This window comes from Gymnodraco acuticeps, unplaced genomic scaffold, assembly GCF_902827175.1.
Source record: "Gymnodraco acuticeps unplaced genomic scaffold, fGymAcu1.1, whole genome shotgun sequence".
Lineage (NCBI taxonomy): Eukaryota > Metazoa > Chordata > Actinopteri > Perciformes > Bathydraconidae > Gymnodraco > Gymnodraco acuticeps.
In genome coordinates this window covers 8,914-71,124 of record NW_022990235.1, presented here as the reverse complement: position 1 = coordinate 71,124, position 62,211 = coordinate 8,914, and the positions used below count along the sequence as shown (strand labels likewise).

Here is a 62,211-nt window from a genome sequence, read left to right as displayed (position 1 = left end):
TGCAAGTCCAACAGTTTTCCATTGAAATATCTCAACATGTAATTCATGTATTGGCACAACATTTTGTAAAAAACAATCATGGTTCCTCGATGATGAATTCAAATGACTTTGGTTATCCCTTTACTTTTTTACGTAGTGCCGTCACCAGGGCAAATTTCCAATGCGTCCAATTCTTTTTGTTTACCAAATCCCGCATAATGTACAACAGTCTCATGACCTTGATGTTTATTTTTGTGTTGAATGCTATTTATGAAACACCACCGTGTTAATGGTCACACCAGAAGCTGGCGTAAGAAGTTGGTCGTCACAGAGGATAGGATGTTGTTTACATTTGTGGATAACAATGCACATAAAAAAGGGGATATACGAAGCCCTTTTTGACCCACCAGTAAATATTGCATTATGTTCTAAACCTTGTATCTTGCTGTAAGGTGGTGCTTTATCCTTTCATGAAAACAAGCACATGTCTTCTGATGGTAGATTTCAGTGTTCCCAAGGAGACCACTGTTACTGAATTTCAAACACATTAATGGTATTATAATGTTGTTTTCCCTTGTTTTGGTTCTTCCTTCCACCATGAAGGGACAGACTTTTGATGCAATGTTATCCATTGTGGGTTGTGCAGTTAGTACTATTCAGAAAATGGTGTCAAGTACATGATGTGTCTTGAGAGACAAAAGCCCATTAACAACCTGGCTGAGTAGAGAGCACTGGGCTGATGAGGTGATGGCTCTTGACAGCAAAGGGAACACTAATTAAACCTTCTTCAATAGTAAGGCGTATTTTTTAGAATGAAGAAAAACCTCCTGTTTCTTCTCATTTTAAAGTTTTCGCACAAGGTGTCCTACAACATTGGCTCAAAAATACTGTTTTTCATGACAAGAGGGACACCAAACTCAAATGTAATTTACTATGCAATAAGCTTGACCAACTCTCCACCCTTTCACACACTACTGTATATGTTTCACGCATGCAATATGTATTTCCTGGATATTATTCATAGTTTGGTTCCATTTTGTTTTCTCTGCCTTAGAGTAGGAGAAGATGCCTCGAGGAAAGGGGGTTGCCTCTGAGCTCTGAGATACGCTCCTGGTACATTTGGTGATACATGTGTCATAACAAAATACCCCTGACACTGGAAGGGATATATGGGTTCAATGGAGAGAAGAGAAGATAAATATACGAGGAAGAGGCAGTTGAGACGAAGCAAGAGGAGAACGAGAGCAAAGACAATGAGCATTGAGTTCTGTTTGGGGCTCTTTACCCTTTTGTGCCAGGAGAAAGGAGCTGTTTCCAGCTGGAAGTCACGCTCCCTGTTTTGTCACAGAGGCCTTCCCTGTCTCCATTCATCACCACAACACAGAGAGGATCTGAAGAACACCATTTGGTTCAAGCCTCAAACTGCTGCTTACCTGCACATATATCATTCTGATCCAAAATTGTTCATTTAGAAATGGTTGTCGCAGTTTGAACACTATTACATATGTAACTGTTATGATGGTGATGCTTTTCTCTTTCCCATTTTTTACTTTGCTGCAATATTTCTTCCTTTTGTTTTTGTCTCCCTGTATCTCTATAAGCTGTTAGGTAGAACAATACTCAGATCCATGCAAAAGACTTCATCAAGGCACTTTCTCTTAACCTTTCACTATGCTATTACCTGTGTTGATGAAACAGGGTGGTATACTCTTGGCCTTTTCCCTGGGTCAGTGTGCAGCCTGTGCTGTTTCAGAGACCTGCTGTGACTTCCTTTGCTTTGCAGTAAGATCAGCAGCATAGTTTGCCTCCATCTGCTTAATTATTAGCTTGATTGGTGATGTGTAGCGGCTCATGACCATTGAGGGATGTTTGTATCATGGCGAGTGGTTCTGCAGGCCTGGACTTTAGCTCCTGAAGTGACAAGTAAAATTGCTGTCATGAGAAAGGTACTGAAGGGTAGGATAGTGCCCGGAGAGAAATACGTTTATACAATGATAGCATATTTAGCTGTGCTTGTGTCATGGCTCTAGGGATACAAATGCAAATCTGTTTGTCTTTTGCTTGGTCTACCACTTTGGTCCAAAGTTGTTTTACGCCCCCTACATCATTTGGTGTCGTGGCTGGTGTATTATGTGATCAGTCCGGGAGTAAGTACTTTAATGTATTCTAATGTATACTTACTTTAAAATTAGGCATAGATTGACATGTTGCCAACAATTTGTTGTCGTTTATTCTTCCAATGCGAGCATCAGAATTGAATTTCAGAATTATGTTTTTGTAAACTGTAAGTTAAATCAATTGGAAGACATTGCCCCTCTGCACTCTGAATGACCTTCAGGTCACAGAAGTACTTAAGTCATGTGGTTAGTGAGACACACTGTAATATGGCACCAAAAGATAATCAAAACATCTATTGATTTCAATTAAGTCTTTACTGTGTAAGAGTGTGAATGGAGGTTAAATAATGTCTTCAAACCCATATTCTCAGTCACATTGTGTGTGTGTGTGTGTGTGCGTGCGTGCGTGAGTGCGTGTGTGTGTGTGTGTGTGGTGTGTGTGTGTGTGTGTGTGTGTGTGTGTGTGGTGTGTGTGTGGTGTGTGTGTGTGCGCGTGTGTGTGTGTGTGGTTCAGGCAGGGTTTGGCAGGGTATGCCATGCAGGCAATTAAAACTACTCATTAATGCTTTGTTAGACAACACTCAAGCTAATCCCATCATATGGCAGGCAGTGATAAGGGCATTTGCTTCTCACAGTGCCTCTCTGTCTGTCAGTCTGCAGGGAGCAGATATGCTATCTGTAGCCTGTTGTAAAGGTGAACAGAGGGAAGGCGATGGAGGCTCACTAATATTCTGATTCAGCTATAGTCAGCTAGTGGAAAAGGTATCCTAGGTGAAGGAAAAGCCTGGAAGTGCACACCAGGCTATGAAAAAGTGAAGGTTCTATGTTCAATCTTAATCTTAAAGAACCCAAAATAAACAAAATATGGTGCATTGTTTGTCTATGCCCTCCAGACCGACACAAATAACTGTCGATAAATGTATATTTCTTTGACATGGCAGTAGTACTTGGTTGGTCAAGGTCGCAGTTTAAACTGAGTTTTACCCCTAAAACTCCAATTAATATACCCATCCACTACCAAAAGCTGTCTCCTATTGCTAAATCAATTACATAACCTCACCGCATCCTTCACATGAAACAACTGGGGAAAATACTGCCTTGCAGCTATAAAACGAGTAAACAGAGGATATTTTTCAATCATTTTTTTGCCTCACCGTGCTGCGCATGTCAGCGGCCAATGATTGTGATGCGGTTGGAGAGCGTGCATGCAACTGGGGGCCTTGGCCAAGCTGGCAGGGAAGGAAAACAGATTACCATTTCCACAGTGTGTGTGTTGTTGGGGCCCTCGAGCTGACTTCTGAGCTGCTACTACCTCTGCTAGACTGGAGCTGTCAGAGCAGCTCCGCTCACGTCTGTGTCATCACCACAACTAACACTCCTATTACCGCAGCATGTTCAGATGAGCAGACTTATGTATCAATGCATACTCACAAGGACACGCTGAATCACATGCATGCATGCTCACAGACTCACACATGCTCAAAAACACACAGTCATCCTCACCACAGTACAACTATGAAACAACCTTCTCTCTCTTTCTAAATTGTTCTCTTGCGCTCTCACACACGCAAGCTCAAACATGCAGACACTTGCACCGGTGGTTTTCAGTGCTTATGAATAATTAACCCTCAAAACAAAGAGATGCTTGCATACCAACACCTGAGACAAAGAAGAGACACGGATCTGAGCAAACACATTACTACATGTTGTGGCACCAAACAGGCAGTCATTTAAAACGTCTCAGATTTAGGAAATTACCTGTAAGAAGGTCATTCATTAACATGGTCATAAACTGTATTTGTATAGTTAATATTTGCTGAAAGTGATTGTATTCCACATGACTTTCATCTCAGATCACTATTACTTCATCATCATACGTATGTTGTCCTAATTTCATACAGTGCCTGGCCGACAAGTACAACTGAGCTATACCAGCACCAGTTGTTTTAATCAGTAAAATAGCTGCAATGGCTGCACACATATAGAAGATTCCACACAATATCTGACATTTGGCTCTGTGGCTTATGCGGTTTTTAGAAGGATATTATTATTGTCACTCCCCAATCTCTGCTGTGCTGAGCGTGTATATGGTAGCAAGGGATGATAGAGACAAGACGCCAATTATAAACTCTACATGTTCTGCAGTCACATAATAATCTGTTCCACGTGATTAGGATCACTGAAATTGAGTCGCTGCTATACTCTCACATGACATAGTACATGCTGCATTATATAGCCAACACATACTGTATTAAAGGATGTATTTAACTTGTCATTGGTCTGCTGAGTCTTTTGGTTTAACAAGCCTGCTGCTGCTACTGCTCACCTGAACACTCAACAGATTGCTGCAGTCTGCTGATAATACAGTTCTGTTTCTTGCATATCTTAATTGGTGTGTTTTAACATGCTGTTCTTACACACTGTGCATAGCTATACCTACAATAACGAATACCCTATATATCACATTCAAAGAAGGGCCGGGGTGGAGGGGTGGGTCCAAGAGCGACTGACTTTCAACCCATGTGAAACCGTGTATTTGCTATGACGTCTCTATGTTAATCTGTCTAATAATTAAGATAATTCCCCATGTTGGAGATATTTGTATTTTCAAATCTTTAATCTCTTTTAAATTGAGTTTGGTGTACATTTTTGACATGATTACAACTTGGTGTACATACTTTATTTTGCATTCATATTGCAGAGATTCAGAATTCAACTCGGATAAAAACGTTTTTATTGAAAGGGACATAATGTGAAAAGGTAACTTTTCAATGGAATCTTGGGAATTTATGATCTGAATTTATGTTAAGAAAAACAAGGCTCAGCATATTTAAAGATTACTGTGCTTCCTTCCAACAACTAAACAAGCATGTAATCCAGACATGCTATTTTGAGACACATTATTTAATTCATGCTTTTCCCTTTATCTTATAAGCAATGCCAGGTTTTTCTTAATTTTTTTTCTTTCAATATATATTCTTTGAAACAAATACGTCTTCATTCTGATCTGGCTATTTGGATTATAACCAATGTTATGTAGGCTATCTGCGGCATAACAGCAGGAGATGGGGAGTGCATTGTGACCGGGGGGGATTGGCTGTCAGCCAGGACAGCTATAGTGTCTGAGCTGGCACCGCTTTCAGTGCAGGTGTCACAAGGACAAACACAATTTTGTCTGAAACTATAAGCTTAGTTTACACAGAGCATCTCATGCAGTAATGCAGCTGATTGCATATTCATCTCCACTTGTGTAATAAATCGAGCATTTGCATAACACTTTGCTGTTCAAGTGTCGTGCAAAACTCAACATTGCAGAAAGCACATTGGAAGAGCATTTCCATAGCTTTTAAGTCTGCGCTTGAGGTTTTTCAAACAGTATCATGCATTTAACAGGATAATAGTATTTTTACTTTTCAGAATTAACCTATTAAGCATTACAAAAAGGAGAGACACTCATTACCTTCTTCCCTTTAGAAAGATTACATGACACAGACATTATAATCTATAGGTCTTTATTTATTTTTGCAGATAACATATATTGCAATCATGCTTTTTCATATAACACCATCTAAAGACATTTATTATATTTTTTACATAGAATATTTTACATTAGGCCCATGAAACAGCTAGAAATATACAAAACAATATTCTCTGACTAAACATTTCTATTACTTTATTATTATTATCATTATTAATATTATCATCTTTATTATTACTCTTATGTTATTGTAATTATCATTTTACAGTTGAGAGAGATATGTGCTTTAGTTTCTGAGATAATAATATTATTGCAGAAAACAGCAAATAATATCACTTTTTTTTGTTCAACATTTAGACAAACGAAAGAAAAACTCAGGTTGTACGGACATTCACGGATACATGTATTTCACAGTCCTGTTTACAACATCATTCAAGAGAGAAAACTGCAGTATGGTAACTTTATACAAAACTCACGGAACCCTTTGTCATTGCACATTTTAAATTTCACATATCTTTGAGAAAACAAAACATAGATAAAAGGAAATTACTGGGACTGATTCCTGTCGCATGTAGCTGCCACAGAAGCACAATTTATTGATCCTCCTTCATAGTAATACAGTAATATCTGCGGTCTTTCACTAAAGTCAGCTTCTACATATATGTTTCTATATTGCCGATCAAGCTTGATATGTAATAATAGGTTTTTTTCACCCTATGAAAAGGAGTAGTTTCAGTGGTGTTGGCCTACAGTACAAAGCCGTTTGCTATGTGCTGTTGTAGTAACAGTGCTTTTGCCAGCTTTGTCCTATGAATGAGCAAATATTTCTCTCCTATTCTGAGATTTTAAATATGCACTCGCCACATGATAGAAACACACTATGGCCTCTACTAAAACGACTGAGTGAAGGCCATCACAGTTCATTTACACTGAAAGAAATTATGATAGTTGAGTAGCACACAGAAAGAGGCAACAATTTGGATCAGCATGCAATAGTGCCCAAGTACATTATATATTATACTGGTTTATGTGTTCATGTTTTGTTGCCGCTTTTGTTTCAGTGTATAATAGTAGTATCTGAGAGAATTTGGTCACGTCCACCTTTGTTCCTGAGGAGGGGGTTACTAAATAGATATACAGGTAAACCGTTGGAGTCACAATAGTGGTATCAATCATAGAAATCCATCATCTAATCTCCAATCCAGCAGCCAAAGCAGCTTATTTATTCTCATAGTTTAAAATATAGATCTGAGTTAGCATTGGCTTATTGCAACAACACTTTCCTACTTAAAGAGTTTGTCAGGAGAAGAAACATCAATTTTTTTCCAAATGAACCCAGCCAAAAATATTGTAAGCACAATGCAAATGTAAGATTTTACATCTTGTTCATAAGAAGTGGCAGTTTACACACCACAATTGTGCTTTTAATCAGATGCTGTATTTGCTACTGTACTGAAATGGATTTACTGTATAGTCAGTGGGTCAGATGTCTGCACCAATCTTACAAACGTAGTTTGATTTTGGTCCTTTTCACTCTCACATATAGAAAACGACCTACAAATGATTCTACAAAAAGATTCAGACAACATACAAAGTTATTGTTCTTTAGAAAACAAAGAAACAATTATAACAGTCTCTTGCTATGTATCCTATGTAAATTATTTTTGCTGCTGTCAAACGTTTCAATCGAGCCTAAAAAAAAAGAAAGTTGGACGCTTCAAAACTCCATACTGTACTTGTGCTTTTCAAAGGTAGCCCCATTCATGGGTGGTAAACATTTCAGGCAAACTGCAGGATCCTGCAAGGGGGTGATAGTCTGGCTAAATTATATTTTACACATACAAGCAGATTTGGCCTTACCTCTTGCACATTCCCATATTGTCTTTGTCATATGTTGTTCAATACTCAATTTTCACTTTACAAACTTTCAAATTGCATTTTTTTCACCTACTACACTGCATTCATTTTTAATGTATTTGTAATGTACAAGCAAAATGCATTCAACCAATATTTTCTTTTTACAGTAATTGTAGTTTAGTAGATTTATTAATATCTTCAAAGTAGCACAATACTATTGAATCAACGCGGGCCTCCAAATTTAAATTATATATTCAATATACAGTAATTTCCTAAGTCACATTTCCTTTTTCTAGAAAGACTAACTTTTTTTGCATAATGAAATTCATAATATCACAACAATTTTGCTGAGTAGTTTGTTTTTCCTCATATGTTTTATAACTCTGTATTATACAAATAAACAAACAGAAAAACCCCTAAAAATAACTTTAATCAGGTTGGTCTCACGTGTCCCCAGGAGGTAGGTGAATAAAAGCAGACATGGAAGTCTGGTGGTCGTTCCCAACCTTGATTATGTTTTTTCTGCGTATCGCCAGTCTGGCCGCCGAGATAAAGCCAGGCAGAGGTTTCTAGATGTAGGCTTCCTCGTTGGCAGGGGTCTGATTCTGGTTTTCTGTCTGCTGGTCCGGGCCATTTTCCTGAGCTTTCACCAGCTTCAAAGGCGTGAACATCATCCGCAGGCGCTGAAAAAAGCACAGATATCACACAGCTGAAAGATGTACTGATCGTGTCAAGATAACAATGAGACACTGTCATACCCCATTAGTAGGAACCAAACAGCTGCGAAGTTTGTGATCAAACCGAGAAGCTGTAGCAAAACACACCAGCTACGCAGCTGTGAGCTTGATGGATGCACCGCCTCTGGCTCTGAGTGTAAACTTTCTACAAGATACTCTCAGTAAAGATTTATCATACTGTTTCCTTTATGTGATAAGTGGTTTTATAATAATAACAATAATATAAATTATAATAATACATCAGACTTATTTAACTCTTTTCATACTGTATGATTTAAAACAAGTAAGGAGTAAAATCTTCAATACATACAGAATAAGATAGAAATAAAACAATATAATGGAGTAGAGTAGACAATAACGGCTTTTTGAGGTAGGATTGATAATAAGTTTCACACAGAGTGAGCGAGGACCAAAAAGGTCCTGTAAATCAGTTACATTAACTAATACAGCCTGAGGTGTTGCTTAAAAAGGACACTAAAAACCAATTTTCTTGACACTATTAATTCATAAATGGGCGAAACTTACCAAGCCCACAAAACGTAAATAAACTGTCCTTTAATTGGTAACTGTTTAAATTGTTCTGAATTATGGGTAATGTTGGACCCGAGATTCTGCAGCACAGAAATCATTTATATGCTGTATTTGTGAGCTTCCGCCTGAGTGCAGAGCACTAATCATCTGGCTGATTGCTACAATTAGACAATCAGCCATCAGCTGGTACTGCAGGATGTGACACCTGCACATCGCCTCTGACAGACTCTAGTGCACTGCTGCAATTATGGCCCATTTATTCTGTCAGCACTGGCTATGAAGCTATATCTGTCACTATAGGGACCATATAGAGGTTCAGTGATTGTTCAGCGCATTGTGCATCAATGCAAATCAAAAGGCTCTTAATGCAAATGGGTGCCGGAAAAGGTATTATGTGCCATTGATTAGGATAATCAGATCAATACAAATTCAGCGTACCATTCTGCTGCATACAAATAATAAGTAATTTACTGAGAACTCAGTGCCTGGTGTAGCAAAAAGGCATCTGCAACCATTCTTAACAGACCTAATTAGAAACTCTATTTTCCTAATTCTTTTATCACTGTTCTACTCTTCATGGCAATTTATCACGTCTTTACCCAGCATGCCGTGTTGCTCATTACAGTGCGGGTTATAATGCACACAGCAAAATCACATTGTGCTAAGCTGAGCATTTTAACATTCAGTCTTTTTGCTGTTAAATGATATTCAAGGTACTACTGTCAATGCCAGCCATTATGTAAATGTTGTATAAATGAGGATGATATAAATGGATCAGTATATTGTGGTAAACTCTACACAGTGATTTTAAATGTTCATTCAAGCTTCCCTCATGGTTGAAACTGACTTCAGAGCATAATGACATTAGGTTATCCTCACAAAGTATCAGCACACTTTTACAAAATGCAGTATTGCATTGCACGCAGTATGCAATAATGTATTGGAGCCATAAAATCATGCATACCAAGTAATCCACTTGAAACTCTTAACACTGAGCCTGCCTCGCTGCCGACTGGAGGTTCAAAACAGCTAATGTGTGAGAGGCGTGTGCAGTGTTGGATACACCTCCTGGATATCCATCTAGAATATTTGCCTGCACTAAACCAAACTCTCAATATGTACATGTAAATATACAGTATATATATATATTAAAACGTCCTGTGTATGTTTGTATTTAGATGCAGAAATGTGTACTATTTGTTAGAACTCTACTTGCTTTGTAGTATTTAAATCCTCTGGACAAATACAGCAAACTTGACTAATTCCACATTAATCTTACCTCTTTGTATGTGCCTTTGATTGTCAGGAACATGTAGACCATGTAGCCAGGGATGAGGAGCATGGAGGAGAGGGCCATGCACCACCCAACCCCCTGGCCCCAGGCCGGGAACACGTAGTCACCCAGGGTGAGGGGAACCATCTGCACTGCACTGAACAGGAAGACTCCCTAAGACAAGAGGTAAAAAGAAAGATCTCAGGACCCATCATCATCATCATCATCTTTTAACATTTCACAAATTGAGGCCAAATTCATGGTTATAAACATGAAGACAGCAATGTACAGCTTTAGTCGAGACCTCATAAGCTTTAATATTGTCCTTGATGGGGTGTGTATCCACTGTTGGCGCTTTAAACGTTGTGCATGTTAACCACTGATAACACTTACAGCCACAATGAGCGGAGTGAAAACGACCCAGCAGAGCTTCCACCACATACAGGGCTTGTAGCCAATCATTTCCTCAATATTGTCATAGAAGTTGTTCACACCTGGAACCACAGATAAAGCAAAGTTTTAGTTATTGTGTTGTGTGAATTGAAGGTCTCAGTTCGATAGAAAATGAGATTACTGAGACATAGTTGTGGCTTACCATAAAACCAGGAAATGGAGATGCACTCAAAGAAGACCAGGAAGAGCAGGCACATTCCACTAGCTGAGTAGTAATCAAATAGCTTGAACACGTACAGTCCACCCTTTAAAAGGAGAAAACAAGAGAAGATGAAGATAAATGAAGGTGGAGGGGTAAACGTTGAAGAAGCAATTATAGTACTGGATGTGCAGAAAAGTACTAAATCGCCCAAGTGGAATAACACCAAGGGCGAGAGCCTCGACGGCTGTGGCTGGTGAGCATTAGTGACATTTCATTGGTGAGAACAAACTTGGATACTTCCTTGTGGAAAGTGTTTTTTTGTTATTGTGCAGAACAGGCAGGATCTTTGTACCTCGATTAGGCGTCTCCTTTAATAATTCCATATCAGTCCTCCATCTCTTTTGGCTATCAGATGGTTATCGAGACCAGCTCAAGGGACCTGTTCATATTCTCTGTGAACCTTGATACATTTTAAAGTGCCCATAGCAGCGATAAGGGAAACTGCCTCCTTTGACGGGGCTGTACATGTGGCATGATGGATATCCATTTTGGCAGTAATAAAGGGTCTTTGAGTCTCATTGACAGATGTGACCTTGGCCTGCAGGGGTTATGTCATTTTTGTCTCACAAGTCGCTGACTTTTGGTTTCATAACTTTCATTTTTTGTTTGATTTTATTTGCTTAGTAAATATCATTGAATGCTAATGTGCATCCCGGCAAATGCTGGGAAACCGAGAGTGAATGAAGTGCAGAACATGGATTATTCTCAGAGGAGCATCAATGTGTTCAGCAATATATCAATTTGAAATTGTGGGCTTATGGTGGCTCTTGCCGAAAGGTCCAGTGGTCAAAGCATTAGGAATCATCCTCTATGGACCATGTACACATTTTATGGAAATACACCCATACAAATTCCATGTCATGGAGCAAAGTGTCCATGTGGCCGCTGAAACATTACATAATTAATGTAGGAGCACCATTGATAAATCTCTTTTAAAGGTGTTTGACATCTTCCTCTGGAAGAAAGTGTTGGACAGATGGACAAATGGACATGCAAACAAACTGACCATGTCACTGTCTTCTTGTCCACCAGACAACAGGTTAATAAGTGATATGAAGTAATTACTGTGAACCTTTGTTTTATGTTTTATGTGTTTACACATGTTGCACAAAAACAGGAAACACTTGGAACTTCATTCTCAAAGTGTCCGGGTCTCCTAAAAATTACCCATACTACACTTGGCGAGTTAAGAGTATTGCAGGTTACTCGGTCAGCACTAGTTTTTTGTTGGATTCTCTGAGAAATGCAGACTAAATAAAGGTAAAGTCTTTACCTGTGTGATGTTGGAAAGTCCGATGATGTAAGAAATAAGGCAGACGACTGCGATGAAGATTTCTCTGCGTTTTCGGAGAGCGTGGGGGAACTCGTCAACCAGTGCAGTGATGAAGCCCTCCACGGTGCAGAACTGGACACATTGGGTAAGCATTACAACTGTGTTACTTAATTTGTCACTGCATTGCTTGGTTGAAGCTGGACTATCAGCACTTTGCTATACAAATATGCAGAAAAAACACAAATGAGACCAATTATGTTGGAGTATCTATACCTGGCTGTCGATTCCCAGCATCAGCAACATGGAGAAAAAGAGTATGGCCCAGAGAGGAGAAATGGGCAGCTGGGTCACAGCCTCAGGGTATGCCAAAAATGCCAGGCCAGGTCCTGAGAATAGAGAAACGTTATAGAGATGGTGTTCAAAAATGTAAAAAAAGATAATATAATGTTGGGTTCCTTTTTCAATAACTTCGTTATCCACCATTTTTAATATGGATACTTACAATTAATTGACTGTATTACTAAAACCAAAATGTCCTTGAAAGTGTGAAACAGAGTGTAAATGATGAACTTGAGTATTCACAAAGGACAGAGATTTTGCAAAATCACTGAGCAATTTTCCTTTCTCATAAACCCAGACATCTGAAGTGTCATATAGTGAGAAGATAAAACCCTCCATTTTTGACTGAAAAAAATTATTTCAAGCAATTTCAAGGGCTAATTCTGCACAATAGCAAGTATCTCTTGCCTGTACCCATTGTCGCTATCGAATTTAAACATTGATTGCAATTACCTGAGGCTGCCACATCAGCGATGGGTCTGTTTGTTACATTGGACATGAATCCCACGATGGAGAAGATGACTAAGCCAGCGAACATGCTGGTGAAGGAGTTGACGCAGCAGACAATGATAGAATCTCTGTAGGGGAGAGACAAAGCACAAGGCAGCCATTGTCACGCCTATATCAATTCCTTATCAACCCGTCACACATTGTCGAGAGGCATGGGGGGAAGGGACCGTGGAGATCCATTTTGCATCCTGCAGTTACAGAGCAGCTGAGTACATTTAGATTGACCCGTTCTATAAAATGGCAGTGAGCTCCAGCACAATTTAAACAGTTGGAAGCATAGACATTACGTTTTTTGGCTGCAAACGGTTATCTGACTTGACAGACCTAATGTCTGTGTCTATGAGTGTCAAACAGAGCGTATAGCCAAAATAATGAAACGATAAATACAGCTGGAGGCTCAAACCGTCCCAAATTAGAAGGTGCAGCTGACACAGTGTTGCCAGGAAACCATATATAATCCCAGAAAGACACATCTGCACAGTCTCCTTAAAAAAAAAAATGTGTCTGTGACTGACGTGATACAGGTATTTAAATGATGTGGTATGTGAACCTGCAATGAAATATAATAATCACGTACCTATACACGTTGTTTTTGAAGGGATTGTAACTGCCAAGAGCGATCAGAGAGCCTAATCCCAGCCCATAGGAAAAGAAGATCTGAGTGGCAGCATCCAGCCACACCTGACACAAAAAGATAAGCAAAATTAGGTCAAAATAAGCAGTTGTAGACACATAACTGGTGCCAAGTTGATGTTAAATATAGATTTTGTTTTTAAAAATGGACAGATTTCCCTTGGTTTTATGGATAATATTAACTTGTTTCTCATTTCCAACTAATTGAACTGGCTGGGTTGTTCAAGCTATGGGCACAAAGGCTTTTAATCTCTTGTAAACCTTTGGTGGAACTGCAGGAACTGGGAGCGATACTTGTTCTGAGAAATGTCAACACCTAAGTGCTGTTTTCTTACACTTGGTCCATCTGATTTTATCCACTCTGATCTCGTTGCAGCCCATCTTGACTCACTCAACTCTGCAAGCCTTTGCCTTGTCTAATCATGTCCCTCCACATCTCTCTTTTAGCTTAATCTCCTTTTCATCTAGAGCTTTAATGAGGTGGCCTAGTCATTTCTACACAATCATTAAAAGATAAACCAGGACATCATCAAAAAATCAATATCTATCATAATGGGGTTTTGTTCTGGACATAAATGCATCAATCTAAATACCACTGGCTGTCTTTAGCCCTATCTTCTATACTCTACATTAAGCCTGCATCAGCATGATAAATACAAATATACATTGCTTTCACAGGACATTCACATTGTATGTTTCTCTAGACTGGAAATGTAGTTATCAATGCAATTAACAGTGATTGTTATAGATATGATCTTTTAGTATTAATATGCAATCACTGAGAACCTGTCGGGATAAGATTGTACTCTGTATTCACCAAGGACGTATTACAAGGAGAAATCATTACTATAATGTTATACTATATCTCAAAAAGTACACACATCTTTGCTAAACATAAAAAACATTTTTTACAGAAGAGCATACCTCAGACTCCTTCAGTTTTTCAAAGTTTGGTGTGATATAGAAGAGGATCCCATCAATTGCGCCAGGTAGAGTGATGCCGCGGCAAAACAGGATGAACAGCATGAAGTAAGGGTATGTGGCTGAGAAGTACACCACCTGTAGGACACACAGTTATTGTTAGAAAACATAATAATGTCTATCAAAGCCAACACTTACTTGTTAGACCACACAGCTATTATTTCACTTGGGATAGTTGTCCTGTAGGCAACAAAACTGTTGAAGACGGGAAAACGACAAAGTTGTTCAACTCATCATGAAGAGTGTTACTGTACTGTGGCACCATCCCCACTGCACAGTGCAGCACAGTGACCTAGTCAGCCATTCCCCGGAGGCGAGATGACCCCACAATGCTTGGGTTCAGCACAGTCTCTCTGCACTGTTTCCCTCCTTATCTGAACTCGTTTTCCACTGTGCTCTCAAAGTCAACTCAGTTCAGATCATTTATGTGAAAATCCACCGCATAAGAAATGAAGTCGCAAGATTATGTAATTGAAACTGCTATGTATACACATAGCTACCATATGTTAAAAAAAACATTGATGTAAAGAAGTGAAAAATTCAAATCATAAATGTTATGTTTTATAATGTTCTTGTTCTGAGGGAAGATAATGGCTTTGTAGCAGTCTAGTGGAGGTACTTGTAGTACTTAAAGTGCTGTGGGTTAAAGGGAAATTGCATGTGAAATTGTATATTTGTCAATTTAACTTACATTGTTATTTATCCTGAAGTAGTTTGAAGAAGTTGTGATCCCTACATTTTAACAATCGACCAACATATCATTGTGACAATTTTTGCATAAATGTGATGCAGGTTCAATTTGAGATGGGAATGAATATTTGGTTGTCTCTGTCCTTGTCTTTTCCCTTTACATACTTTTCCTGTCCAGCCGACCCCCTTCCAGATGCAGAAATAGACGAGGACCCATGCAATGGCAAGCGTGATAGCCAGCGGGATCCTGATCTCCCCAGGTTTCTCCAGGCCATCAGTCATCTGGTGCATGTTACGTCTGCAGGGAAGGGTTAAAGTGGTCTTACTACAACGCACAAATGCATGCTTGATCTCATACATGCAGCACGCGTGGATGCACACACAAATATGGACACACGTGTCTGGATCCTCGCAAAAAGCCCTCTTCCTGTCTTTCTTACCCCACCCCTAAAGCTTTTTTAAGGCCTCTCCGTCAAGGGAAGTCTTGCATGCATGCACATCTACATGCAGTTGTTGCTCTTTTAAACATTTTTTTACTAGGGTTGGTTTGAGGCCCTTTCTTTAAGCGCAAAATGTTCTTTCTATTACAAAAACATCTGGAAAGATGAATAATAAAAGGATTTAGGGAACCATTGGATTCTCAGATCCAAAAGACCCTATAAATCTCTGACCCTGATCTTCATGCACATAAGGGGCCATGACCTTTCTTTGTCGCCTGAATCTTTTCACAATAGAGCCGTGTCCTTGTGATCTAAACAGATTCTAATGTTCAGCTTACTCCCAGAACTCCACCACAGAGCTGGTAAGGTTTTTGGTGTCTGCGATGCTGTAGTTGTTGTAGCAGCGCTCTGTGTTCCAGGCATTTCCACAAGACTGCCATGGCAGCTCCTGAAATTTAAAGGAAAAAAAGGGAGAAAAATCTCACAGACAGCTCTTTTTACTTTCACTACTCTCCCACTGCCGGGTCCCATTCTCTCTGGCTGTCGGGCAGCCAAGACCATGATACTCATTGAGATTTCATGCTTTTCTTAGAAGAGTGAATGCTTCATCGCCAAATGCATTTATCAATACCTTGTGTAAGGGCTAATTATGTGGGAAAGGAAGTAATAAATGTCATACTCTCTTAGGGGCTGTTCACCCTTGTATAAGAGGTGCTGGCATAAAGAACTTGCCACATACCTAAAATGGTTACTATGTAAAAAATATAACCTGCGCATAAATGGAAGAAGAAAAACAAGAAAACATGTATGGACACTTTTGTGAAATATTTCTCAGTAGGAATCAAGGTAACTACATTTAACCTACATTTTCAAGGTAATTTTCAAGTCATATCCTCAGGTTTTTTTAACAAGGGACCAGCATGAATATAAATTGCAAATACTCACGGTAGTGAAGGAGTTGTACAGATAGTAAATTGCCCAGGAAATTATTACAATGTAATAGATATTCAACCAGAAGGACAAGACTGCAGCAGCCATACCCACACCTAAAACAATGGAGAGTACAGGCATGACATATTTGTGTTGGCATAAAACTAGGATAATAATGAATATGTAACGTTTTTATTTTGAATTTGACATAAATTAGCCAGTGAACATAAAAATAATAGATATGTATTATTTAAAGGGTATTTTACCTTTGAACACGGGGGCCAGCTTCCACACTCCAAGCCCTCCAATAGAAGTGTATTGACCAAGAGCCGTCTCCAGAAAGAACAGGGGCATGCCGGCAAATATGAGGGTCAAAAAGTAAGGAATCAAGAAGGCCCCTGAATGAGAAGTGGGAGGTAAAGGTGTGTCAATGAAGGTGATCAACTATTAACATTCAACATGCTCCAGATTATATATTTTCTAAAAGGTGTAAAACTGCGCTGCAGATAATCGCGAGGTTTCTCTTGTGCGCAATTACGCACGGTTTAGATGGACAGAAATACACTTGCTTTATTTTAATCAAAGACCTCCGGTAGCAAAATCACAGGTTTTGTTGTTGAGACATTTTAACTCCTTTTGAATTATGGATGAATGGACAATTGCCAAGAATTCCTGATTACCTCCTCCGTTTTTTCCACATAAATAAGGAAATCTCCAGACATTTCCGAGTCCGATTGCGTATCCCACACATGAGAGAAGAAAGTCAAATCTCCCTCCCCACGTTTCTCTCTCAGGTAACTCCTTTTGCGTCTTCTGCACTTTCACCACCAAGGTTTTGGGTTTGTCGTTTGGCGTTGTGGTGGGCGCGTCATTCGCCATCTCTGTTAAGACGTGTCCGTCCGTGGCTTTGGTCCCGTTGGTGGCCATGGTCACTGCGAGTGTTGGATAGTCCTCACCAGTGGAGAGGAGGGGGTTTCCGAACCTGTCCAGGCAACAGCAGCTTCTCCGTCCTGTAGCCTACACCCAGCTCCAGATACGAGCCGAGCGGAGACGAAAAATCGGGCTAAAGAGAGTGATGAGCAGCAGTTTAGCAGCGGTCCAGCGACCCTGAAAAATAAATTAAGTATGCATAAATACAAAATAATTACTGAAAAAATAAGATGTGTTTTTCTTGATGTACACGTTATTCTGCCAAGTTGTTTGGTACATCAACATCTTATAAACATGATATCAAGTCTAATGAAGGTGGAATTACTTTTCCCATTCGCTGAGCAATGACTGGTTTTGTGGAAGGAAACATATATTTGAAAATAAACGCGTGACACATTATCAAGGGGAGAATTGTGCTGCCAAACAAGTTTTACATTAGTAAAATATCATTCAAAACAATTGTAATGTATGTATCCATTGTAATTGCATGACATTTCTTCAGGGGTAAAGAAAATAAAATGTGCCCCACGAACCGTGAACCCCACGGGATCAAATAAAGACTTCTCATGCAATAAAGTCACTTTTAATTGCCTGGAGTGAATGCATGTTAGCAGAAATTTAGAGCCTGCTCTTGTTCTTGGGTCATTATGCTTCCAATTCAATGGCCCACTTCTAAAGCTCCGGTACAAGAGCAGAGCAATTAAACACATTTAGGAGTCAGGCTCGACGATAATGTCTAATGAATCACCTGGAGAGGCTAACAACTCACTGGAGCTTTTCAATAGACATTTCATTCATATATCTGCAGGACAGGGTTAAAATATGTTATACTTATTTATTTACTTATTTATCAGCAATGCAAAAGACATTGCTACCGTTTTAACACAACATGATTTAAACACGTTTGTGAATCAAATAAATATGCTATTAGTCCGAATTTTTTTAACTTAAAAAGATAATTAAACGAATGAAACATAAACGCGCACTCCATTTCCTGCGTGCGTAATTGTAAACAGCCTTATCAGGCAACAAGGAATCCACATTTTTTGATGATTTATTCGCAAAATAAGCTATGTATATGAAATATCACACGTAACACTTCACTTCAAAGAGACGCACCCCCTTGAGACAAATGGGGATTAAGTGAACAAACAAATATGTGCGCATTCTTTTCCTAACCAGATTACACATTTTAATTTGACATATTTTGAACATTGTCTAGCAGGATATAAGTATCAAAAACGGTAATGACCCTCATGAGACGAGTCTGTTGCGTCGCCATTAAGTGAAATGCGGTCGCACATCGTTGGACATTGCCAGATTTGTCGCATCTGCATATGTCAAATTCAACAATGGTCTCTGTTTGTAATAAGTATGTAAACAAACGCAAATGCATAGGTGATTTTAATAAGATGCATTATGTGTGACAGAATACTTACAATAAAATGACTTAATTTTCCAGATTCCAGGGAAAATCCAAATTTCAGAAAAAGTTACTTCCTTGCACTTTTACCGAATAAAACCCAGGTGAAAACTTTGCATCCGACGACAGAGAGCAAAAATATGATCCTGAGAGGTGAAGATGGTGAACGAATGCGTCTTTGAGAGCGAGGTGCTGTCCTGAAAGAAGTGGTGCTGAAAGAGAGGAGGGGAGAGAAGACGGGGAAAGGAGCTGCCGCCGTCTGAGTTGAAGCGAGCAGGGACGTAACATGGAGCGCAGGATCCTCACTGTCATCTACATAGCGTCAATGTCACCTCAAAGTCGACCCTCCCCAACTCCAACATTTCCACCACTGAGATGGCAGCGGGTTTGAGAAAGGAGCATCCTCTTGTCTCAAGGTTTTATATCCTTACTCCTGAAGCTTTTTTTTCTTTTTTACATCAGCAAGTTCTCTCTTTCTTTCACTCTCTCTCCCCCTCTCTCTCTCTCATTCATCCTTTCTGCCTCACTCAGGGGCCAGTTGATACATAATAACCAAACATAATAACATGATAAATAGATTAGAAATTAAAGAAGTTGTCACAAATAACACTTAAGGGACACTTGTTCACTGTTTTCATTTTTCTAAACTTCCATTCATCCAACTTTTGCAGCCACTCCAAAGTAACACATAAGAAGATGCCAATGGCTGCTCTTGCTCCTGGCAAAACATGATAAGAGGGCCCCAGCCAATAAAGGGAGTCAGGGTGTGTGAGATAAATTGAAAACTCTGCTTATAATCTTCTTATAGCCAGCTGTCTTCCAAAATGAAATACCCTTGTGGAACATCCCAAATGAGCAGTCTTAAAGCAGACTTTAACTCCCACATCCAGATAAATTATAAGTGTCTCACTGGGAGATTAGACTCTCAGAGGCTTTAACAGTTAAAGTTTGACTTGTGAAAAATAGTCAGAATCAAACCGGTGTTAATATTAAAAGAAAATCTATATCTGACAAACTCTTGATTGATATAAACTGTGAAGGTGTTTGAAATGTGTTACAAAGCGCAAAGCTGTCAGGTGACACATCTTCCTGCCTTTTTTTTGTTTGTGGCCATATAAACTTCTATTGAATGTAAAGTTGCATCATGTCATGGATTATGTATTATTATTATGGATGCATGTAAATCTGGAGTGTGTCAATAATCTACTTTTACAAATTCCATGTTTATCCATACATTTACTTAATTTCTCCTCCTTTTCTTGCTCCTACATCCCCATTCATCTTACGGCTCGCTACCTTTGCTACCACCCTGTGCTCATCTGCCGTAATCTTTCCTTTGTGTCTTTTGTTCTTTTTTGTCTCCGGCCGCCATACTGTAGGCGCTGCGGTGCTGATACAGTGCAACAGAGAAGCCACACCGCTGAGAGGGAAGGAAATAACGCCCAGATGGTGAACCAATGAGGGGTGAGCTAACCTTCTGATACCAAACAAAATGTATCATTTTTAATCCCAACTGGGTGATTGGCCTGCAGGCTGTGGCTCCTCAGATGTGCAAAAAGCCTCCCGTTGGCCTGGAGCTCTCACACGAGAGGAATTCAAAAGGCCACAGTGATGAGAACTGGTGGAGCTGCGCTTGTGGCCCTCGCCCCACCTGATTGTGAGCCTGTGTGCAGTGAAGCTTGTAATTACAGAAGGAGGTGGTAGTGATAGAGAGTAGAGCACAGGCAAACACACAGGCAGACAGCTGGCCCCCTGTCAGTTTCACCGCTCAGACATAGGGGACAAAAGTGATGCTTTTAAACAGTAGAGCAGATTATTGCTCATGTGAGAAAGACAAAATGGCAATACAGATGATCATGATGACGACAGTGATGAAGATGATGATGGATGTATTTTACAATGCAGGCGTATTTACAGAGCCTTTTAGAAATATGTTGCCTATCACTTTCAGTATTTCTATGAGGCTTGGCAGATGCTGAGGCACTTTATGTGCAACTACAAATAACAGCACTCATCATAGCAACCCACTTGTATCTCTTAGAAACTTAAACTCAAGCGGGAATTGAATCAATGTAAAAAACATGTTTATATTGATGCACTGGATACGTGTGAACTGACATACAAAGCTATGAGGAGAGACTTGTCAAAACAACATGCTCACAATAACAATGCTAACATGCTGCATGCAGATATAATCATGAGTATGTTCACCATCTTAGTTTAACATGCTAGCATGCTATCATTTGCTAATCAGCAATAAACTCAACTGACCATAGAAATGTAATTCGTTTGGCTGATATTTGGTCATAAACTAAAAGTATTGGCAGGGCCGCCCCTCCCTACACGCAGGTCACGCAGACTGCGTGGGGCCTCATCTTGCGGAGGGGGCCTCAATTTATGCGCAAATGCGGCGCAATTATGCGCGCCACAGTTTCCCCGCTGCGAGGCTCCGGCGCTAACAGTTCAAGAGCGTGCTCCACTTGCACCACCCCCCGTCAACGCTCGCGACACATGAGTGAAGATTTGTGTACAGTCCCGGGGAGCCTCATCACACAATTTCACATGGGGCCACAAGTTGGCCAGGGGCAGCCCTGAGTATTGGGCATATTATATCATTGACCAGATGATGGAACTCTTTAAAAAGTTTAAAATGTCGTGTTAACAAGTCCAAATAGGGAGGGCATGGTTATCTTTTAAATTGATAAGGCATTTTGCCCAAACCAACCTCATGGTGGTGCCATAGAGAAAGTCAGGGGATTCATCGTCCGAGGACCATGAATATCTGCCCCAAATTTGATATCAATCCTTCCAAAAGTTGTTAAAATATCGGCCTGGACAAGCCTGTAGTGTTATGCAGTCACTCAGCCTTCCTAAAAATACCATCAATATACTATAATATATAAGGACATCGAAAAGTACAACTATTTGATTGAAAAATGAATCCATATGTTCTTGAGACAGTTTTTTTTACTATATGCTACTCAAGCTAACATTTATTTTTACATTGTTGTATGTTGGCACAGCACTCCAGAGCTTATGGAAATCAATGTGTGTTTGGGCATAATGATAATGAGTGAGAGGTAAACGGAAAGACACACTGACAAACAAACAAACAAACAAACAAACAGACAGACAGACGGAGCCCTGTACTGTAGCTTTTCCATGTCTCTTAATCCTAAAAGCCTCTGTTCTTTTCGGGTAGTTGGGAGAGGGAGGGACTGTTGTCAGGATCAGTTATGTGGAACACTGCAGGCCAATAGGATGTGTCTGGCTCTTCATTGGTAAGTCAGTCAGGTAGGACGCTGCTAGGCCTCTCCAGAAGAGCCTCGGTGCAACGTTTCCGCTCGCAGTGTAAAGATGGAGACAAAGTGATGTGCCTGTTGCCGGGTGATTCACAAAAAGAACCCAGGGTGCATTTCTAAAAAAAGGGAGGGTGGAAACACAGCGGCAAAGTAAAACAAATACTGGCCTCCTTCCAAGCCTCCCTCTCTCTTCTCACAGCCAGGCAGGAATGTAGAAGTGGGTGAGAGAGTATGGAGGGAAAGAGGAGCCAAAAGGATCCTGCCAAGCCAGCTTATGCTTAAATGTAGCGACGTCTTTGTGCTAATATAAGGTGAAGATTCAAATACCCGCAGAATTGGAAACTTGTATCTGAGAACATGTTTGGAAAAATGTAAGAATAATGTAGTAAAGCTCTAAATAGAAAGCATTTCAACGTTGATACACCCTTTCATTTGAATTTTTTCCCTTCTTCAAATGTTTTTGATAACATTGTTAGAACACTATGCCCTACTATTCTGAAAACGTTTTCAGCTGCAAGTTAGATTTTTGTACGTTGCCAGAATGTAACTACTACATATTTTAGAGTAGGATAACGTGCTTTATCGTTCCGATGTATCTTTTCTTTCTTTTTTTCTAAATGCGACCTGCAGCTAGTACAAGTCACTGTCGGTGTCACATGTACTGGAGGGGACCCAGAATCAGACTCGGAATCAGCTGGTGAAAGTAACATTTGTTTATTAGAAAAGGGGAGCTGGGAGTGGAGGTTGGTTATGGCGGCAGTGGGAAACAGTTGTTACAGGGTGGGTAGAGAGGCCTGGCTAGTCTTGGGAGTGTGGAAGGCCTTGGATTCCTCCTGAGAGAGACATACAAATGAGTGTGAGGCAAAAGCAGGCAAAGTTGTCAAAGAATATGCTGGCAAAAAGCTAGAGCAGCATGCAACAAACCGTTCACGGCAACAATCCGGCAGGGAATGCGTGCAGGCTGCAGGCTTTCATAGTGTGGCTGATGAGCAGGTTGCAGGTGTGGTTGATTGGAGATTGCTCCCAGCCGTGTAGAGCAGACCAGCAGGCTGAGAGAGAGAGAGAGAGAGAGAGAGAGAGAGAGAGAGAGAAGAGAGAGAGAGAGAGGAGAGAGAGAGAGAGAGAGAGAGAGAGAGAAGAGATGAGAGAGAGAGAGAGAGAGAGGAGAGAGAGAGAGAGAGAGAGAGAGAGACAGAGAGAGAGAGACAGGAGAGAGAGAGAGAGACAGAGAGACACACACAGTAGAAGCAAACACATACAAACACTAACAGGGGTTTCAGGGACGGGCAGTGACAGTCGGTCCGTTATTCTATATGTCTGTCGGTCTCAAATCTAAAGGGTGCAATAACAATTTGTATCCACTATGCATAAACAGCGGACACTGTTTATACGCAGCCCTCACAAACCACACACGGCCAGATAGCTTATCTAACAGAACCTACATACGAGACATAACCTTTATAGTCATAAGAAAGTGTGATTATTTTCTGATATTTTACACATATGATATTATGAATACTGTGGGCCTACATACCTTAGTGTGATTATAAGTGCATGTGAGTGAATATTGGCATGCAAATTCGTTTTTATACGTCCTATTCATTGCCTCAATGCGCTCATACATCTTAAGAAAGTTATCACCAAAAATGTTAAGAATGTTTTTAGAGAACGTTATCCTACCTTTCAGAAGAACATTCTGGGAACCAAAATAAAACGTCCCGCTGAAAACATTCAATGAACAATGAATGGTAACATTCTCAGAATTTTTTGAGAACCAAAAATGTCTAGCTGGGAACTCAAACATGCCTACGCAAAGATGCAATATCAGTTTACAGCTTATCATGAACTACGTGCTTGTTCGTTTTTTTCGAAAGGAAAATATGGTGACATCAGATTTTTTAAAACATCCTTTTCAAACAAATGCAACAAGTTTGTTTGGAGGTTGACCATGACCGTGTTAATATTTTCCATCACAGGAACGTTTTATAAAAAAAGAATAACCTCCTGAAAACATTATCCAAATGTTGCTTTGAAAATGTTCTTCTTTGGTTTTCATGTAACATTGAGGGAATATTTTTTAAAAGAACATCTTTAATGTGTTACCCCAACAACGTTCAAAATACATCCTTAGAATGTTGCAGGCAAAACGCTCCACCTTTGTTAACATATCACATTAAAGGAACGTTTGATAAAAAAACTTTCTGTCATCTCAGGCCTTAATAACATCCTCAAAACATCCTCTGAATGTTGCAGTTAAAACGTTATGCCTTAGTTAACCTTAAACCTTATAGGAACATTATTTGAAATAATAAACATCCTAAAAAGGTTCTTTGAACATCAGATTAAAACTTTTCTTTTAAACATTATTAGAACCTGTTGGTAATGTTAGCCAAAGTTGTGAGAACGTTGGGAAGCCAGTATAGATGTTCAGACACTGGGTGGGTGATATATTGTCTGTAAATATGCCATGGCATTGTTTAACCCCCTGTCATGATCAATTATAACATCAGTGACAGAGGTTGCAGAAGGTTAGCAAGGTGCAGGAGATGAATATGCAACATGGCATTTTGAGTGAACCAGGTTAAAGGTCATTAAGAAAGAAACACTTGTTTTCAATGAATCATGACATAGCTGCCTTATGTCATATTACATTCACTAAGCCATGATGTGTGTATATGATAGCAATTATTATGGGAAACATTGAGGGCAGGGCATACACTCTTTAAAGCTGCAGTGCAAAACCTTGACACAGGGACATTGTTTTTATCAGACTATATTTAATATCTAGTATTACATTGAAAAATGTGTTTAAAATTATGTTAAGGAAAATATAGCCTTACCATCCAACAGTTGTGTGGGTAAAACATATTAGATTTCCACATTAAAACAACGAGACATACGTTATATATTTTTTTAATAATATTAATTATCATCTGTAATGGTGGCTAAAACTTTAGTTTGAACGTCATTGTGGTTTGCCCATACTGTAGTTATTATAAATTAACTTGTATATAGGGTTCAGATACATTTTTACCATACATTTATTTGTTGTTTAGCGTATTCACTATATATTTTAAGTAAATGAATATATCAGGGGATCATTAAAATCAGAAGGCTTCATCCTACGGGGACCATGAGTTTCTGTATCAAATTATCATCAATCATGCTGTTGACATATTTCAGTCTTGACCAACCTTAACCTTAAAGCAGCCAGTTTAGCAACAAAAAAAATAGACAGGCTAAGTATGTGACCACGTCTGTGTCACTAATACGTTTTTATTATTCATGCTTGTGAATTCATAAATTAGTCATTAAAATGGTAATGAGTTAAGATTTACATATTTGTTTACTCTTTGCCACCTCTCACTTCACTCTGCTTGGAGACACTGAGACAAATAAAGAATTTGGATCCATCTTGGATGGTAAAATTAATTGAAAATAAAACTATACATATCCAAATATGTGGCACCTTCAGAGCCAATCTGAGTATGTATGTGGTAACCGTTTTATTTTGTAATGTAGACTTTGGTTTTACATATCTAGCCACACATTAATTTACAATCGTTTGAGTTGTCTTTTCAGACCTTGTATTAATTGTAAGTTAGTTGTTTTTACTGCCACAGATAACATTACATATATTTACATAATAAATTCCCAACTTTTCCCCAAAAAATGTATATCACCACTCCGGAAATGTGGGGCAGATAAGTTGTTAAGAAAGTACTCCTGGAAGAACAGGAAATACTTGGAATGAATGCCTTTTCGTCAATCACACATGTAGTTCAACTCAATTGAACTTAGACCCTCACATCGTACAAGGAAAAACTTCCAGAGAAAAACCCACAGTTTAAAGGGGGAAATGGGAGAAACCTCAGGGAGAGCAACAGAGGAGGGATCCCTCTCCCAGGACGGACAGATGTGCAATAGATGCTGTGTGTAAATCGAAGATAATACATTTTACAGCGTAGGTAGACCAAATGTTTGGAAATGCATGTGTCTGTAATAAGAAGATGAATCCACGAGGATGTCAACAATCCTGTGGGAGCCATCAGGGAAGTAGTATGATGAGAGTCAGGCAGGACCGCAGAGACAGGTTCAGCCACGACTCGAAGTCCAGCACTCAAATCCAGAACTCAGGATAGAGGGTCCAGGGACACAGGATCCAGGACTCAGGACCGCAGCAACAGGATCAGCCACGACTCAGGATCCCGGCGTAGATAGACACCAAAAAGAAATTTGGGGGAAGCTGGGTTATTCGGAACATGAGAGTACACAGGTACAGACAGACAAAAGGAAGAAGTAAGGTGTCCTCCGACAGTCTAAGCCTACAGCAGCTAAACTAACGTATCTACGTACATGGACTCCCTTAGGATAGGTTGAGGGAAAGGGGTAGCAAGTAAGAAGTAAGGAACAGAGGTGGAGAGGCACAACGTGTACATGTACTCCCTTAGGATAGGTTGAGGGAATCAGTAGTTAAACATTCAAAACAGGTTTAACAATACAGTAGTTATATTCTTTCTAAAGGATGGGTGTGATACATAAGCTCTAACAACTGTGGACCAGAAAGTGACAATTTGCCCACCCCATCTGAGTTACAACAAGTAACCCGGGCCACTTGGTAACAACGTCAGCAAAAAGGTTTATCCTCAGGAACTGCTGTGCCAGCATTTGTCCTGCTGTATTAACTATGAGTCTGACACGTACGTAGGAAGTCAGAGGAATGTACTTTGTGTTGTTTATGTTCTGCTAATATGTACAGCTTTTGACACACACACACACACACACACACACACACACACACACACACACACACACACACACACACACACACACATCACAATAAATGTGATTGTTACATAATTGTACAGTTCTGCCCTTTTGCTCCACATCATGATTTTACCACTGTATGTAATGATCATGAAGTGCCTCTGATTTACATATTTTCTGTGCTGCTGCAGGGGTGAGAATTATTAGAGTTAATAACTAAAATCAAAATGTTTTAATATCGTAATTCATATTTAGATTATAGTTTACATTGTACATCCGTCAAAGCAACAACAAAATGTATAAAGAAAATGTTTCATTCAACCTTTTTTATTTGAATGGAAAATGAAAGTTAAATGTTTGAAAGTAAATAAAAGTGAGACAATCTAGCAGAAATAGAGCAGTTTAAACAATCATAATCATCAATAATATTGTAGTGGTGATATACAGTATATATATAATCATGCAAGTAGCACCCATTCTCTCCTTGCTCTCCTTTCTCACTTTATTGATTAACATCTGTTTATTTAAAATCGAAATGTTTAATTATAAACAAATGTACAACCCAGCAAGTTCATATTTCTCTCAAAGAGGATACAGTTCAATTGTTCAAAGCACCTGAAAAGATCAAAACAAAATGCTGTTTGTTTTGTCCAGAGGGCTAGTGGGTTGTGTTATGGGAATATCAATAATCTGGGCCCTCTGGTTGTACTATTATTTATAGTGCTGTACATTATTGTTGCTGGTGCACCTGTATTAATGTTCCACATCAATCTCCGCACAACATCCAAGCAGAACAGAGTGGGGGGGCTCTATGCTGGATGACTGAGTTTGATTGGGCTGTAGCAGAAATATGAATCATAGGACGGACAGGCTTGCAGGACACAGTGTTTAGAGCTATAACTGGGATGTTGCACTCAAACAGGTTTGTGTTGCATCTCATGTATTTTTAATAAATAGGCTCTACATGAGAAATTAAATCTCAAACTATAATTCCACTTTTAATCACAATTCATCTCAGTTTTAAAGAATGGCTGTAATGTCATGACCACATGCATCTTTTAGATCAACCTACAGTGTTATGATATACTGTAGGAAGATGAATCCTTTCTATGGGTTTCATCTCTGGTTCCAAAACCGTTTGTATGGGCTGTTGCCCCCTGTCAAGGTAATTGAGGCAGACAGAATGTAATCCAAGCATCATGACTAATATTTAGACTTAATGGCTTTCAGAGAATCTTCATCCGCCGCCACCTGCACCCTCAACTTCCTGACTGAATGATGGTTGCACAGAGCAGAGGGAAGTATTGGAATAAGAACATTTGAAAACATAGGAATCTACAATATTCAGGAAGCAAATAGAGAAGGAAACTATATCAGTTGAATTCACATGACCGTTTAAATGCAAATCCCTGCTGTGATAAATGATATATATTCACCCATGTGTTGCTAAGCAACAGAGCTGTGGGCTTTTTGGGTGGTTGGTCTCCGCCGTTTGACCGCATCTGTCTGGACAGCTTTGAACACAAGGGTCTTTGACGAGGGTCAGGTTAGAGGAAAGGTGGGCTGGAGACAGGATTACATGAATATCCTTAATTCCTTTAATGATTAACCATCATTTATTAAAGAAGACGGCAGGGAAAACGTCTTAGATTTAGTCAAGCAGGTATCCTGAGGTTAAAGAGGGGTTGGATGGTGAGCGGCATACCGAAGATGAAACAACAGGAGCAATATAGACTGAGTGAAATGGCCTGCATCAGGTTTAAAGATAGATACTAAATACTAAATTGAAACAGACAGTTAAAACCAATGTTTGGATTGAAGGACAGGAACTGAGACTAAGGCCCAATCCCAAACCACCCCCTACACAGTCCCCCTCCGTTTGCGCATTCACGTGGAGGGTCCGTCACATTGAGGGCTGTTCCAAAGCAATCAGGGGGAGGGGTAGTGGGTTATAAAAGCCTCCGACAGCGAGTTTGCATGGACGCAAGCTCGATAGTCTCACTCCACAGGTGTGCAACAGTTTTTCGGGCATGGAGTGCCCAACGTCATACAAATGTGAGTTCCATGTGGTGATTTTTTTAAACGATAATTAATACGTTGCCTTAACTAAAACATACCTTTGTGAAACATATATTTTGAACTCTACACGTGTTAATTTGATTTGGCAAGATTACATTAGATTTTTATTTTGAAGATGTACAAATATAAATTGGAATCAAACTAACAACACGTGTCAATTCATCTCACATCCATTCACTTACAAAATCGTTTTAAACTTAATTGTGATTTGTAATTTCAGGGGCTGTGGTAAAAACCAAGGCACTTATTGCATTAAGGATGGACAAGGACAACCTGTTAAGAAAAAAAACGAAATGCTGCCAAAGAAGCATGGGAGTGAGTTATATTATGCACTCAATTCATATTTTGTGCAATGAAAGTAATGAATGTGCACTTGGGGTCATTGCCTTAACACCAATATATATTGTTGAAATATTCTATGATAACAGGTCAATCATTAAGGAACTGGACCTTGGGCAACATGTGTCTCACAAACAGGCCTCCAAGAAATGGGAGAACCTAAAAAATAATACAAGGTAAATGGTTTATTGTTAATGTAAAACATTTGTTTGTTTTTAAAAAAGCTGAACAAAGATTTCTAACATGCGTTTGTTTGCAATAGGAACTTAAAATGCCAAGGACTGGAGCAGGGACTGATCAGGGGGAAGAAACTTCAGCAACATGGCCCTTCCTCATGGCCATGGATGAGGCCATAGGTGCAAGGTCTTCAATTAGTCCTCCTGTCCTTGTTGCCTCAGCCTTGGCAAACCCCACAATCCTATTTGATTCGGAGGTTGCTTCCTGCTCCTCTTCCCCCCCCCCCCCCAATGTGGCTGATGATCCAGGTCCCTCACCACCCTCATCACCGTCTGAACCACCCTCATCACCGTCTGAAGATTAACCCTGGATATCAGCATTTTAAATAAAGATATGCGTGTGCGCTTCATAGGTATAAGGCATTAAAATATACATGCCATTTACGGCATTAATTGCTCATGTCAAACCATTTGCAGAGTTGCACTCAAAAACAAAAGTGATTGTATTAGAAGACCTGTCTTCATTTTCTGAACCTTTGTTCTGTGCTCCTATAATGTGATTGAATGATCCAAGAGGTAAGGACATTTGTCTCCAATTTGGGATTATGCAGAAAGACAATTGAGGAAAACCAAGTTTGAAATCAACGTTGCACAGGTTTTTTTAATTTCACCTCTTTTCTCTAAAGTGAGAAGTGGAGCTCGCTAACAAACACAAATTAAATCAGGTATGTGTGCACATAATTTAAAAAACCCAAGTTAACAGAGAACCACGTTTTGCCAAAAAAAAACACACAAAAACAAAGTACATTAAATGTAGTCGTGCTCTCTCAGGTGTGGTGCCATTTGGACAGGAGCAGAGAGTTGTGCAGCAATCCTGTCCCTTAGGTGGTGTCTAGGACTTTCCTGTCCACCTGCTGCGGCAGGGGGAGGATTCTGGTCCTGATCTTCAGGGGGGAAGGCTTCAGCATCCTCAAGGACATCATTCATGTTTATGCACAGATTGTGCAGAAATGCACAACATGCAATGATGTCAGGGGCAAAGCTTGGACTGACCTCCAGCGCTTTGAAAAGGGTGGCCCTCCAGCGAGTCTTCATCCTTCCAAATGCTCTTTCCACCACACACCGAGCCCTGGCATGATGCGCGTTGAATCTGGCCTGCACCTGGCCATGAGGGACATTGAGTAATCCTCAAGGAACCAACCAGCTGGGGGAAACAGTGCCTGGCAGAAGATGGGGCTGTTGCGAAGTACTCTGGCATCATGAACGGAGCCTGGATAGCCAATGAAAACATCCAGGAATCTCCCAGTTGAGTCACAGATGGCCTGCATCTGGATGGAAAGAAACAGCTTGTAGTTTATGCAGTCTTTGTGGTACTCGTTTCCTGAAGGTTTGATGCGTATGTGGCATCCATGAATCGCACCAGCAGCACGGTGAAATGCAGGGCTCTTGGCAAGCTGATAGAAGCCGTCTCCAATCTCTGGAAGCTCATATGCGGTTGGCAGGGAAATTAGGGTCTTCAGGTTGGCCTTTATCTTCCCGATGACGTGTCTGGTGATCCTGTGGACCGTCGATTTGGGAATCCCGAATGCTGAACTCACCACAGAGAGCGATAGTCCATGGGCCAAGCTGTAGAGGAGAACAAGCACCTCGATGTCTTGTCCCCATCCGTGGTCCTTTGGGGAGGAAAGCATCTGCACTAAATAAGCCACACTAGAGCGCTTAACTCTAAAGTCCTTCTTTAAACAGGCTTCAGGGTTGGCATACAAGGCGAGAATTGGGGCAGTAGCATTGAGCTGCATGTAAAGACCTTTGCCCCCCTGTAAAAGACAAACACAGGACACAGTATTGTAAAAATACTATATTCCATGATATATTTGTATACACACCCTATATAAACTGTATTTTATATATAAAATACACACACACACATTGTTTACAGATTGTTTATATATATATATATATATATATATACAGCTCTGTAAACAATTCTGAGACCACTGCAGCATTATCTGTTTATCTGGATTTACTATTTTTGAGTCAAATTAACCTTTCCTTTTTTAATCTATAAACTACTAACAACATTTCTCTGTGTTGGAATTCTACAGACACTACTGTATATAGATATACACGTATAGCTTATAAGGAAAGAAAGAATAATGAATGTATATCAAAATATATCAAAATATCTATTTTTATTACACATACAAAGTTAATACTATATAAGAAATAAAGTTAAGAGAATTGTTGTATTAGCAATATTGAAATGTTTACCTGCCACATCGCTAAAATGCGCCTCAACCTTCTGCGCCTTCTGACGGATCTTGCCCTTGCACCCTCTAACAGGCGGCGGATAGCAACGCAGGTCAATGCAGCCGAGGGATGTGGGTTGGACAACAGGGCTGAAGTCGAATAGTCCATTTAGCTTAGGAACCTTCCTAACGGAGTGAAATTACCCGGAAGTCCCTCAGTGGCAGCCATGATAAGTGCCGTTCAAATTCTCTATTTAAATCTGGTTTGCTCCATCAAATTCTGTATTGATTAATGCAGGTTACAGCCTGTAGACATTCATGGATTCATTGCTAACCAGTATAGTATGGATGCATGTATACAATTGTTGAAGACATTTTACTTGTATACTAATCGCTGCATCAGAGAAAAAAAAAAAGAAACCAAAAGGAAAACATCTTGCGTTTGGACCACACCATAAAATAAACCCTGTTTGATTAAAACAAAACTATATTGGAGATGTATTGTCAAATAATATACAGTTGTCATGTAAGTCTAGTGTGTTTCAGTCAATGGCGATGCCCAGGCTCGTTCTAATCCTGATTGGTGCCTGCCAAAAAATGCACATGCACAAAATATCCACCTGATTTCATCTGGAGACTTGGCATTTAGACTTAACATTGTTCATGCTGCAAAACAATTAAAGTGCACCTATCATGCTATTTTTAGGCAATAGCATAGGTCTCAGATATATAAAAATATAAAAAACATGTCTGTGTTTTGCTCCAAATACCAAACAGATCACCCATTCTAGCTATGCCTCATATCCCTCTATTTCACTTCCTGTTTCAAAAGGGCTGATTTTGGGTATAAAGCTTTAAAAAATAAAAATGTATAAAAATAAAAAAGGTGGGGGCTGAGCTCATGCGGGACTCGGCAGCTACTGTCTAAACTGAATACTGCCGTGATGAAACGCCATATCATGGATTATCAAGGATTATTTCTGAATCAGTATGGAGCTCAAATGCTTTCTCTCTTGCCGGTTATACCACAAGGTGAGTTCCTTTTTATTTCCTGCTTCTTCACACACATGCTCAGCACAGGTTAGCTCTGAGTGTTAGCGATGCTAATGTAAACACCGACCATATTACGACCAAAACAGTCGGGCATTATTTCTGATAGCAATTTTCTGATAGTGCCGTGGGTCCACATTTCCGTTATTACGTCATATCGGACGCAAATCTGGATCAGCTCTGTTGTACCCCCGTTTTTAGAGATTTGGGTACGGAGGAAAAGAGAGAGGGTTTTATTTTCTGACGCTGCGTGAGTTCCCCGACACACCGGGGACACATGTTTATGTATAAAAGACATCAAAAAGTGCATTTTGCATGATAGGTCCCCTTTAACCTGTTAAGCCCGAGAGACCCCGGTACCGGGGCACTGCCGCAACATCTTGCAGTAAACAGTGTCTGAGGGCATGTTCATTTAATAAACAAATAATGTTTTATATCCATGTAACGGGAGGAAACTCATCTAACTGATCATTATTATATTTTTTTCAAAAATAAAACCCACAATGCTAACGCTGAGCCTCTGAATTAGCAACGAGCGAAAAATACTAACAGATGACTGCACCGAAATTCACTCACAAAACTTTATTATTTATCTTTTCTGCACATCCATGACATCGTTTCACATCGTGAGGTGACACATAATTGAAGGATACCCTCATTATCACTCAATTATACGAAATCGCGACTTTATAAACAAAAACAGACATCAAAAAATGTGGCGCTAGGTAGCTAAAAATGCTAACATGACTCACCTGTGTCTTTGTCTGGTCAAACGTGGTCTTCAATGGCATTAAAACGATAAAAACGCTGCTGAAGTTAATCCATAGGTTAATCCAATGTGTCTGTGTCCCTTTGAAATGATTTCTGATAATCCATAAGCAATAAACCTCCTTTTCCGTTTCTGGAAGTCAGAGCTAGAGACAGCTTCACTCTCGTGCAAAACTGCGTCCGCGAATCCCCCACCTTTTTGTTTTACCATGTGTGTGAGTGGGGAGATTCCCCTTCGATTCTATTGGTTCTAACGGTCAGAAAGATATGTCAATCACCAAAATCGACCAATGGGTTCCAGAGAAACGGTAAAACCCCCATTTCCACCCAAATCACCTCAGAGGTGGAGTTTTTTTGGCTAAACCTCTCTAAAAAGGTCAAATGTCACTTGTTTTGCATCAATATTGATACAGGGTATATGTTGTACTTTGGATTCCTAAAGTTTTTAGTCTACTTTACCATCATCCAAGGGTACTTTTTTAAGTAAAAAATATTTTTTGGACGGACACTATAATTTACAGTTTTTTACTATGTTCAATCTGAATTTTCTTTAAAATAAAAAAACATCTATATTGATTCTGACTCTTCTACATCCAACTCACAGGTTATCATTACTTTGAGGGAAAATATTATTAATTTAACCCTTTTAGAAGGGAATATATGGTCATTTGTTCTGGGAATGTCATTTTCGAGCCTGAGACCTGAAAAACAGGCTCAGGGCTAAACAGGTTAAGTAACTTTTCTGTCAGAGTAGTCATATAAATTATATAGTATGATGTAAAGGAAATGTTGGGGTATTTCGCAAAAATAAAACGGTGTATTCAAAGATCTAAACAAATAAAAAACCGTCTACTGAAGTGTTTTTGGAATGTTTATACTAATTCCTTTGTAGTGCCAAACATCCCTTTTGCCTTGTTAGCCTGTAGCTGGACTGGAGTTGTGTGTAGGTTAGTTCAGCATAATTGGCTGTGTAACGATCCAATCACACACCTCATACACTCCAGTGACTCCTCCAGGGAGGACGCAGAGCTTCCTTTCTCATAGGATTGTTTTATTAGACAATTTCAAAAGTGATGGGTGTGCTAAGGTCACTTTGAGTTTAAACATTTTCTGTGATATGTTGTTATGCAAATGCAGCTTCTCGGAGAATGCAATCAGCTGTTTATAGTTTCTGGCTCCCCTTGTGGATCACATCACCACCTGATCCACCTCCAGTGGGTTTTTGCTTAACCGTGCTATGCCTGCTTGAGAATACGTTTAAATCCATGGAGGTTGGTGTATTGAATTATTGTTTATTTAACAGACAGGCAATGGTGTGAACACAACCTGAGCAGTGTGTCGGACATGCATCAGAAGAGTACCGTGACGACACTGTGCATCTATGAGAGGCCGTCTAGCTCACAACTCATACTTCGTCTTACAAACAATATCAGAATCTCACATGTACACCACCAGACTCTTTCACACAAATCATCATACCATCTTTAACGTACTGTCATTCCTTCCTTCATTTACTATCATACTATCATACATAAATAACTATTCTCTCTCAAACACAAAAACAACATCTCTTAAACGCACCATCATACTCTCGTACACACACCACTATTGTCTTTCACAAACAACTATAATCTAATAGAACATTATAATAGTGTATGTGAAAGAGGATAGTAGTATGTGTGTAATCGGTAAACAATGTATGTAAAACAGAATAATAACCTTTGTAAGAGGGAATAGTATTTCATGTTAATAACAATAGTCATATATGTAAAACAGAATAGCAGTGAATGAAAGGCCGAATAATAGCTTATATAAGAGGTAATAATAGTTCATGTGAATGACTATAGGTATGTGTATAAAACAGAATGATAGGGTGTGTGCTAGGGGTTTCACAACTACCAATATTTACTAGTCGACACGTTTTTCAAAATAGCAGTCGACTAGTCGACACGTCATAATAAAGACACACAAAGAGAGGTGTACAACTGTATTTTATATCGGAACTCATAGTTACATTAAACACTGCATTTTAATTTGTGTTACATGGCTGAGTAAATAACAAACAGTAACTGGACTTAGTAAATAACAAACAGTAACTGGACTTAGTAAATAACAAACAGTAACTGGACTCACCAAAATCGACAGCAAAAAACTCTGTTTACTGAAATGCCACGTAAATCCAGTGCGCAACACTTTACTCGCTGTCCTCCACGATAACGTCCACCTTTCCAGATTTTTGGTTTGCGTTGAGGAACACCAACGCATCGACATGTGAGGGAAGGAGGCTTGACCGCTTTCGGGTGACAGTGTTGCCTGCCAGGGAAAAAACCCTCTCACTCGGGGTGGCTGGAATAGCCAGGTAGCTCCTCGAAAGCTTGGCTAAACGGGGGACGCGGTGCACGTTTTTTGCCCACCACTCCAGTGGGTTATCCATTGTGGGGATATGCAGTGTCCGCTGGCAGTAAACCCTAGCTCGCATCACTGTAGACCCGTTTTTTCTTGCTGCTCGTCTGCCTCTGTCCTGTGCTGACGCCGGTCCGTTGCTCACTGGTGCTAGCATTACTGCTAGTGCTAGCTGTCGGCAGCGGGTGTCTCATCTTCAGATGGTTGTGCATAAGCAGATGTATTTTTGTTGTACTTTAGTACAGCTGTACACAACTGACACTTCACTGTGGAGTTGGTTACATCTTTGTTGAAGTACTGCCATACATAAGAATGTCGGACGTGTTTTGAAGCATTTTTTTCACGACTAGTTGACTAGGGCCTACAGCGCCGACTAGTGGTAAAGGTAGTCGATTAGTTGGTGAAACCCCTAGTGTGTGCATAAGAATAGTTATGTGTGTGAGAGAGTATGATTGAAAAGGAAGTGAGTTTGATTGAAAAGGAAGTTGGTCTAAATTCTCAGTTCCTGATTGGCTCTACGTTTTTTGTTTGATGGACACCGCCCACAATGGCAGTAGACTACTACTAATTTTCCCTGTGTAACCTGAAGAGTAAAAGGGTCAAGTCCGTCAGAAAGCAATGACTGTAAGTGTAAGCGTAAGCCTAACACTTACACTGACTGTAAGGATTAGTAACATGTATTGTGTTTATGTGATGACATTTGGAGATGTTTAAACTGCGTTAAAATGCGTTAGCATTCGCGCTAGTATACACGCTAGCGTTAGCCATACTAGCCTGTATACATGCTTATTGCACAGCTAGCATTAGCTATATTTACCTTGTTTACACTTAGCGGTCCTAAGTGTTAATCTGTGTATGTTACACTTGCATGTATGAGATCATTAAGTGCCTTGTAACTTATTTTTGTATAGTTTCACTCCGTTTGAATGTCAGTAGACTGCAAATAAGTCAATAAAGGAGCATGGCTGCTCATTCCCTGGCTCTCAAAAGAGTTTGGCTGGCTGTTTAATCTATGTTCACACTGAGACAGTACAACACATAGAGAGAACCAGTGACGTGCGGTGAGGTTCATGGCTGGTGATGAGGCACTGACTCTTTCAGAGTCCGATTTACAAATATTATATTTTGACCTTAATCGAAATATTCGGTTATTTTCAAAAGCTTTTTTAGTCTGATGCTTCAATTCATTTTAAACAGACCGTTGAACAAAAGGATACCCAACATCTAAATATTGGATTGTTCTTTCTTAGTAAGATGCCATTTGCATTACAATTGGGGTCTTACCTTGACTTGAAGATGAAGTCCATGCTATCCTTCTGGACAACAATCTCCATTACATTTTTGTAAAAGTCCTCCTTATCTTCCTCTAGTTTCAAAAGTCTAGTTTGTTGTTTGCTACCGTCTCTGCGTAGAATAACAGTAGCAACAAGAACCTGTGGGCTCACTTGCGCCCCCTTCAGTGCGGCAGAGGTTATGGCTGCCTCCCCTGGTGCTTTTTTCATTGCCGTTGTATGATGAGACCAGCGAGCCTAAATATCATATACGTGAAATAAGTTATTTAGAGACTATGGATGGCGAGGATAAATGTAATAAAGGGATCTACAAACATTACATTGGTGACATACAGTGAGATGGTGCAGGCATGCGCTTAGTGCCCGCTTTCCAGCCAGTTTCTGTGAGGTGACGCATTCTGAGGTGAGGCAGATCTAATCTGTGCCTCACCTCACCACACAGTAAGTGCCCGCGCTACATTAGTGCCCGCGCTCCAGCCAGTTACTGTGGGCTTACGAGAGGCAGAGCTCGTCCCTGCCTCACTTCTCATCGCTACCCGTAGTTTTAGCGGAGCTCGGCAAATTTGCTGATTTTGACTATAAAAAGCGATTGGAATCAAACATAAATCACACTTGCAACACAGATCAGTGGAGACATTTTATTATTATTACTATTTAGTTTTTCTTTAGTTGTTTTTCCGTTACATTGGAGTATGACAGGTGAGGCTCTGCCTCCCCTGACTGCATGTCGCTGGAGAGCACAGTACACCTATAGTGTAAATACATACAAGCAGGTCACACAGTATGATCACAAATAGATATTTTTTGGATTAATTATGATCTATTCTTATGTAACAAGACATGAAACTATTAAGTGTTAATTAAGTCTAAATAACTCAAAATTAGGTACTACTGTCTTATTGGGCCCATATTGAGCAGCGCATATTAAGACCAAAACTCATGTACAACAACTTCCTTACTTGCAATAAATAAGCACTAATTAGAGGGTTATTGAGGAAAAACTCTCAACTAATGGCCTATTACTTGTATAATCTGGTCATGTAGAATAAGTCATTAATAAGTCTTTTATAATGACTAATAAATAGCTAATAAACTGCTAATATGCATGTTAATTATCAACTAGTTGATGGTGAATTTGTGTACCTTAATATAAAGTGTTACCAAAAGTTCTTATTGCAGCTCAAATGTAGCCGTGCTCTGAGCAGCTTCAGGCTTTGTTTTCAAGGCTGTAAACCAGTCAAGGAATGAATATTCAAACTGGCTTCCTGTTGGATCAACCTGACTTCCTTTTAAAGTATGCTCTCTCACAACCAGTACAATGTCCTCCTGTCATAAGCTCTCAAAAACACAAGGGTTGCAGTCGAATAGTCCAACAATCAGCTCCTAACGTCTAACCCTATCGTCTATTCCTTGACCTCTGAGTGAAACGTCACGGGGTTAAGGGATAGTGGATAGGAGAATTCAAAAGGACTTAGGAAAAGAGACTGCGGTACTTTAGAGAATCCAACTGCACTTTCACTATCCGACGTGTTTATGATGCGCCAGCGGACGTCATGAATGTGCGTCTGCTGCTGTGGGGAAACTATGGAAACTACAGTTTTCTATACAGCGGACTACAGCATGGATGTTTAATAATAATATTAACACATGGGACTTTTATAGCGCTTTTCATGAAACTCAAAGACGCTTTGACAGAGAATTAAGAAAAGAATAAAGAAAGACAAGAGAAAACAAAAAAAATAGATAAAGAAATACAAAAAGAGATAAACAAAACAGAAAATAGGGGGGGAGGGGGGTGGTCAGTGGTTGAATGCAGTGTTGAACAGGTGGGTTTTGAGTGATGTTTTGAATGCTGTGAGGGAGGAAGAATCTCTGATGAGAACGAGGGACTCCTGTAAACTCATCTAGAGACTCTGCACCGTGCTCTGATGCTGTTGTTTTATGCTTTATGAACGTGGACAACAGAGAAACATATTCTTCATGACCAAAGTTGGAATTTAAATAAAAAAGGAAAGTGAAACTTATGCTCGTCGTCACCCTCTCCCTTACATTTACTGAGCATTTCAGTAAAAACTAACGTTCATATTTCTCTTTTTGATTATAATACTGATGAACGTTCAAAACAAAGCACTTTGGCAACTTACCACATACGTTTTAAAATGCTTAATAAGCACCGTAACTTTCATGATATTATTTCTCGGTCATAATCGGTTGTTTCCATGAACGGCCGAATGTTGTGTGACGGCAAATGCTGTGGCTGTGGGACAGCATTTTCTCTTAGTTTGAAACCGCCTTTCCTATCATCTAGAGCAGTGGTTCCCAAACTTGTTGTGCCCAAGGCACACCAAAGGACAAGTAAAAATCTCAAGGCACACCTATTGTGCAAAATAGCCCTTATAACACGTGTTATCACTCATATCATGTAAAATATCTGTAAATGTGCATAATTATTTACTAATGCCAAATAAAATGTGACAGACAACTATATTACTCATGAAATATTTATTAACGAAATATTTCAGAAATTAATTTGAAACTTTATCAAATTAGGCTTCATCAAAGCAGCAACACACTCATTTAAACCAGACAGGTCACAACATTAAAAATGAGGCAAAGGAAACTCAGCAGAAATTCAGCACAGAGAACTGTCAATGCAAGGAAGCTGTAGTCCATGGTCCTGAACTACAAATTATAAATGTAACATTTCAGCAATCAGCATTGAAACATGTGCTATTGTAAATATTTTTGCCGATTTACAAATTAGTGAGATACATGTGCCTGTCGGGGCGCACAGCATTTTTTAATCCTTGGTGGCACTGAGGAGAGGGCCACTCGCAAGTCCTGTTCAACAGAGAGCCGTGACCTCCTGTTGTTCTTCATGTAAACCAGAGTAGAGAACGCCAACTCCAGAGATGGGGTCGTTACTAAAAATATGTAATATATTACATATTACTTTTTTAAAAAAGTAATATATTACACTACTTCGTTACTATCTACATAAAGTAACTCGTTACTTTACTCGTCGAACACGTACGAACTGCGCATGCGTGAGTGGCAATAACTTTCCTTACCAGCAGGCGGCGGTAGTGTGTATTTGTCATTCAAAACAGGCAACAAACGGAAGACAGAGAAGAAGAACCGACCACGTGATATAAACAAACAACAAATAGCGTGTGCGGTAGCTTCACCTTAGCATGTGTTCTTTGCAGGTGCTTGTTGAGGTTTGACCATAGGGTTAGACGTGGTGTTTGCAGCAGTGGATAACAGCTTCTGGCCTGGACACAGTTTGCACCTCACCGTCACATTCCTGTCTATTCTTCGGACGAACTCAAAGTAATGGGCATACCTCCACCCCTCGAGAGTTATCGCTGACTCAGCCATGTTTATGCAGCACTGCACGTGGAGATGTGGACGCACAAGTCGCGCAGATTACGTACATATAAACCTACAAAGTACTGATATAGTACATTAAAAAATAATTATTTTTGTGTAGTTGTATATTGCAATAATAACGTATGGTTGTCACAAAATCCCACGGCACACCCGGACTTGCCTCACGGCACACCGTTTGGGAACCACTGATCTAGAGAATTCGAACGGCACTTATCATGGCTGCCACTGAGGTACTTCCGGGTCATTTCACTCCGTTAGGAAGGTTCCTAAGAGAAACTGAGGCCCAATCCCAAACCACTCCCTCGACCCTCCGTGACGGAGTGAACTCCGTCTGTAGGCACACTCACAGCTGAATGAAGTTCCCTCCATTAAGGGTTAAGGGTAAAAATACAGCGGCAAGCTTTGGGACGGCCTCCCCTCTCTCCGCAGGAAACGGAAACGGACGTCATGGTGTCCAACTCACATCTCCATCTGTCGGCTGCATTGACCTGCGTTGCTATCCGTCGCCTGTTAGCGGGTGCAATGGCAAGATCCAACAGAAGGCGCAGAAGGTTGAGGCGCATTTTAGCGATGTGGCAGGTAAACATTTCAATATTTCTAATACAACAATTATCTTCACTTTATTTCTTATATAGTAGTCTATGAACTTTGTATGTGTAATACAAATAGATATTTAGATATATTGTGATATACATTATTTTATTCTTTCCTTATAAGCTATACGTGTATATCTGTATAGTGTATGTAGAATTCCAACACAGAGAAATGTTGTCAGTAGTTTATAGAATAAAAAAGGAAAGGTTAATTTGACTTGGTCTCAGAATTGTTTACAGAGGTGTGTGTGTGTGTGTGTGTGTGTGTGTGTGTGTGTGTGTGTGTGTGTGGTGTGTGTGTGTGTGTGTGTGTGTGTGTGTGTGTGTGTGTGTGTGTGTGTGTGTGTGTGTGTGTGTGTGTGTGTGTGTGTGTGTGTGTGTGTGTGTGTGTGTGTGTGTGTGTGTGTGTGGGAGTATAGTTATTGAACAATACTGTGTCCTGTGTTTGTCTTTTACAGGGGGGCAAAGGTCTTTACATGCAGCTCAATGCCACTGCCCCAATTCTCGCCGTGTATGCCAACCCTGAAGCCTGTCTAAAGAAGGACTTTAGAGTTAAGCGCTCTAGTGTGGTGTATTTAGTGCAGATGCTTTCCTCCCCAAAGGACCACGGATGGGGACAAGACATCGAGGTGCTTGTTCTCCTCTACAGCTTGGCCCATGGACTATCACTCTCTGTGGTGGGTTCAGCATTCAGGATTCCCAAATCGACGGTCCACAGGATCATCAAACACGTCACCGGGAAGATAAAGGCCAACCTGAAGACCCTCATTTCCCTGCCAACCCCAGATGAGCTGCCAGAGATTGCAGATGGCTTCTGTCAGCTTGCAAAGAGTCCTGCATTTCACCGTGCTGCTGGTGCGATTGATGGATGCCATATTCGCATCAAACCTCCAGGAAACGAGTACCACAAGGAGTACATCAATTACAAGCTGTTTCCTTCCATCCAGATGCAGGCCATCTGTGACTCAACTGGGAGATTCCTGGATGTCTTCATCGGCTATCCAGGCTCCGTTCATGATGCCAGAGTACTGCGAAACAGCCCCATCTTCTGCCAGGCACTGTTTCCCCCAGCTGGTTGGTTCCTCCTTGGGGACGGTGGTTATCCCTGCCTGGAAAAACCAGTGGGATTACTCACACCCTACAAGGTCCCTCGCGGCCAGGTGCAGGCCAGATTCAACAGGCATCATGCCAGGGCTCGGTCTGTGGTGGAAAGAGCATTTGGAAGGATGAAGGCTCGCTGGAGGGCCACCCTTTTCAAAGCGCTGGAGGTCAGTCCAAGCTTTGCCCCTGACATCATTGCATGTTGTGCATTTCTGCACAATCTGTGCATAGACATGAACGATGTCCTTGAGGATGCTGAAGCCTTCCCCCCTGAAGATGGGGACCAGAGTCCTCCCCCTGCCGCAGCATTTGGACAGGAAAGTCCTGGACAGCACCTAAGGAACAGGATTGCTGCACAACTCTCTGTTCCTGTCCAAATGGCACCACACCTGAGAGAGCACGATTACATCTAATGAACTTTGTTTTTTTTTGGAAAAACGTGGTTGTCTGTTAACTTGTGTTTTTGAAATGTGCACACATACCTGATTTAATTTAGTTTGTTTTAGTGAGCTCCACTTCTCACTTTAGAGAAAAGAGGTGAAATAAAATAAACCTGTGCACCGTTGATTTCAAACTTGGTTTTCCGGAATTGTCTTTCTGCATAATCCCAAATTGGAGACAAATGTCCTTACCTCTTGGATCATTCAATCACATTATAGGAGCACAGAGCAAAGGTTCAGAAAATGAACACAGGTCTTCTAATACAATCACTTTTGTTTTTGAGTGCAACTCTGCAAATGGTTTGACATGAGCAATTAAGACCGTAAATGTCATGTATATTTTAATGCCTTATACCTATGAAGCGCACAGACATATCTTTATTTAAAATGCTGATATTCAGGGTTAATCTTCAGACTTTGGAAAAAACACTTTAGTTCCGTGCACAACATTACTTTGTGCAAAACTGTTCCTTCTACATTATGAAACCCACACAGAACAATGTAGCCATCTAACAATCAAGCAAACGCAATGTCACCTTCATCACCCGTCTACCTGTATTTACTATATCCCATACAATATTGAAGACATGAAGGACAGTACTGAAGAGGAAACTTCTGTGTAGCTATGCAGTGGGAGTCACCGACTCAGGAAGGAGACACGGGAAGAGCAGTAGCTTTGATGTCAAACACATGATGGTTTATTTGGAGTTAACGGCCGGAGGATTCACATCACAAGTCCAAGAGTCAGAGGTTCTGACTCCACGGTAGAGTTGCCACGTCAATTCTGGAGAGCCTCTCTCTTGCCAGCCCATCTAACTGGTTTTGCAGAGAGTAAACAACATATTTGAGGAGATAGCCTAAACAGTGTGGGAACACAGAGCTACTTGCCTCGGACACTTATGACCTCGAAGATTTTACCTTGGAGTCCACAAATACAGAGAAGGAAGTGTCCCAGTGTACCCACAACACAGACCATCTGTATCCCAGTATTGACCGGTCACAGAATGGGAACAATAACATTATTGGCTAAGCCGCCTGTGTCCTTAAAGAAGGTAAACAGACATCGAGGTTTGTCCTGTATGTTACTAATTGGCGTCTTATGATAATTATTTCCACAACAGTCCTCTCTTTTTATCATTTATGATAACCTAAAAACATTAGTCTAATAATAATTTGGTCAATAATTAACTCAATAGGCGTCTCCAGGTTCGAGTGTGGTCTCACCTTACATCAATTATATCACAAAGTGGAATAAGATTGAAACATTCAATCACAATGATTGATACAGCCAATCATAATAGGAAAAATCATCTCTCATCAGTGTTTGATCATCTTTTGTCAAAAGCATAATAATGAACACACATAAAACACAGGTGCACAATGGCTAAATATTTGTTTTAAACTAATATCTTTTATCATTTACCATTAGTTAATTTAATTCATCAAACTATAAAATCAAAACCAGCTTGCCGCTTTAAAGATTTACTTGAAGGCAATCACTAGTCAAAAGCATTTTAAAACTCAGGATCGTAAGAGATTCAGCTAAAAATGTACAGTTAGAGTATAGAATTCACAATGGTGATTTGATCAATCTGTAATCTGCAAAAGTGCAGTGTCCTCAATTTTAGGATTACTTTTACGTTTACTTAAATACGCTTTAGTCAAGAGTAAGGCACTTAGTGAAATCAATACATTCATTTTAGTCAAGTACATTGTTCAAAATCTGAAAAGGAAAAGTTAGGCAAATATTCAAAGACTTTTGTAAAAACCTGGAAAGGAAGGATTAAACATTTTTAAACCTTGAATTATTACATTTGTAAATGCTACCACTGATCTGTACCAAATTAAGTCTATCAAGTATTCCTATTAGCCATACTTACCTGAGCTACTTATGGTACTTGGAAAGGATTCTTCTGTGTTTATCTAATGTTGAGAATATCAATTTCTTTAAATTATACTTCTCTAATTTGAGGATCAAATATGCTACATAATTGTTATATGAAATATTATAAATATTTGTTTTGGGCCAAAACTGAAATTAATCCAGTACTTGAAACATCTTTCTATGCATGGATAATGTTACATTAAAGAGTAGTGTTGTTAAGCCTGATTGCTGGATTCAAATCCACTAGAGTGCATGTACCTATCCAGAGGGGAGCCAGAACTTGATAGAGCTTGTCGCCGCACAACCAAACGTAATCTTGTGGCGAGCTAAACCCAGCATCACTGGGCCAGGCCAGTTGGAGGGAAATATGGTTAACATCAGAGAATACTACGTTAGAAAGGATTCTTCCAGGGACACTGAATATGCAATACGAGATATTGTAAACACTGTAACTGCACTGTGCGATCTTCCCCATCCCTTAGAGTAATGTTACCAATCCCTGTCTTGACCAGCCCCTCTGCCCATGTGGTTCGCCCTGCTCTCCCCATGTACCTCTTAGATACCTCGATTTCGGCTGACATGCTGTGTGCTGACCATGGATACATAAAATATAGGACTAGTCCTAACACAACTATCATGGCAAATATGCAGAGGAACCATTTTATGATTGTCCAGGCTCTCCGGTAGTATTGCTCACGGTTGCGTTGTCGTTTTCCCAGGCGAGCCGTCATCACGAGGTGGGAATGCTCCATGGGGTGTGTGTGTGTATTCCCTCGGTCGATGTTGTGACACGGACAGTCAGACTCCGCACACCGGTAACACAAACGAGGAACCAGAGAGCATATGGAACCGCTCAGCTGGCACTTGCCTGTGACACCTTGTGTGTAGTGTGTTTTGGTGTATGTAGTGCAAGTGTGGTGCAAGTTGGTGATTAGGACACATCACTTGTTGTCATCTACTTCTGTTGGTGACTAGGACACATCACTTGTTGTCCTCTACTTTTGTTGGTGACTAGGACCTTGCAGTGGCTGGCGTGGACCCACGTAGCTCTCTCTCTGACCCTTGGCCTTCAGAGCTGTCCTACTGTAGTTATTGGGTTAACACTTGATAGGGATGTTTTCCTGAGTGCAGACAACTCAAGGTAATGGATTAGCACATTATCATTTAAATACAAAAATAGGATAGGCCCCTCAGAATTATTTGGGAGCCTTCCTGAGACATGCACATGCATAAATGTAAGGTTTGTGTTAGTCATTTAACATGCAAGAATCATAAACTCATCAGTCCAAAGTAGAGAAATGTTATTGTAATTTAAAGGTGAGCTAGTCCCTGCGGATATCACCCCTTCTCAATGATTCTAAATGTTATATTAATTCACCATTTACCGTTTGATAAAATATTAGTTTATCAGAAATATTTTCCTCTTCCATAAAACAGGTTTGAGAAATAAATGTTCCAATATAAAATCAATTACTCAATATAATTGACTCTTCCCTCCCTTTTCTTACATATGTCACATATGAAATAATAACTTAGGAGTCTATTTAAGCATGGTGTAATCTATTACTCGAGAAGACTCAGTATCACCTGTGTGCAGCTTACAAAAAAACAAACAATTGTGAGAAACATATATTATGCAGAAAATGCATACCTTTGTTGAAAAACAAAGCATATCTGATTTGGGAGGAAAAGCTTCATCCCCCTTAACATCTGAGTCACTACTGAAGGCATAGCATAAATGATAGTGAGTGTCTGAGGGTGTTTTTACTGAGAAATGTCAAACACATTCAAAGCCTTACATTTGAAAACTGGTTTGCATTCCTTCTCTTAAAATGACGTTATCATTGGAAACAATAAAAGCTAATTGTTTTGATGTAGAATCTATCAATTGAATTGTTAGAGCAGAACAGAATGGTCGTATTGTAGCCTGAGTACCGTGCAGCCTTCAGTTTCACCAGGTGGAAACATTGTCCATATAATGGGAATACATGTAGAACTAGACATTTAAGAGGCCCCTGACATTTAGGCCTATTTTAAAAAATAGTAGGGGCTTTTAATAGCTTGCCAACCTACAGGCATCCTCTGCATAGCAGTATGAATAGCCTTAAAAAAACAACCCACTCTGCGGTAACGAGAGTCATATTTCTGAACCAAATGCCCTAAGTTAAGCCGTTAGTCCCATCTGACTGACCCAAGGGTTGGTGCTGGTGTGACCGGGAGGCTTCCAGGTGTTCAAAGCAGATCTCAAGCTTTCAGTTCATGTCTTGGTGGGGGGAGTGGCCCACGTTAGACAGTATTGTTCAGTTTGAGGAGCGGCATTGTCTCTGGAAGCAGGTAATGGTGTCCATTCTCAGACCAGACCATTAATGTCATTTCATGTAGAGCAGCCATAGCATCTCTGTGACTGCACTCAGAACTGTGTCAGAACTGGGTGATTCTTAGTGAAGCCGTCCAAGGCCATAGACAGAATGGAACCACGTACCAACAAAAGGGACACAAGGTCATCAATGTCTCTCTTTACCATTGGCCTAATTGCACAACAAATTAGTGGGAAAAATGTGGAGCACTAATCCATCATCATGTGAAATGTTGAGTTCATCTAAATAATTCCTTATGGGTTGAAATCAAATTAACATTAACATTAGAACTAAAGTCAGTCAAAATTGGACTTTGCACGGGTCAGAATCTAAGCAATACACCATTTCCCCAGCTCTGTAATGAAAAGGATAACAAGATTAGGTACATTACAGGAGTGTTCCACACCCAAACATGCACACTTATCTTATTCTAGTAGAGATTAGAGGACAAGGTCTAATGTTGTGAACAAAATGATCAAGTCAAAGTTATTTTGTTTATTGTTATGTACCTAATTTAATTTAATAATTAATCTTGAATTACTAATAACTTTAAAGAAGGCAACAATTTACAATTTGGATGAAGTGATTACTCATCCAAAGTGTGTGTGTGCTTGTCTGCCCAAGGTTTAAAACATTTGGGACAGCACAGCAGTGAGAATGTTATGAGAACCAATCTGTTGTTTACACTAAACTCGAAGGAAGCTAGACTGGAACATTTTAAATAAATCAAAACACTTGCACATTAATTAAATACATTTCACATTTAGCTCGAGCTGGGTTCAATACTTTTCTTTATGGTATTTAAAATTGGGCTCGAGTAGAACCCCTGGATTTGGCTTGCAACACAAAGTGATACTGATCTCTGTAGGACTTGGGAGTGTTATGATTCAAAGTGCCTGTGAAAGAGAGGCCCTTGGAAAACAACACCTATTTTGTAACTGTAATTACTTATTTTAAAGAAATTGCAACATTATACTTTTAAAGAATTGCTCAATTAATTTAACACATTTATTATGCACACAATAAAAACTTCAACAAATATATTGATCCTGGCTTAACCAGCGACCTTTACTCTGTTGTTCATAAGCTCGGTTTCAGAAAACTTGTCAGTAGTTTAACAACTATTTTAATGTTAGTATTGTCTATAGAGACCAATTGGTTGATACTAGAAATATTTTCAAGCAGTTTAATAAATAATGTTAAACTATTTTTAAAACTGTAATTGAACTTCAACTTATATTAATTACCTGATTCCAGTGGCCAGTTGGAACAGAATAATTAACACAGTTTCCATTTTGCTGCAACAGCGCAAAGGTTTCAACAACAATTAGTATTATGTCTGAGTCTTGTTCTGCTTATCTGCTTTGTTTCGGAATGTGTTCAATACATTACGTTTTTATTCATTATTACTATACAATACATAGATTAAGAATAAATGAAACAAATAATACAACATTGACCTAAAACCAGATTTTGCAACCCTGATCTCCTCAGGCAGGTCTCTGAGGGTCTCGGGGCGCAGGACGGGCATAGGGTTTATACAAGGTCACAAAGATATCTTAACATACCAGCAATACCATCTAAGAATGGATTATTAAAGCAATATAATCTTATTTTCTTCTTACACCTACAGCGCTCACCCTGAACAGTGGGCTTCTTGTTTACATTTTCCCCTGCACTCAGAGGCAGGACATAAAAACACTTTTTATTTTTCTCAGGTCATTTACTTTTGGTGAGATAATTAAAGTTTAGTTCATTTTACCCTGTCTATGGACTGATTAATTATTAGTTACAAAACATACACAAGACGGCGGGACAAACCAATATAGACCCCCATACAAACAATCAGACAAACAAAACATGAACTCCTAATAAACACCAGCGCGACAGCAAAGCTCATTCAGCTCAATTTAGTCCGGATTTTAGAGATCTTAGAGGGGGTGGGGAATTATCTCCAGTGCGGCGTCTTCTCACGCCTCACCCTTGCATACAAGTTATTTATCGGTGCCTGAAAGCCGTCCAAGAACGATAACTAGCTTATCCTCTTGCGACAACCACTAGGCTATTTGTTTCTAGTGGCGCTGTGCCCCCCCGATCGGAGCCCACAGACTTTTTCCCTGCCCTTTCTCTCCAAACAACAGCTCAGTTGACTGTAGTCCGTACGACCAGCCTATATCTACTCGCCATCGAGTTCACCTCAAGGTGAAACACAGTTTGCCTATGCTTGCTTGCCACTACACACCTCTGATCAATTAGCCTATAATTGTATGTATGCACTCCTGACCGCCACCTGCTCCAGAGAGCCGTGGCGCATCGGGTGATGCACGCACTTCGCGCTGGCCCGTCTAACCATGAGAAAAGCGGTCCTAAACAACGAGTGCTTTTAGACCGTCCCGTTTGAAGGACGGCGGTGCCGTGAGTTAAAACCTATAGGCCAGGGGTGGCCAACCCGCGGCTCTCGAGCCGCATGCGGCTCTTTGCCTAGTTTCATGCGGCTCTTCAGTTCATATCGAATTTTATATGTGTGAGTTTGGGGGAGAGACACTGACTCCTGACTAGTGTTGCACGGTGTACCGATACTTGAAAGGTACCGCGACACCCTGCCGTTAAAAACGTTACGATTCCTCCGTTTCATTAGTATCGGTACTTTAAGAATGACGGGGGAAAGTACTCCGGTGAGAAAGCGCCGTTTTAATAAGAGCCGTGTGTGTTCAGCGCTCTGCTTCCACTCCCTGCACTGCAGCCGTGCCTGCAGTCCCGCCCCTCTCAAGCACGTTCTAAGTCCCTCCCCTCTCAAGCACGCTCTAAGTGCCTCCCCTCTCTCGTGCACGCGCTAGCTGCCAGAGCATGTGAGAAAACGAGAAGCATGGCTGCAAGTGGGAGTGCAACTGCCGCTGCGCCTCGGCTTGTTGACAAAAAAGACGCCAGAAGCGAAATTTGGAAGTATTTTAGCTATATCTCTGACAGTGAGGGCAAGCCTACGGACGCCTGTCTGTAAGACATTTATTAATTTTATTTAATACGAATTCTTGTCATTTATTTTATTTATTGTTCTCATTGTTTAAAAGTTTGTGTTATGGTTATGGTTCTGGTGTGAAATAAAGCACAATAATTACATTTAAGACCGTTTCCCTTTTTTTAAGAAAAGTATCGAAAAAGAATCGGAATCGCAATTCTTGACTTGGTATCGAAACCAAAATGTTGGTATCGTGACAACACTAGCTACTCCTGACAGTTAAACCTGATATTTAGTAGGTCTGTTAAGTATTGAATGCTGATAATTCTGACGTAATTTGGCCGGTCAAAGTTGTTTGGGCTCGGATAAAATCGCTCCGTTACTTTCGTCCCGTGTTATGTATGTTGTGTATGTGTGGTGTCAGTATGAGAGGATGACAGCGCGTATAATTTTGATGTGGCCCAAGAGCCAATCACAATAATACCTGCGATGCAGTGAACCAATCACCTTTGAGGGGGGGAAAACCTATCGTTGATTAAACACTATCCAGTGTTTCCCCTACCATTGTCTTGGAGGGGCGCTGCGCCCCGCCAACGGAGCCCCGCGCCCCCCCCTGAAATTCAAGGTGTTTAAAAAAAATATATATATAATTTTATTTTTAAATATATATATAGCACCAAATTGCAAATAATCTATAACTACTGTCACTTTTCACATTGAACATGTGCTCTTTTATTAAATAAACTAAACGCTTTCATTTTAAGTTGTGAGTTTAGTGTTTTTGACCCTAAGAAACACTGATGCATTAATCAATAATCCACAGCTCCTCTCTCTGCTCCAGAGGATTTAAAAAATATATATCCCAATGCCACAAAAATGCATCAGTGACGTGGTTGAAATCTTGTCTCCAGAAAACAAAAAACGGAAACAAGCGGTATCAGTGACTGTGTTTGATGTGGCTCTTTGCAGTAACATAGAAAAAATGTGGCTCTTAACCTCTGACTGGTTGGCCACCCCTGCTATAGGCAATAAGCTGTGACTTTCTTCCTCTCAGCCTGCACTGCTCCAGCCCCACACACACACGGTGAGGTTTCTTTTACACACACACACACAAGCCTGCAGCTGGAGCCGTGTTTTTACAGAGAGGTGATAGCAGCAAATATCTTTGGCTGCTTATTTTCAACTGCTGTGCTTAGCCACTAAGACCCTCAAAATCCGGCGATTTGTCCAATACAAATCTTTTACATTGCTTTCAATTCACACAGAAGCTCCACTTCACTGATGCCCTTTCTTTAAGGTATCTCTAAACATGAGCTGTGTATGCCTGTATGGCACTTCCGTCCCGAGCAGCACACACAGAGGAAATAAGCCAGGACTGAGTCCCCAGACACTGATCTCCTGGGTTTATCATCCCCAAATGTTCATTAACCAAAAGGAAACGCAGCCGATCAGTTTCACAGGTAATTTTAGGATACCGTCAATCACAGATTCTGATAAGGCAATGTCCAAAGTAGATTTGAAAATCACACTTACCACAATCTGAAGATCTGTTGGCATCCTGCCGACAACGCCAATTTGTAGAGGAAACTTCTGTGTAGCTATGCAGTGGGAGTCACCGACTCAGGAAGGAGACACGGGAAGAGCAGTAGCTTTGATGTCAAACACATGATGGTTTATTTGGAGTTAACGGCCGGAGGATTCACATCACAAGTCCAAGAGTCAGAGGTTCTGACTCCACGGTAGAGTTGCCACGTCAATTCTGGAGAGCCTCTCTCTTGCCAGCCCATCTAACTGGTTTTGCAGAGAGTAAACAACATATTTGAGGAGATAGCCTAAACAGTGTGGGAACACAGAGCTACTTGCCTCGGACACTTATGACCTCGAAGATTTTACCTTGGAGTCCACAAATACAGAGAAGGAAGTGTCCCAGTGTACCCACAACACAGACCATCTGTATCCCAGTATTGACCGGTCACAGAATGGGAACAATAACATTATTGGCTAAGCCGCCTGTGTCCTTAAAGAAGGTAAACAGACATCGAGGTTTGTCCTGTATGTTACTAATTGGCGTCTTATGATAATTATTTCCACAACAAGTACGTTAAATTAGGTTTATTGTCTTCCAAATAAATAATACAAGCGAACAAAAACAAGTATTTTAAGTAACATCAATAATCAAACATAGAAATGGCCAATGGTGGGGGGGAAAAAATAAATCACATTTTGTCGACCATTTTTTCGAACAGGGTTAGAAATGTATCTGAGTGCTGCATTCGTCCTCTTTTTCTGCCTCGCGTTCTAGGCACTCCAGCACTCCCATAGCACCTTTTCTTTTGGGGGGGGGGGGGGGCTGCTGGGTGGTTCCAGCCTCAGACAGTGATGAGGGTGGTGAGGGTGGTGAGGGGTCTGGATCATCAGCCACATTTGGGGGGGGGGAAGGAAGAGGAGCAGGAAGCAACCTCCGGATCAAAGAGGATTGTGGGGTTTGCCAAGGCTGAGGCAACAAGGACAGGAGGACTAATTGAAGGCCTTGCACCTATGGCCATGAAGAAGGGCCATGTTGCAGGGGTTTCTTCCCCCTGATCAGTCCCTCTTCCAGTCCTTGGCCTTTTAAGTTCCTATTGCAAACAAATGCATGTTAGAAATCTTTGTTCAGCTTTTTCAAAAACAAACATGTTTTACAATAACAATACACCATTTACCTTGTATTTCTTTTTTAGGTTCTCCCATTTCTTGGAGGCCTGTTTGTGAGACACATGTTGCCCAAGGTCCAGTTCCTTAATGATTGACCTGTTATCATAGAATATTTAAACAATATATATTGGTGTTAAGGCAATGACCCACAGTGCACATTCATTACTTTCATTGCACAAAATATGAATTGAGTGCATAACTCACTCCCATGCTTCTTTGGCAGCATTGCGTTTTTTGCAGAACAGGTCATCCTTTTCCATTCTTAAAGCAATAAGTGCCTTGGTTTTTACCACAGTCCCTGAAATTACAAATCACACTTAAGTTTAAACCGATTTCGTAAGTGAATGGATGTGAGATGAATTGACACATGTGTTGTTAGTTTGATTCCGATTTAGATTTGTACATCTTCAAAATAAAAATCTAATGTAATCTTGGCAAATCAAATTAACACGTGTAGATTTATAAATACATGTTCACAAAGGCATGTTTTAGTTAAGGCAACGTATTATTTATCGTTTAAAAAAATAACCACATGGAACTCACATTTGTATGACGTTGTTTCCTCCATGCCCGAAAAACGGTTGCACACCTGTGGAGTGAGATTATCAAGCCTGCATCCATGGAAACTCGCTGTCGGAGACTTTTATAACCCACTACGCCTCCGCCCTGATTGCTTTGGACCAGCCCTCAATATGGCGGACCCTTCGCGTGAACGCGCAAACGGAGGGGTAGGGTGTAGGGATAGGGTGTAGGGGGCGGTTTGGGAATGGGCCGGACTATTCGACCGCAACCCTGCATTGTCTTTCACATACACTATCATTCTCTCACACACACACTACTATACCCTCATACATACTACAATTCCTCTCTCACATACACTATCATTATTTCTCACACACAAAGTTTTCCATCTTGCATACACTACTAGAGTATAATATTGTAGTATGATGTGGTATGTAAGTGGTAATAATAGTGTTTCTAAGAAAGTACAGTTTGGTATGTAAGTCAGTTTGATTTATGGCCCAGACAAAAGTGTGTGAAAGAGAGTATGATTGTGCGTGTAAAAGTGTTTAGCAATATGTATAAAATAGTTTAATGGTGTATGTGTGAGATTCTGATATTGTTTGTAAGACCAAGTATGAGTTGTGAGCTAGACGGCCTCTCATACCAATCAGTGTAGCTTTCATAAACACCAAACGTGAAGCAGATGTAGATTATATACCTTCAAAGAAACAAACAACAACAGTATGTAACACAATATCTATTTAGTTGTTTACTGCTTCCATAATCTAGTTATCCAAAAGCAATCTAATTACTATCTAATTCCGAAATTGCTCTACTTTTTATCATAATTGAAATTCCAGAAAATATGGAAACTTTTCCACAGATGGGTGTAAAGAAAATAATCAACTTGTCTCACGTTTCTTACAAGGAGTGCAGCCCTATTAACATTTTAATATACATACTGACTGTGTGTGTGTGTGTGTGTGTGTGTGTGTGTGTGTGTGTGTGTGTGTGTGTGTGTGTGTGTGTGTTGTGTGTGTGTGTGTGTGTGTGTGTGTGTGTGTGTGTGGTGTGTGTGTGTGTGTGTGTGTGTGTGTGTGTGTGTGTGTGTGTGTGTGTGTGTGTGCAGAGTTACATAATTTTCATATATTTGTGAAGTATTGTACAGTATGTGTGTGTGGTGATAGGAAATGGAGGAGAGCAGGTGTCAGCAATCTCTCCATGCGCCCCTACTTATCCCCTATTCACCCGGGCCGTTTCTATGGCAACGAATGAATGGATTGCCACATGGATGATTGGTGCCAATCCACCAGTCATTGGCCTCATAATGGACACCCACTCAGGGAAATAATAGTAAATTAAGACTGAGCAAAGCCCTGTATGTATGGCATATATCACTGAGGGATTTAAAAGTTCTTGGTCTTGAGTTTTCACCACTTTGTAAACTTAAACTCATTTAATTCATGTTCATTCATGTTCTTTAGACAAATAAATGTAAAAGTGTTCGAATTACAAGAGTTTACCTTGAGTCATTATCATCATATATTCATTCTCATAATAGACAATGTGGGAATGTGAAATTCCTATGAAATGTGCATAAACAACTTGAATAATTAAAATGTTTAACATGGAGAAGTAGAACATTTGGAGAATTAAAAACAAGTTACCTTGTAAAACCCTTGTTCTGCATTTCTTACATTGCAAAAGACTGCTTACATTGATTTGTTTAATGAATCCTAAAAAATCCCTATACTTGAAAATGTTTTAAAATATATCAATTTTTACACAAATTAAATAAATTAGTCATTGAAACACATCAGAGTAGACATTTTAAAATGACAGTATCAGGATACTGCTTGTGAAAAGCTTTCAGCACCATAGTGAAGTGGACAGCTCCACCACAGGATTACTATGGTTTACCATTATGCCACGATAATAAAAAAATACTTAGATTACAGTATTAAACACGTAGAAATCACCTTCAAATGAATAACAAAAAAACAGCTGAGTTAATGTGAAAAGTTGAGCAGCATGAAATTGCAAATGCTTAATATCTTAAAAGACCTAAGAAAGGGGCAAGGGCTATGAAAGAACAAAATCATTCATGTAAATTGAGATGAGAGTGTCTGCAGACTGAACATATTCACCTGTCTCCTCTGCCTGTTTCTTTATTTGGGGTGTACTTTTCCCGTGTCCTTACTTCTGCACTGATGAACTAGTTTTTCAGACACTCTGTGATGAGTGCTTTGCTGATCAATAAAGTGATTGTCGGCACTCGGCAGTGCTGAGTGTCTGACTTGCTGACAGGTACAGTACATTCAGGTCTGATAGAGGTTGCAGGCTTATGGCTTTGGGCAGAAAAGGCTTCACTGTATTAGAAAATAAACTGTTATAGATGTTAAATAATAACTTGGAACCAGTCTATGCTTGGAACCCTTCGTGCACTTGATTTCAGGCATGCAGTATGTCTAGTGTTTGACTTAGTTGCTAGACTTTCTAGAGCTGTTATGTCAGGGTCTATTCATATTAATGTGCAGATTTGTAATGTAATCGTTTAACTCCATGGAACAAAACTGAAAAATACCGTTAAATCCACTGCTGTGAGTTAGTATATCACACTTACATGCATAAACCTTCATAATATAGTCAGAGAAGCCCATTGATATGGTAACAACATATTTTGATAATTCAACGTTGAGTGAAGGCGTCCAGGTAACCTATAAGATGTTGCAATTGTTCTAATGTGAGTGAGATGAAGGTTTCTTTTGTGAAGTGATATTGGGGTTTTATGTTTCTCTTTGGAGGAAGAGTATGTTGTCTTAGGGGAGCATGAGAGGACACAGAGTACAGGCTTGTATTTAGGACAGTGAATTGTAGTGGTCTACACAGCTTTGCAGAAGACAATCACTGTCCTTAGTGTCACAGCTTGTCTCTGTCAGCATATGTGACAATTAGAGTAGACAGATACATGACTGATGACCATTTGACGATGTATATTAAGACAGAAACATACAATCTCCAACATCCATCAGCAGATCAATCCCCCTAAGAAAGAAAGACACTAACTTAAGAGGGGAAAAACGTTTATGGTTGCGTAAAAACATGCCTTTGTGCCCACTGTGCTCTCAGTATAATACATATAATACATCAGTGACCAAAATGGGTGGTGTTAAACACTATTGATCGTTACAACATGTTCAGTGTTCATTGTGTTTTCAAAGGTCAATGGCTGTGGCTTGCTGTGTTATGGAGTAGGCTAGCATTTTGTCAAGCAACATACAGTATGAGTACACACAAGGAGAGAAATGTACGGAAGAGGATTAGGGCCACATAAAAAAATTTTTTGTGAGGATTTGAAAAAAATATGTTTCTTTTTTGTTCTGAGAAAAAAGTCAGAATTCTGACTTTAATCTCAGAATTCTGACTTTTTTCTCCCAAAAAAAATATTTGTTGTATGTATGTGGCCCTAATCCTCTTCCGTAGAAATGTACCATTGATCCAAAACACCTGGAACATATTTTCATTAAATAATACGTGATTTGGGAATTAATTTAATTAGATTATGCTCATACTGAAAGCAGTGTCAAAGTCTACATAAAGAAAATTAAGCGTGGACATTTTTCAATCCATAACCATTAAATAAAATCATTTTGAAGTAGTTGTAGCTGTGTACTTGAATTTTAAATTTGGTCTACTGTACTTTCGTTGAGATTGGGCTACAATAAAGGCACATGCAGTGTAATGGATTTTATTTTTCTATTTACATGTTGCATGTGGAAGTTGACTCAATATGAAGGAACAGGGAGAGGAAAATACATGCAAAAGAAAAAGCTAGCAGTTGGATTTTGAGTAGATTTGAATCTTATCAGTGATTTAACAACTCTGGGTCTGTGATCAAAGATGATCATGTATAATAGCCTAGTGGCATAGAGAGATCACACACAGATAAAAGATAATTGGTGTGAAGCTCATTTGTTTGAACATCGTCTGACCTATTTCAGATTTAAGTTTTTTAAATACGAATGCATTAAAAATCCATTTAATACTCTCAGAGCCCGAGCGAGCCACAAGACATATTCTTTCTTACATATTTTCTTGGATTTATTCATTTAAATTGGACATTTAAATTAAATGAAAATGTTAACAAAAAGAACTCCAGTTTTATTATCCGTCTACTTAATTATATTTTGATTACTTTGAGATTATTTTTAAATTACACTGACTCTCATAAACTATGCCATTGGCACTTTTTTTTTGCCTGTGGCACATTTTATATTAAAGTGTACATATTTTCTCACTGTGAAATATATATAGAATCAGAATCGTTTTTATTAGCAAGTAGGGTTACACATAAGAGGAATTTCCTTTGGTATATGTGGTGCATATAAAGACATAGATAGAAGAATATATTATATATAAGCAAAGATGGATGAATATCGATAGAGAAAACATGAAAACACATTAAATAAAACACATACAACTGCTGCTTGGTGCCGCATGAAGCCTGTGTGAACAGTCCCAAAAGACAATCACAAGATCTTTGTAAACACCGGTGAAATCCCTTCCCCTCTGCCACTGTATCTTTTGGCTGTCTTGGCAAAAAGACAAGGAGTCAGTTCTTCTAATTCTCATTTAACACGAGGAGCAGATGTGTGCTGACATGACTCTCTGAGAGGTTGTCTGTTTGGCTAACTTAGTGATGTAGACCAACAATGACAAGTGAAAAAGTTACCAGCGGGTGTTTGTGGCTGAACCACCTGCTGGAGCGGGACACACACATGGGCGCCGGGCTAACCTTGCCTGGAGAACCTACAGGCTCATAAGGGGCAGAGACAAGAGTAATGTGTTGTGACATATTTCATCACTGAGCCCTCTAATTAATGTAAGACTAAGCAAGTTAACCTGTTTAAGCCCATTTTAAATCAATAGCAATTCGGACAGGAGTACTCTGGGACCTCAATATAACATTTGCTATTCTTTTGGGGATTAATCCAGAGCTGTTATTTAATAAGAGTCTAACACACCGTATCATAAAATGTGTGTAAGTATATAGTGCCCCTCAAATAAACCCACTGAAATGTAACGTCTATGTAAAGAATGCTTCTTCTCTGCTGAGGTTTCAGACAGACGAACACAAACTAACCAGAAGTTGTAAGTATACAAGCTGATACACTCGCTTTCCACATGTGAGCACTGACAAATACATTTGTTGGACTTATGTTTGATCATTATTAAAGAATATTCCACTACTTAGAAGTATTCTTCTACGATTTTAAGAGAACTGCTATTTCCATATAGCAGTTCTCCGCTGGGATAGAAGATTTTTGCTAAGCTCGGATCAAGGGACCGTTTGTAGTCATTTAAGAAGTCCGCTCCATTTAACAAAGTCAGCTGTGGCCAAAAACACACATTAGCTTTCCGTCTGTTACTGTCTCAGAAAACACCATGGAATGATCTTGGAATATTCATTTTTGTATTTGTGGAGAGCACGAAGACTGAATTATGTCTTCAGTAAAGAAAGGGAAAGGAGAACAAAAGAAAAAGAAAAAAGTGTGAGAAGGAAATAGGTGGCTCAGGATGGAGAGATCAGCAGAAATAGAACAAATAATTTTCGAGTCCATGCTCTTTTTCTTGTAAAATTAAATGTCAAATAAACTAAAGTATATTTTTAAATGAAATACATTCATTATATTGTAATTGTTTTTGTTTGCTTAGAAACTGATTGAAATGTCCATACTACTAAAGCATAATCAATCCCATCTTATTGGCTGGTTCCACTTTAAAATAATACTGTGTTACACATTTCTTGTTTTAACACAACTACAATATATTGTATGTTGGGTCACACTATAAGAGGTAGGTGTGATTCAGGACAATCATTATCATGGTTCTTATTCCTGTTAACTATAGCTCATGAAATGCTCCACATGCATGACACTGCATGACTCCTGCTCAGACCCTCTATAGTGAAATGGATGGCTTTGCAGCATAAGTCTGTTTTGTTCTAATTTGATAAAGAAAGTCAAGAGAAAAGAATACAAATGGCTTATATCCAGAACTAAGATAAACAGAGGGGAACAGAATGGGAGCGATGGTTGGAGGCAAATCTGCCAGTTGAGAATTAACAGGCGCTGCTGCTGCTGGCTTAACTATTGCATGTCTTCATCACTGAAAGGTTACCATGAACAGTACTGACAGTTCTGACTACTAGGCTCTGACTGGCATGCTTTACTCATAGCATAGGGAGAGGAAGAGGAGAGAGAGAGAGCAAAGGAAATACAAGAAAGGAACAAGCAGAAGAGGCAATAAAAGAGCAGGAAGAGATGGCAGGAGAGTAAAGGGGTTAAGGAATGGGGAGGGAAAACGGAGAACAGAGGAACAACAGTCAAAGAGATGGGGGGTAACATGGAGACCTGAAGGGAACAAAGACGATGCGTGATACTGAATCATTAGTCCTGGAGTAACAGCTCTCGTCACAGTACTATTTAGAAAGGGTGGGAAGAGGACAATTGGCCGAGATAACTGCACTGGACTATTTCTGTACACAGGGACAGAACTAAAGTTTGATGTCATATGAGGACTTTAACATTACAAATTGTGTTGAATGTACCTTTCATCGTTGGTAACAGAATAAATACAAACTCAAAGCATTGGCTCATCAGCTATGCTTTCTGTGTCTCTCCCATCTTCAGGCTGATTTTGCAAGGAGATATTTAAGTTCCCCATAGATCCCCTTTGACATTTTTCTCTCTTTCACTTAACAGTAAGGCCCCACCTAGGGTGTCCTCCTGTGCCGCTACCAACTGACTCTTTTCCTTCATTCTCTACTGACAAATAACTCAGTTCCTCCATATCAGGTGTAGGATCTGTATTGCTCTGTTGATTAAGACAAATATGTTTCCTTTTCTTCTTTTATGGTTCAAAAGCTAGAATGCAGCCTTGTTACTACAGTGCTGATTGGAGCTATAGTGTAATGTCATTTCTATAACCTTATAGCCTGTAGTGTGGAATCTATGCTTACTATAAAAGGCCACAATCTATTTAAATGTTGCCCATTTTGACATAATATCAATTTTCCAATGCTAATTTCGAATAAGTGATTGACTGCTGCTGCTGCTGGACATTTAGGATCGTTCTGCTCTCTTTCACCCTGAATAAGTAATTATAGAATGATCGAAAATCTATTTTTTCACGAGTCAGTTTGTCATGTGATGTATGCTGTGATTCAAAATGAATATTGAAGGATTGACATCTACATTCTTAGATATATTTTAGCTAAGAAACAGAGGTCGCCTTACCGCATGACTGCTAGTTGCAAACAGAGGATTGGTGTTTATAATCTAAAATAGATGTTTTATTTCAATGGCTTGTATTGGGTTGCATTTGATCAGTGTTCAGAAGCTTGAAGATTAGGAATCTCTTTGCATATGTGGTTTTACTGTAATAGTCTCATTATAGTGACTCAGAAAACACAGACAGATTCTTACACAAAAATACAAAACAGAGATCTTGCAAAAAAATACAAAGAGGGCCGAGGCAAAACAGGGAGAATCTAGCAGAGGAACAAGACATCTGGCCTGATGTTCATGTATGAAGTGCAGGACTGATGAAAGCATAAGGTGAGGTGGGGAAATGAGGTTATAGCAGGGCAATGTCATTTATAATGAATACATAACATTGATTCTGTGTAAAAAGAACAACAAATCACAAAGACACAAATGGAATTCTAATTTATAGATACGTGTAAAAGATAAGCAATTGTGCAATAACAAGACAGTGTTCATCCATGCTCAAAGCTAGCTTAGTTTGTTTGCAATAACGTTTGTGAGTCTTTGGATTTGAACCAAACACAGATTATAGTTTAGATTTATGAGACAATGATATTCATTTTAATTAATCCTGAAGGGGACATGAATGTATGTGCACCATGTTTGGCATCAATGCGTTTTCTAAACATTGTACCCAGTATGACCCCAAATGGAAAAGTCACGTGTTCAGCAGGCTTCATCCTTGGGGTGAAGGTTCATGAAATCCTGTAAATTAATATTTAATGGGAATCCATAAACATTTGTTGAGATATTACAGTCTGTTCGCTCAGACCTTTGATTGATGAAACAATGCCTTGATAAAGCCGCCTCTCTTTACACAGCCTCACCTCAATTTGGTTAAAGGGCAAGCCGTCACAGTCGAGTACCCATTTGTCCGTTCAGGATATTACGAGCTATGTCTGGATATACAGTATCAGATAAATGTGTTCAGCAGCATCTGCATGTTTTCATTCTTGTGAACCATTGCTTCTCTGCAGATGCTACAAAATATGTTATAGCCTAGAGGAGAGCGATTAATACAATGGCTGTCTCCAACTCTGACGCAGTGTGTGATGTCGTTGTAGCATATTAACGTAAATATAAATGAAATATTTCCTGAGATTAGAGATTCATTCTGCCATTTTCGGCCAGGCCATGTAATAGGAAAAGTGTGGCCTGCAAACATTTATGTACAACAAACCTTGGTTTTATGGTACTATCACACTTGCACATATCACCCCTAATCACCATTAGGGCTGGGTTAGGGGAACATCGATTCACATAAGAATTATACTATTATGGATTAAATTGTGGAAACATGTTTCAAGGAGGATGTGTATGGGAAGGACCTCTATATTACAGCTCCAGCCCCCGATCGCTAATGTGCAGACTCTAAATCTCTAAAGCTTAGATGGCAACTTCAGTTTTTAGGGTATTTTGGATATACTTTTACATTGTTCATCTATACGTCTATGTGTCAGAGAGACATGGTTATATATACTTAATTTAGTGGGAATGCTGATACAGCATTCCAACTATATGTTATACGGACAAAAAGTGTATTATTCCGCCGGAATTTTGGCCCTCTTCTCCTCCCGCATTGAACATCGCAGAAACTCCGTTCAAACATCAAAACGTTCAGCTCGGTCGGGAATCGATGGCTATTACTTTTCTCATTCATAACTTTCATAATTCCAGAGATACATCCCATAATACATCACATTTTTAACATGGAAGTCAATGGAGAAATTCTTCAGACTTCAACAAATCTTCATGCGAC

General features: G+C 39.8%; 3 protein-coding genes and 1 long non-coding RNA gene across 4 annotated transcripts; 1 reads left to right on the top strand and 3 right to left on the bottom strand.

Annotated features, from left to right (window-relative positions):
- Positions 1-5,591: 5,591 nt before the first annotated feature.
- On the bottom strand, positions 5,592-19,182 carry slc6a1b (solute carrier family 6 member 1b). Its single transcript, XM_034219165.1, has 15 exons — positions 18,793-19,182; positions 17,104-17,530; positions 16,690-16,821; positions 16,439-16,539; positions 15,832-15,941; positions 15,219-15,351; positions 14,307-14,441; positions 13,327-13,430; positions 12,693-12,817; positions 12,174-12,286; positions 11,901-12,032; positions 10,568-10,670; positions 10,366-10,466; positions 9,979-10,146; positions 5,592-8,114 (listed from the first exon to the last, which is right to left on the bottom strand). Exons 2-15 carry the CDS (start codon positions 17,348-17,350, stop codon positions 8,001-8,003), a joined length of 1,818 nt encoding a protein of 605 aa, XP_034075056.1. The 5' UTR covers positions 17,351-17,530; positions 18,793-19,182; the 3' UTR covers positions 5,592-8,000.
- Positions 19,183-29,799: 10,617 nt separating this feature from the next.
- Positions 29,800-37,251, bottom strand: LOC117548224 (protein ALP1-like). Its single transcript, XM_034219372.1, has 2 exons — positions 37,194-37,251; positions 29,800-31,256 (listed from the first exon to the last, which is right to left on the bottom strand). The coding sequence occupies exon 2, from the start codon at positions 31,236-31,238 to the stop codon at positions 30,531-30,533; it is 708 nt and encodes a 235-aa protein (XP_034075263.1). The 5' UTR covers positions 31,239-31,256; positions 37,194-37,251; the 3' UTR covers positions 29,800-30,530.
- A 3,655-nt stretch (positions 37,252-40,906) lies between these two features.
- On the top strand, positions 40,907-42,781 carry LOC117548227 (putative nuclease HARBI1). Its single transcript, XM_034219375.1, has 2 exons — positions 40,907-41,173; positions 41,646-42,781. Exons 1-2 carry the CDS (start codon positions 41,042-41,044, stop codon positions 42,699-42,701), a joined length of 1,188 nt encoding a protein of 395 aa, XP_034075266.1. The 5' UTR covers positions 40,907-41,041; the 3' UTR covers positions 42,702-42,781.
- Positions 42,782-52,545: 9,764 nt separating this feature from the next.
- LOC117548048 lies at positions 52,546-53,238 on the bottom strand. Its single transcript, XR_004569288.1, has 3 exons — positions 53,164-53,238; positions 52,825-52,918; positions 52,546-52,716 (listed from the first exon to the last, which is right to left on the bottom strand). It is a non-coding gene; the product is annotated as an uncharacterized LOC117548048 (long non-coding RNA).
- Positions 53,239-62,211: the final 8,973 nt, after the last annotated feature.

Coding starts and splice junctions, on each gene's coding strand:
- LOC117548227 (XM_034219375.1), top strand. CDS start 41,042: ATGGTGTCCAACTCACATCTCCATCTGTCGGCTGCATTGACCTGCGTT. Junction 41,174..41,645: donor GCATTTTAGCGATGTGGCAG/GTAAACATTTCA, acceptor TGTCTTTTACAG/GGGGGCAAAGGTCTTTACAT.
- slc6a1b (XM_034219165.1), bottom strand. CDS start 17,350: ATGGCCACCAACGGGACCAAAGCCACGGACGGACACGTCTTAACAGAG. Junction 13,431..14,306: donor AAAAACTGAAGGAGTCTGAG/GTATGCTCTTCT, acceptor TTTTTGTGTCAG/GTGTGGCTGGATGCTGCCAC. Junction 12,287..12,692: donor CGCTGATGTGGCAGCCTCAG/GTAATTGCAATC, acceptor CTCTATTCTCAG/GACCTGGCCTGGCATTTTTG.
- LOC117548224 (XM_034219372.1), bottom strand. CDS start 31,238: ATGCAGCTCAATGCTACTGCCCCAATTCTCGCCTTGTATGCCAACCCT.